General features: G+C 51.4%; 3 protein-coding genes across 3 annotated transcripts; 1 reads left to right on the top strand and 2 right to left on the bottom strand.

The window, feature by feature from the left end:
- Nucleotides 1-37260: 37260 nt before the first annotated feature.
- FOXD2 (forkhead box D2) lies at nucleotides 37261-39088 on the bottom strand. Its single transcript, XM_042786385.1, is given in 3 exon segments — nucleotides 37261-38080; nucleotides 38082-38125; nucleotides 38128-39088. Coding segments are annotated over 3 exon segments (1335 nt in total). The 5' UTR covers nucleotides 38927-39088; the 3' UTR covers nucleotides 37261-37588.
- A 497-nt stretch (nucleotides 39089-39585) lies between these two features.
- LOC122154727 (translation initiation factor IF-2-like) lies at nucleotides 39586-41420 on the top strand. The gene is made up of 2 exons (XM_042806003.1): nucleotides 39586-40893; nucleotides 41015-41420. Exon 1 carries the CDS (start codon nucleotides 39586-39588, stop codon nucleotides 40843-40845), a length of 1260 nt encoding a protein of 419 aa, XP_042661937.1. The 3' UTR covers nucleotides 40846-40893; nucleotides 41015-41420.
- Nucleotides 41421-54697: 13277 nt separating this feature from the next.
- Nucleotides 54698-55877, bottom strand: FOXE3 (forkhead box E3). Its single transcript, XM_033000775.2, is given in 2 exon segments — nucleotides 54698-55699; nucleotides 55701-55877. Coding segments are annotated over 2 exon segments (1179 nt in total).
- Between the last annotated feature and the right edge of the window lie 14791 nt (nucleotides 55878-70668).

Here is a 70668-nt window from a genome sequence, read left to right as displayed (position 1 = left end):
CAGGGTCTCCACCACAGTGAAACAGGCCAGTCAGTGGGGGACACGACATATGGTGGGCTAAAAGCTCCCCCTTTTGGGGAGATCCCTTTGGAGACAGCTCCAGCACAGGGAGATGGTGTCTGGCAGACACATTTCCATGCTAAAACCAGAGACTGGCAGTCATTTCTGCTCTTATCTCTCATCTGTTGTGGAGCTAATGAAAGGGGTTCACTATTAATGTTCAATCACACTCCTCCCCTTGGGGTTTGGAAGTCTACCACCTCCTGTCTGCAGCAGCAGTTTTTCATTTGCCACTTTATCTAAATTTTCTTTTCTTCCTCCCAAACTCTGGGTTGCACAAAGCTTCTGAGACAGCTGCTTTACTGAAAAGGAAATGTTTAAAGTCAGCTTGACTACAAGATGAGCCCTGCTGAAGGCTCAAGTCATCTGGTGAAAAGACTGTCTTCTCCCCAGTGGTCCAAAACCCAAAGGACGTGGAGATAAAACCATCAGAGAGGCTGCTGAAACAAGAAACAGGCAGACAGGCCACCGAAAGACAGAGCAAGCCCCAAGAGGCACCATCTAAGCAAAACCATATGGCAATCTCAGTCAAGCCATCAAGAAATGTATTCCTACCCGGCGCCTGTTAGCATGCTCTCCAAGCGCCTCATAGTAGTCCCTCTTTCAGCACAGAAGCATCCCAAGTGACCTGCCCAAAGGGATAAAACCAAGCAAGCCATTCAGCTAAGACCTCCTGAACCTCCTACATGACTCTGTTCTTTCCCTGTCTCTACCTTGCTTTTGCTTTCCCTGCCTCCACCTTTTTCTTCACTTCCCATGCATAATTATTCTTCCATTATGCACTCCTAACACCATCATCTAAGACTCTTTACTTTCACCTACTCTTCTTACTCTAAGCACTGAAGAATCAAGCAACTCACAAGCTTTCACAATGTTGGCATCACACTACCAGCACTGGCCAATTCCCTGTGAAATCAATTACAAGATGATGTTCCATCATGACCCATAAGATGAGCCCTTTTTCCAAGATGCACAAGAAATTTAGGGGAAGGAAAAACAAAAAAACTCTGTGGGCTGTTGGTCTGTGGGCCAATGGTCTGTTTCAAAGTGCAGATTCACATTCACCACTGGATATACAGATTGCATGCCCATGAAAATGTAGATGGCCCCTTCTCTATGAAAACAACCTAGGAAATAAAATAGGTATAAAGCTACATACTCTACAGGCTGGTTCTATGATGTCACAGCCCACCGATGTGTGCATACTGTCATATGTTTACCTACTAAAATATAAATAATATTTTATGTAGGAGTCCATTTACAAGGCAGTGTTTATGCAGAAATGAGAGGGCCTGTTCTACAGGAGAGAGGGGAGATTAAAAGGACTGTGTTGCTGCACTGATTTACAGGCTGCCTGATTTAATTAGTATTTGAATATGATTATTTGGGGTCTGTGGGTGGTCATTCACAAGGGAATGTCAATATCATCATTTGAAGGCTTTTCATTTATTTCATAGGCTCATGTAATTGTATGACATCTAAAAACATAAAACTGCCAAAAGCCTAAAACATCCTTTTCAGATGTATCTGTATAGCACCTTTACCCAAAATACCACAATAAACAGGTAAGAACCTTCATTCCTCAATCTCTAAGGGCAAGACTGCAGCATCCATTACCTAGACACACTCTCCAGGCAACAAAAAGGTTTAGCAGCCTCCTTCAGCACAAGGAGGAACATGGGTTCCACTGATGCTGTCCTGAGGCTCCCCTCCCTCACAACCCCACCCGCCTCATATTTCTATACTGTGTGTGCTCATATACTCTTATTCTTATTTTAAGAACATTAATATATACATTTGAAAACCCAAACCATTAAATAGTAGTTGGCTCAGACTTTTACTGGAACACGTGCACAAATATGTTGTTTGGATATTTTTACGGCCATTAACTTTTCCATATATAACCCAGACCTCCCATTAGGTGTTGTGAACTGGATCACCTCTTTACTTGCCAAGTTATATTTCAATTAAATTAAAGTCACCTTTGGTCCTAATGAACCCCTGTTGTTTGCCTAATGCCATGATTAATTCCAGCTGTAAGAAATGGTATTAGCCTGGGTGGGTACATGGTTGAAGACTCTGATTCTCCTCCAAGATTTATGGGTGCTAGAGAAGGCTCCATAACTCATGTTGCTAAGTATATTACTTTTCAGGCAGTAAACAGAGGCTTCTGCCACAACAGGCTTCCACCAGTGCTTCAGAAAGTGGGATTCACCCTAAATTTATTTCTGCAGTAGAAACTTAACACAGTTCTTTAGGCACAGATACCTCCTTTTTCTTTCAAAGAAGGAGGCATCCCACAAATCTTGAACAGTCACCCGATGACAAGCATCCTCACCTGGGGAACAGCACAGCCAGGAGGGATTACAGCCTGTACTTGCTATCCACACCCTCCAGAGATGAAGGGCTCCCTCCAACCATGTTATCACACCAGACTTACAGGGCCCAAAACAGAAAATCAAGCAGGGACCAGATTCTCCTCTGTGATGTGAGAAGTGCTGAACTCTGCTTCTAGGGCTAAAGATTTAGCTTGGATCCAAGAGTGACTAGTTAACATGGAAAAGTAACATCGGAATAGAAGCCACAGGCCACCAAAACCCCAGATCTCTCACATACATGTCTAGCCATTAACATGCTCAGAAGGAAGAGGACAGCTCTCAACAACCTTGAGAGGCCATAAACAGTGCTATTAGAGTGATATTAGACACACCTGAAGCACATCTACTGGACCGTCAGGAGTTGCAGACATGAGAAACAGCTGTGAGCCAAAACCCACCTATGGTATGAGGTCTCAATTTTGCCAAAAGGGGGTTGCCTCAGTACTGTAGCAGGACCCAGACTTTAGGTGCCCCAGCATTTAAGAACAAAGATCCATCCAAGTGCAGAACCTCTTTCTGAACAATTTCCTATAAGGTAAAAACTTCCATGATCAACAGCCACTGATGACCTCGTTCTTTACGACTGTATCTAATACCCTTTTATCCCACTTGTAATCATGGTCATCACAGCATCAAATGGCAGAGTCCCACCATTTTATTATGTCTAGTGTAGCAAATGCGGGTGCCTGCCACAGCACAGTGTGGTGCTGGAGGAGTTGTCAGCTCTGGCCACAGTATCTAAATTCTGACTATACCACTCCACAAGATCCAAAGAAGATCATCATGACCTACAAAGCTCTTGGCTTGTTTTATTTCACAGGTTTACAGGTGAATTAATTTATGGCCAGTCCCTTCTCCATTCCCCTCCCCTCCCTCCTCTTCATTTTATTGAGGCCATAGAAGTTGCTTCAGTATTCAAAAACATGACTAGATTATCAGCCCTTTTCTTTTATTAGTGTCAGTGGCAATCTGATACCATGACCCAGCCTGCCACTTGCTTCACACCTTCCTAGCTAGCATAAGCTGTCTTTAATCATAGTTGCAGAGATTTCCAGAGAAGACGGGGAACTTAGCAAGTCTGGCACCACAAACTCAGAAAATAAAGCACAGTTCAGACTGTCCAGTGATGGAACAAGTTAAGAACAGATGGGATCTCTCAGCTATGTAAAAATTTCTGCCTTCTCCTCAAAGAATCATCATTACAGAGAAAAATTCTATTCCGTTGCCAGAACCCTGCTTTAGGATTGTATCTGTGAGAGATGATACCTTTTACTGATATCCAAGGAAGTCTTTCCCTGACAATTGGCCGACAGGATCAATTCTTAGGAGAATTCTCCCATATATAAACCCAGATAAATCAGGACTAGCTCAAGCTGAATGGAGTTTAAGATAGAGACAAGAATAAGGCCTACAATTTAGTGGGGCTAGGGCAGCAGAAACAAACATCCATTAGTCCAAGGTTCAGAACTGTCTTACTTCATACAGCAGTTCAACACAAATCACAGTCTAAGTACAACACTAAAAAAATCATTGCACAATTATATTCAATTCCCATGACTTCCCTGGCATCCACTTCACCAAAACCAGGACTGCTTGAGAGAGTAAAAAGGCAGAGCCAAACCATGTTACATATAACTCCACAAAGAAATACAGAGGTTCAATAGGCTTCAGACAAACCCAAGAATAACCATTACACTGTGGAAAGTATTTGCCATTAAAACACTTTTCATTAAAAGTGGCATTTCTGAGACTTCTATCCTGCTGAAAAGAAATACCAGCCTCACGTCAAAGTATTTAAGAAAAATTTCCATTGCTATAATTAACTTCTCTGTTGAGGTTGTATTGTTCCCCTTTCACAGAAAATCTCAGCAAAATTTCCATGGTTTAAAGGCAGCCAAAAAGGTGTCCTGTTCCATTTCTCAGGAGGAACTTGTGGTCACAAGGCATCTAGAAAAATTTAAGCTATACATAGGGTGCAGAGCAAACACAGGGTAAATATCTACCCCACTGAAACCAAAAGCAAGACAAATTAAAAGTCCAGCTCATCCTGTAATCTGGTTTTGAACACTGGAGCAGCTACAAAGTACTACCTGTTGGCCAACAGTTGCCACAGGACCACAGAAGAGTCAGAAATAATGCAAGAACCAGGCTTGTAGAGCACGTTCCTTCTCCTGATACACCTTTTCTTGCAAGCTTCATTACTGACTTGCAAGAAAATACATGAAGAGTCTATAGAATTAAGACAAAGCCTTAAACAAGGGATTTAAAAGGAAACCCAAGAAGCTCAAGCAAACTGTACCCCCAGCTGGGTTTCAACCCTGCCATCAATGCAGCAGGGAGAGATCTACATACATAAATTGGTATTGGTCCTGGCAACTGCAAATTCACTTTTTCCAGACAGGTACAGCCTTGAATGAGTCCCTGTTATTTCCCTGATGTCTGTTTTTGGATGCCTGAAGACAAAAGAAACAAAGACAGTTCAACTGTCCCACAAACACAGAAATAGGACCAACTAAACACCACAAAGAGCTCAGAACCAGATGCATCTTGCGCTTGCTGATGCCCAGAGAATCATTAGATGATCAGGGAAATGAGATTATTTTGGACAAGAACATATGAGAAGTGTAGGTTGCGACAGTGATTTCACTGAATTCCTTGCTCAGGAGAGACTTATTTCCCTTTGTTAAAGCAGAATTTTCTCACATTTCAGGAAATGGGTCAGAAACAGCCTTGCCATTTAAGCTGCATATTTCCAGGATACAACCTGGAGTTTACATGTCAGAGAGCCGGTCAAGAGATTGTGAAGCAGCTGGTCTCATTCCCAGAAGAAGACATCCTGCCTAAGTACAAAGTATCATTTCAGCTCTGCTCCAAAGCCAAGAGCACCAGATTGGTGCTCAGCCCCATGATACCTGATTTAATGCTGCCTTCCTGCAAAGCAAAACATCAGTAGTGTTGCCAGACTGAGATTCTCTCTGTAAAATCCATGTCCTGTTTTGCTACTGAATCTTGGCCCAGCAAAACTCAATCTTTGACACATCTCCCCTCTCTCTAATCACTTAAATATCACTGACACATATAATTAACACCAGGTCAAACATACCACTCAACATTTTAGAGAATCTGGTTTCAGCTGTTATAGTGAAGCTCCTTGATTGCACCAAAGATGTATAAGAGACACCAGGACATAAACCAGGGTCAAGAAGTATCTGCAGAAAGTTTTTCACCAATCAGTGAGGATTTTAATCTGTGTTTTAATTGCTAACTAAAGGCAAATTGATTTGTTAGAATTACTGTCTCTGTATGATATGAAACTTGTTTACATGCAAAGAATAAATGTCTGTTTTATATATAGAATAATACACAGGTTTAAATGATCCACAAAACTATCCAAAAATAGGACCTAAAGCTAAAACAGACTGTTATCTTGACCCTCATAGTCAAGGAGACAAATCACCTGGTAAAAAAAAATCAACCCCAAATTTCTACCAATCCTGCTTGAGTCCTACTGACACATGTCCATTCCTTATCAAAATGCCCAATGCCTCATCCAGAGACCTGGGCAAACAACTGAGTGTGAATATGCTAGGAAATCTCAGCAGATCATAAAGTTAACAAAAGGAGCACATGCACTAACATTTAGTATCTTCAGTTTGAAATTTATTTTCTTTCTGTGCCATTAGACACTGCCCAGCCCCAGGAGTTTGTGCCAGACATGAAGATCACCCAGGGAAGTCTCCAGCTGGAGCTGCATGGACAGTCACATTCTGCCTTACTTGTGGTTAAGCACATCCAGAAGGAGGAATTCCCAGAAATCCCAGATGCTGCAAACACAACCTTCTCCAAGAAAAAAACAAATATTTTCAACATTGTTTCACAGAGACAAAAGACCTGCTTGTTGAATTACTGTTTGATTACACTCCCAGCTACACCTGATCTCATTCATCACCCCTTGAGAAACACCTGTAGCAGATCACCTCACATGTCCTAAAGCAACATGGCTTGATAAGAAAAAAAAAAACACACAAAAAAAATCAGACTTCAAAAGCAGTTTCTTACACTATGGAACACTACTTCTGCTACCCTGGACCATTTCAAGCAAATTGCAAACCCACAAAGGTTTGTTCACCATAAAACCTCAGGTTCTGCAGGTGACCTTTTCCTGTCCTATCAGCCAACATTACTACATAGGACAATTTAACAGACAACACAAGTACATCCCATCTCTTATCTTCACATGTTTCCAACATTGGTTTTAAAAGTCCACACAATGTAACAAAACAAAATAACATTTCTTCTCAGCAAGAAAATCCACATTCCAATAAGATTTTCATTTTGATACAAAACACACATCAAAACAACTTTTTAACCTTCCCTCTGACAACATCAATAAAAGTAACTACCATCCATGTCACAGTCCTCAAACCTAGAAGAGGTGCCCTGTTCATCAAACAGGGATGGTGTTGCCCTAAGCAGCACCACAAAAAAACAGCCAGAATGAATTTTTGAAACACCACAGGAGAACTGGAGACAGATATAAGCAGGTTAGAGTTGTGATAAGCTCCACATGGGTTCAAAAAAGCAGTAAATATTTAACAATCAGCTTCACCTTTAGATTCATCTCTCCAAGAATAGTAAATATTTCTTACCTGTGAGCCCATGATAGATGGAGACACAAAAGACCAAGAGGACAAGCTGGCTGCCCAGCTTAGCTGGTGAAGCTTCTTCTCTTCATTTGGAGAAAAACACAGACCTGTGTCCTTACCTTGCAATCCAGGTGCAAGTTTATAGCCAGGCACTGCTGTCCTGTTTGACTGGTACTCCAGGGAACCTGGGCAAAAGACAAAGCAGAGACCCATCACAAGCTGCCCAGGTTGTTCCTCTCTCTCCCCAGACCCCAATCACCCAATTCTGTCAGTCACTGACATCTTTCTAAAACAAGTCCTGGTGGGTACGTGGAGCATGGACTGCCTTGGAAATGGAGGCATAAAAGCTGCAGCCAACATCTCCTTGCAAATGGGTAGAAGGATCCAGAGCATATTCTTCCCTTTCTCAAATGACATCCCAAATGGAGTCTCCTCCTGGAGATGGAGGTTGACACTTCAGGCAGATTTTATTAGTTAACGTTTTTCACCTGGGACACTCATAACTAAGCCCAAAATGGATCTGCTGGCAGTGCTCACCCCTTGCTGTCATATTGCTGGCACCTGGCCATACCCCTGAGCAATAAAGCAGACAAAAGCATAGAGAAAATTATGGGATGAACTCTTGGAGCAGCAATAGGCTCATGCTAGAGTTGCAGACCCTTCATTTGCAAATCAGTTCTGGCTGACACTATGGCAACTGGGCCACAAGAGTCTTCCTTCTCCAAGGGGAGAGACAAATTAGCCCCATTCCCATTGCTTATTTTTTCATGCTCAGCACTAAAAGCTTTATCCAGACTACAATTATTTCATCACTGACTTACAGCACAGGCAGGTTTGGAGGATCGTCAGAAAAAAAAAAAAAAAAAAAGGAATGTCTCTTCAGCAACATCAGCAACATCTCTCCACTATTCTGCATTAAAAAAAAAAAAAGACAGATGTCAGAGTTTTCAGAAGGTAGTGGAAGGACTTCTGAGCATGCAAGATGAATGCAATTTAAGAACCTCCAGTTAAACTACAGATATTTGGGCACAGTTGGTTTTAAAAAGGGAGAAGCTCATTCCACCACAATACAACTGCTTCCATCCCATATACTTCAAGAAGGAACAACATTTATTCTCTAAAAACCGGTTTATAAATACTTTTATTAAAAAGACTAGGGGAGATGGACTAATCTTTTTATATCCTTTCTGTTTTTCTCTCCCAGCTCCTCTACCTTTCCCCTACCATTTTAGTATGCAAGAAGAGGAAATGCCAGTTATACACAAGAAGTTCAGCTCATGTTTTTTAATTCTATTAAAAATAGCTTCAGAAATTGAATAAAACATTTTTTTCCTCCCACAAAAAAACTCAAGTTTTTCCAAAACAAAATTAAAAAATAAAAGTCCAGCCAGCTTCCCTAACTCAGTATTAATCTGGCTCTTTTTACCGTTAGGGCTCCGCATTTTAAACCCTTCTAACAGAGGCATAACAAACCAACATTAGGCTCGTTTACTGTTACTCGCTAGCTCAAAAATCTCTGCTTTCCAGCTAAAAACACCAGCTTGCATTTACAGCCTCAGAAGAGCTAGATCCAAGGTCAGGCTCTCTAACCCCAAAGACTCCTTTAATTTTACAATCAACAAATTGATTACTGGTGAGTAACACAGAGATTGTTTTCCAAGCAGCAGAGCGAGATTGCTTGCCTAATTGAAGGACAAACAGAAGAAAGATTTGCACAAGGCGTGCCAACAACCTAAATTTCCCATTCCCCCCCCTCCAAGCGGGAACACGCACCTTCTGCCCCTGCTCAGCACCTTGTACTGCAGAACAGAAGCTGCAGGAGTTCCAGAGGGCGATTTAAAGGAGAGCAGGCCCCTGTGGGCGGGGTTTTGCCATGTCTGGGCGGGGCCTATTGTGATGGGGCTGGACTGTCGTGACAAGATGGGGCAAACACACACACGGAGGGTGGCCACTGCTGCCCTGGCTTCGGAGCAGCGCTGCTTTGCAGGGTTTGGGTTCTTTCAATGATCACCTGTAAGTGCATGCTCCGGATTGATGGCACCTACCACCTTCTGTGTGAACGGCCACGCCAGGCGGGGCGCCGGAGTGCTGTTCAGTGCTTCACTGCAACACTTGGCCCAAGCTCTTGCCTCCGAGTTAGGGGGTGCCTGGGCTGATTCCTTGGCCAGGATGTTTGTCTCAACAGAATTCAAGAAACAGAGGACTCCAAGCCAACTCCTACAACAATTAAATTCTCCGGTATTATGCCCAGTAGAATCCACACTAAAAATTCTGCCAAGCCTCATCCAATTGCTGGCTTAGGAACGTAGGAAATAAATTACCCTGTTACAGTCTGCAAAAGCTGTTTTAGTTCATGAATGCTGCAGATTTATCAGAAGAGATGGGAAGCATCGAGCATACCTTGACTGACTCTCTTGTCCACACTGAGCTCCACCACACGCTGAGCTTAAACTAGGCTGGACACAAGCCTTCTGGATGTGAGTGTGGAAACTGCTCCATAGCAGCTGAAGCCTGGCCGAGGCTTTGGTAGGCTTTGTGTGGTATTTCTGGAGCTTTCCACCCAGAAGGGATCATCAAAAGCTGTGCTTTTCGTCATCTAGGCTAGAAACTGGGAAATATATCATCCCCATGATGCAATAGCTCACCTAATAATTTCATGTTCCAAATATGTTCTGAGTTCTCTGTCCCCAGAAGCAATGATCAGATATGAAGGTAGAAACACCAAGAGATCAAAAGGGTCTCCTTCAGCTCCACCTTCTTGATACTTTCCTGTTTGACACCCAGGAAGCAGACCCTGAATTTTAGTGTTCTGGCACATGGCAACTCAGGCACCAACAAGGTTTCCAGACAATTGCTGCATTCTCCTGAGAAAGCAGCATTTCCAGCCTGCTATCCCCCTAGAAATACTCCAGCCAAACCATGCATGAATGGTAGAGGTGTATCTGGAATGTTTAGAAATTAAATGACACCAACTGGTGCCATAGCTAAAGTTAAAATATGTTTTCATCACAATGAGGTGAAATAAAAAGATTTATCTACCTGCAAAACCAGATATCTACTATTTTTATATATACATATATTTTTGTCCCTTCCCTAGAATAGTGAAAAAATCTACTTTGCTCCACAACTCCCCTGTAAGCATTGTGTCTCCCTGAAGACCATGTCCAGACTGTCAGTTAGAGCCAATTACTTCCCTTCTATGCAGATCAGGCACTAACGAAGCCAAGAACAGTGTTGCCAGAGTCAGAAGAGACCAAGGATGCCTGTTGGTGCTTGCCCTCTGAGTGATCTCAGAGCTGTGATGCCACATGAGCCACGACTCGCGTGGAGTGGGAGAGGAGAGTGCAGGCAGTGGGGAGACAGGGTGGGGGCAGGCAATGGACACCAGTGGGTGAGCACACGGCTCGATCTCCAGCTGCCACTGCAGGACCCTTGCAAGTAGCTCTCCAACTTGTGATCCAGCCCCATTTTTACAAGCGGGAGGTCTTCATGTTATTTCAGGCACCATTTACTAAGGCACAGCCAGTGTCTGAACAGCTTTTTTTACAGCCAGATACAAATACACCAAGCCTCACTACACACAGACACAGATTTACTGGGGAGCAGCATGAAGAGGACTGGGTCCCTGACTGACCCCCACATTTGCATTGCTTAATGTGATATATGTACATCACTGTAGCATCCGTATGTTCCTCCCCAACTCATCCAGCCCTGGCCACAGACTCACAGTGGCTCTGCTGGCTCCTGGTGGCTTTTGCAGGAGATCAGAGGGTTCATTCAAGGACATCCAAACTATTTAAAGTATATTACCCCATTCCTTTATGCTACAGTGGCTTAGGAAATACCATTGCCTTTCCTTGCACAGCACAGCAGATATGGAGTCAGAAGCTTGAATGCAGCTTTAAACCATTGCCGTACATGCATCAGCTTTACTGGTTTCCCTCAGGTCTCTATCTCATCATGTCTTGCACATCCCTTGATCAAAGCCAAGGGAAGGATAAGCAGCACAGACAGCCTGGAAACTCTGGATATCCCTCCTCTTTCTGCATGACCGCCATGGGCTTGTCTTCCTGATTTTCATAGCTCTCCCCGGGCTCGACCGTTCATTTCATTGCTCCATGCTTGGCCTCTCCTCCATCCTCCCCATGACTCCTCGCAGTCGGGGGTCACTGGAGCTTGAGCTGCCGAACCTCCCTAAGACCCCATCCCTCATTCCCAACCCATGAGTCACTTCCCCTCATCAAACCTCACCTTTCAACTTCCATTTTTCATTGGCTTGTGATTTTCTCTCTATCTCCACAGGGTTTTTTGCTCCACACTGTTCAATTGCAGCCCTGTTGGTTCAGGCAGGAGTGCTGCTACCGGTTTCAGCAGGAAACAGAGGAGTGTGAAGACACCACATAGACACACAGAGCTAAGTCTTCCCTCCACGAGACAGAGCACCAACCCCTGTGGAGATGGACTGACTTGCATCAGCTGAAAATCTAAGCCATGTTGCTGTGGTCACTTGGGGTTTCTTTTCTCTCAATAAAAGATCATTATTGGATGATCAAAAGTTGATTGGAAATAGAACCAAATACATCGGAAAAAAAAAAAAAAAAAAGAAAAGAAAACCAAAAAAATCTCACATTTTTTTCCCATTTCACATGCTTTGGAACTGGCAGATTTTCTATGATTTTTCATATACTTTTGTTGAAATTGTTGTTACTTTTGAAAACCATCAGAAATCTGGATTTTGATAAGAAAACATAGTGCCTGGCCAATAAAATAATTGCTATCAGGATTTCAAAGAACATAGTGAAAAATGACCTGTAATTTCATTTTTAAAAATGAAAATATAATTAGTGTTAATATCGTTTCATAAAATTTAATTTAAAATATCTTAAAAAAAAAAAACTTCTTGCCTGTGAAACACAATAAACTGCTAGCTCATCACAAAGCCATGCATGCTGCAGTTTGGGGGTCTTGCCATCCTCAGCCCCTGGCAACCATCAACAGAGGGACTCCTGAATGGCAGAGTCCACCTGAGACTTCCAATTCCATGGCTCTGTCCCCTTTGGGTCTGTCTCATTTAAAACATTGACTCTCCTGTGGTGTCTTCATTAAAGTAATCGTTATTATTCTTTTACGGTGTCAAGTATGAATGGGAAAGTGCTCTGTGGAAGCAGTGAATGTTCAACCAAAATGAGCAAAAGCATGGCCAGCCATGGGATTTTAGCATAAATAATAAGCCATACTTATGGTCAGAACAGAGACTATCCCACAGTCACTATTGTCCCTTTCAAAATGTCACTCCTTCTTTCACCATCCTCCTCCCGGGCTCTTCTTCCTTTACACCCTCAGGTCGCTAATGCTCAATGACAGCCAGTGCCAGTTCCCCAAGGACTTGCCACCTGAGCACTCTCCCTCCTCACCAAGGGGGTGATCTTGACTAAACAAGGTTCTTCCTCCTGGAGTGTCTTCTGAAGGTCCCAGCCTCTGTCCAGACCTCTCCAGCCAGACATCTCTTCCAGGAAGCCACAGGGCAGAGACACCTCTAGGAACTCATGAAGCATGGGGTTTATATCCACAGTCACCCCAGGAGATAAAAGCAACCTTCTTAATTTATGCCACATTCCGGCAGCAAGCTCAGACCCCTCAGATGCTGCCCAAGGCCATGTGCACAGGCTGGGAATTACAGCACATGCAGTGCAAGTTCATATGGCCACCAGTCCAAACCAGAAAACACCAGGCTATATACTAGGGTCAGGCGATATCTGGGGTTGCTTCTCTGGCTTACTGGTGGCTCATGTACACCCCAGTTTTCTCCCCCTGCTTATTACACCAGCTCTCCCCAAGCACACTCCCCCAGAACCTTCCCTAACGCAAAGTCCAACCTTTTGCCAGGGTTTGGTCTCCTACCATGCTTGGGCTCTCCCTCATCACCACCAGGATGGCAACAGATGCAGACCAGGAAGAGAAGAGTGAACCCTCCCATAGATGCTCATCTCCATCCCTGGTGACCATGGGCCTGTGACAAGGGGGAGGGGAGCAGGGATCAGGGGACAGACAGGACATGGGAGGGTGCTCTGGAGCTTGCACTCGCTCTGAGGGAGCCCGGTGGTGTGAGTGTGTCTTCCTCATTCCCGGCTCAGCAAGCCGGAGATGAATTACTGGGGACAGCTGAGACGGGAGGCAAATGGCATCACGCTGAAGCTGAACAAGGCCTGTGACTGTGCGCTGTGGGATCCTAAATATTTGGAGAGCAAAGGTCAGGAGAAAAGGACACTCCTCAGCAATGATTTTCTTCCCGCCCCCACAGCAGGGACATGGGGCTGCTATGCCTGGAATGATCCTGGGCATTAGCTGGAGCCAGTGCCCTCATGGGTCACCCTAGGGTTCAGTGGTACCCACAGACAGGTCCTTGTTCTCCTCTAGGTTTTGGTTGCCATTGGGGCCCAGCATGATGCCCTCCCTGTGGCTGGTCAGTATTTACAACAAGCCTGATGTGGTGCAGCCTGAAGCCAGGAGAAAAGTGCCTGCTAGCCATGCCACACCCTCGGTGGGGCATGGTAGGAGCTGCTTCTGGGTGGCTAATCCTCCTCGCCATGTACTCCCGTGCCTGCTGGCCAGGCCCCCGGCCGTTGCCAAAATAAACACTCGGGCATGGCAACGCTGACATTTGCTTTCCGCGAACAGGCGCTGGGAGAAGGAGGCAGCCGCGTTATTTTTTGCAGGCTGATCACGAGGCAGGAGACAACCTGCTCGACGTGGGGCATTTGGGATCACATCTGGCCCCGTGACTTTGCAGCTATCCCCAGTGTGCCCCGGCTGACACCCTCCACAAGGACCTCTTCACCGCTGAAGCCACCATGTCCTAAGCCTTGCCGATGCTCCTGGGTGTCTCTGTAGGGTTAAACAACTCTTGCCATGCCTTCTTGTCCCTGTGCCAGGATCAGGGGTGTCCCCAGGACAGAAGCCCCACGAGTGGGAGGTTGAGGGGGGCACAGCAGCATCAAGTACAGCCTCACTGGGCAGGGGACAGGCAGTCACCATGCAGCCCATCCATTTCCCCCCCTCCACTGAGAGGGTCACAGCTCTGCCTGATGCTGGTGACAGCAGCAGCTCCTGTGCTTGGCTGGAGGGTAGGCAGGGACGGTGAGCTGGGATTTCACTTGCTGGCTCTCTTCATCCTGGGGGAGGTTAAAAAGGCATCTGAAGGTAGGTTAGAGGGGTGAAGAAGTTGAGCCAAGTGTCCTGCCAGAGGACAGGAAGAGACAGTCCATTAAATCAGCATGGAAAGTCCTTTTTCACAAATTTGCCGCTTAGTTGTCCTGTGGATAAGCAAGACCAGTTAGGAGTAGGGGAGGCAGCCCTGCTGCTGGTTATTTCTGCAGACTTCATCCCAGTGAGCTGCTGCCCTGGCTCCTTCCCTCCCCCAGAGGCTGTAAGAGATTTGCATAAAAAGGATCCCCAGGCTGCCCACACCTCAGCCCACCCACAGGAATGGGCATCTGTCAGACCTCCGGTGGAGAAGGGGACATTGGGACACTTCACAAGGAACAGGGAGAGGTTTCGATGAGGGCACCCACCCCGGGTGCCCGCTGAGACTGCAGCCTTTCTCACCTGTCCCAATTCCTTATCCCCATTCTGTCTCAGGATTTGGGAATCAGGTAAAATCCACTGACAGGGTGCCAGCACCTCTGGGATTTCCCTCAGATGGATGGCTGGGGACAGAGGGTAGTCCCCGGGAATGTGGTGCCAGTCAATTTTATTCTGGGAGAGATGCCAAAGCTGAGCACAGCTGCCGAAACCGGGGGTTTCCTCACGAGCAGGCTGCTGTCCCACTGCCCTTGCCCTCGGCTGAACGCTGTGGGGGAAATGGGGAGAGATTGCACATCTCTCTCGTGCACCCCAAACCCTCCCCTTATGGGGGAGAGTCATGAACCCCCCCGCCATAACCGCCATCTCAAACTCTGAGGGTTGGGGCTGTGTGAGAATTGCTGTCACGCTCATTAATCACCCAGATAATTCAGCTCAGTGCAAAATGAAGAGGTTTATATTTCTGATTATTGCCCCAGCCAGGTTAAGGCATCTAGAAACAACTCCCACGTTTTCAAGCTGAACTGAGTATAGAAGGACAAGTTGCAGTAGCAAAAGGTCAGGAGGAATTGCACACCTTTTCATTAATACTCACAGTGCATTATAAAAATTATCAGGAATCACAGGGCTGAACAGGGAAATGGAAGCACAGAGCAGTGAAACAGCAGACCACATCTCTGCAGCCTCATCCCCAGGCCCACCCTGATCTCCCCCTTGGTGGAAAGACTGGGCAACATTCTTGCTGAGCCAGCCCCACGTCCTGCCCCTTGGACAGCAGCAGGCAAAGCAGTTTCAGAGGGTATTGAGGGCACAGAGCCCTCAGGGCCAGCGCTAGCGGTGCGGGTGAATTCCTTGAAGCCGCTGGATGCTTCTTGCAGCTGCAGAACAAATTCAATAACAATACTATGAGCAATGTCTTTTTAATAGGCACGAGGTGAAAAGAACCCAGCGAGTCAATATTTGTGGATGAAAACAAAATAAGCCAAGCTGTTAGCACAGAGGAATGCAAGGGAGGCTGGGAGGCGGCTGGGGTAATTATTATTTCATCTGCCAGATAGCCATGGTCCTGCCCGCTGCCTCCTTCCCCCTCTGCTCCTGCTGCCTGTGCCAGAGGGAGGGCAGGGAAGGGGTGGAGATGGGGCAGAAAAGAGCAAATGTTTTGGCTACGGCAGCATCGGGCGTGTGGCTGGGGCTGGCTCAGTGCTCCGTCCGCCGGAGGGTGAGCGCTGCCCTGGCCCAAGTATTTAATGTCAGCGGCTGGAATGTGCTTAACACAACATTTTACAAGGGAACATTAGTCAAGCATCCGCACTGACAGAGTGGGTCAGCGATAAGGAGCTGGCACATGGGAGCTGCAGGGAGACAGCTCTTGTTTCAGGCAAAGGAGGGCAAGGCTTGCAGAGGCAGTGCCAGGGTAAACTGAGGAGGGACAAAATGGTCCAGGCAACCCCACTTTTGGTCTGGCTGTCCTGACAAGCATGACACAGGGGTGCTAGTGCCACACCAACAGTGGGGTCACACTTCCCATGCTCCCCAGTCTATGGCATGTGTTGCCTGAGAGACCTCCTCCAAACACCCTGCAAGGTGGGATTTGGGGAAACCTGTCCAAAAGCCATTCCCTGCCACATACCCTTGTTTGCAGGAGTACCGATGTTTGGTTCTCCACAGGTATTGGGCACAGGTGGGAGCTTTTGATAACACAGCTCAGGCTTTGTTCCCTTGCAGCGGAGTCTCTTGAGACAGCCACTTCCACCTGCACCAGCACAATCAGGCCACAGCAAGGACCATCCACCCCTAAACAGCAAGAGTGCCACAGCCTGGAAATCTCCCAGAAATCAGATTGGTGAAACGTTAGTCAGCTTCTCTGGTGACCTGAAAATGGCACCACCCTCCATCTATTCCTAGAGCTATTCCTGTTCATTAGCCTTCTTGGCCCCCAGGCTTAAAAAAATCCCCCGGTGTCATGACTCCTTAATAAGATGTCATCTTCAGCCATGACAAACACGAGCACTCAGTAAATAATAGCCCTGCCATGTAATGTCATGCCTCTCCCATCTGTTGTAGTAATGCCTGTGCCTCGCTCACCTGCCAGCCTCTCCCCGCTGCTCCAGGCGGGCAGCAGCCAAGCCAAGCCAACACTGTCCCGGCTGCAGCCTGGCTGCTGGCCCCTCCAACAGCTCCCAGGGCTGGGTTGGGGGCGGGCAGGGCAGGCAGCCCTTCTGCAGGGGAGGAAATGTCCTCAAACATGGGTGGTGGTGCACAATCTGGCATGGGAGAAGGGGAGCAGAGCCCTCCAGCACCCGACCGCACCAGGAGCTGCAGGGGGGCTTCCTCATCTTCTTCTCTCTTTCCTCCTTATTCTGGCCTTCCTTCTCTTTTTATCTTTCTCTTTTTCTTACTATCTTTCTCCTTCTGTCTCCCTTCCCTTTCCCTTTCCTTATTTCTTTATTTCCCTTCCTCACTGACACAGTCCCACATCCCTGTGCTTGGTGCCTGCAGGCCACTTTAAGCACAGTCTCTCTGCTTTTGTTGCAAACGCTTTTCCAAAAAGCTCTCCAAGCATGACCTAAGGGACAGAATAAAGCTGAAAGAGTTTGCAAAGCAAAGCTCACCTCAGCAGGTTTGGAACAGAGTTCCCCTTCTGCCCCCGTTCTCTCCCACTAGAGAGCACTAAGCCCTTTGTGCCTCAGTTTACCCATCTGTATATCTGGAATAATGACCCAGATTTGCCACAGGGTGAGTTTTTCACACTGGTTGGCTGTGGGAACTTAACTCTGCTCTCCAAAAGTCCACCTCCTCTCTGAGCCATGAAGAGGAGACACCACTACAGAGCAGCTATCGCTCATCACTGCTTAAGCAGTTCCTGTTTGCCTTCTCCCCACCCCATGGCCATTACTGCCCCTTGGTGCAGCCCCTTGCAGGGACTGGAGAGGCAGAGGCTTCAGCTTGGAGTTGCAGAGGATGAGTTAATTGTTGGTAGCAATTAAAAAATAATTAAAAAAAAAAACAAAACAAACCTGTATAGACTAATCAAAGCTGTTTCTAGGGAGGGGATTTCAAGTGTGTAATGTCCTCAGTCTGAAGTGAAGGTGGAGACAGACACTGCCTTTACAAGATGCCTTTTTTTTTTACCCCCTCCCTTTCCTGTGAAACTCGGGTTACACTGAGTGCGTAAAGGATAGCAGGACGTGGCAGTGCTGTTTGCCGTGAAAACTAATAGGGCCATGCCTGCTTTCATCAGGAGTGTAATCAGAGCCACGGATAATGTTTTAAAAGGCACAGCAGCTTCAAGTGCAAGCAGGGATTTATTAGTGAAAACGAAACCACACTCAAGCCTTTGCGAGTCTTATTTTAAGAGTCTGGAGGAGAAAGGAGCGGGCTGGCTGGCTGGGCGGCCGGGGAGATGAGGCTGACAGAGCTCTGCCACCGAGCAGTGGTGATGAGCAGCAGTGACAAGGGCTCACAACAGCACTGGGCTGCCGTTCTTGCTCCGCCACAGGTTGTCTGCACAACCTTGATCATGTCACTTAACTTCGCTGTGCTTCAGCACTTAGCCTGCACGGGGCGGGGGGCAAAAATCACACCTCTACAGCCCTATAGAAGGATTATACTTCTGTATAAATAAGGATCATGCTCCAGGGACATTTAAAGCCTCTGCAATCCCTTTGGGGCCCCAGCAGGACCGAAAAGGATGGCCAGGGGGTCCCACAGGATCCTTCGGACTCAGAGAGCAGCTCTGGGACTTTATCCCACTCTGGCATTGTATGTGTGTGACAGCACAGCCACACACAGCAGAAAGGGAAAATATGTCCCAGCAGGTGGTCACAGCAAGCAAACGGATGCCCAAACTCCTAGGGTTTCTGGTTCTGCTACAGACTCAAAGTCCATCCCATATTGGAGGTCCTTGGTTCCTGCTGTCTTGAAACAGAGGCAGAGCAGTGGCCTGGTGCCAATGCTGGAGAGCTGAATTACCAGTTTTGGCTGGGTCTCTGTGCTCCTGATGCTACTAAATAGACTCAGATATCTCCTCTGTGCTGATGAACAGAGGATGTCTCACCTGTCCTTAGCTAGGCTGGGGGAGGCAGCCAACACAGTCAGCTCCTTCGAGTTTGGGAGAGACCTGAGAATGACCCTAAAGTGCATTTGAAGGCTAAATTTGGTGCTAGGAGGAGAGCAGACTGTGGTCCTAAAAGCATGACATGTGTAGGGTCTGTTTCCCCATCCTAAGGACAGTGTGGCAGGTCAGCAGGGGCAAGCTGTACAGAAAAGATAGTCCTGCATCTATTTATCTCTTTTTGAAAAGGGGGAAAACCTGTAAAGTGAGCAGTTCTGTTTGGAAAAAGCCTGTTGGAGGGGCTTTCTTGGCCTCAGATGCCCTTGCCATCTGCACACATAAGAAACCTTTCATAAGGTTCTCATTTCCTCTTTACCTTTTTTATATAGCCCATAATAAGATCCCTAATTTTAATGGACTGTATGGATCTCACTAGCAGGGAACGGCTCCAGCAGAGAAGCTTTCGTCCTCTGTTTCAACAGGATCAGCAATGGAGGTTTTGGTCCCTTGCTCAGCTCCTCTGCAGGTACCTGTAGGATTTCTGCAGCCCCCTCCATGAAAGCCCTCCCAACCTGCTGGGAGATGCTCTGGTGTAGGAGCCCTGAGTAGTGTTTGTGGGAACTTGCCCCTCTCCCTCAAATGCTTATGAAGCAGTACAGGAAAAAATAGCAGTATTTTGCCAAATTGGAAAATGTGGAGGGAGCTGGGCTTGTTTGGCCAGAGGAGAAGGCTAACGAGTGGTTATAGAGAAAATGGAGCCGCACTATTCCTGGAGGTGAATGGGAGGCAATGGGCACAAGACACAGCAAGGGAAATTCTACCTAGATATCAGGAAAACAATTCCTAGTGAGACTAGTGACAAGAGAGTCAGAAAAGCACGTGTAAGGGTGACTTCCCTGGGCCAATCTTCTAGAGTAAAAATAATCATAAATATATGACACCAGGGGGGTGCAAGTGGCCTCCGCAGGGCACCATGACAGATCTGAATCTGTGTTAAAACCCATTTAATGGCTTGGGTGAGAATCAAGGGAGAGCATAACCAGGCCCGAAAGGTGTTAGTGTCCCTTGCTTGGGGCACAGCTCAACTTGGATGTCAGCAGCCCAGCTGGGATCTCGGCTGGAAAAGGCAGCGCACAGGAGCTGATGGAGCCGTTACACCAGATGGGGAAGGCAGAGCCAGGCAGCGAGGATGCACAGAGCACGTGTCAGAGGATCTGGGCTGGTTCCTGACAGCTCCTTTCTCCCAGAGCTCCTGGACAGGAGACAAAACGTGATTTCTTGCTCCTTCCACTCAAAGGCGGCTGTGAAAGTCTGATTTATACTGAACACTCTGGAAAACAAAAAAGCTTGGCTGTGGAACCACGTTCAGCTCCCAGCCAGGAAAACCTTGTACGAGATCCACAAGTTTTAAGCATGCAAATCGAATTTAGGTCCAAACAGAGCCCTGTTTCATGACTTCTGCCTCTCCCTTTCTCACTGCACAGGGCCAGGCTACCTTCTCCCTGAACAAGCCCTCACATCCATTCCCAATGGGAGAGACAGGCCAGGATGTTGTAGAAACTTCTTTCTTTTTTTTCTTTTTCTTTTTCTTTTTCTTTTTCTTTTTCTTTTTCTTTTTCTTTTTCTTTTTCTTTTTCTTTTTCTTTTTCTTTTTCTTTTTCTTTTTTCTTTTTCTTTTTCTTTTTCTTTTTCTTGTTCTTTTTCTTCCTTTTCCTTTTTCTTTTCCTTTTTCCCTCTCCTCTCCTCTCCTCTCCTCTCCTCTCCTCTCCTCTCCTCTCCTCTCCTCTCCTCTCCTCTCCTCTCCTCTCCTCTCCTCTCCTCTCCTCTCCTCTCCTCTCCTCTCCTCTCCTCTTTCTATTCCAAGGCACAGACAAATATGTCACAGCTCTGTCTTTCACTGAGATGATTCCCAGCCACCAAAATGCACTGGAAGAGGTCCACCCACCTGTAAGCCTGTCACCAAAAGCCATGACTCAGCATGGACTCATGCTATGTGACTCCAAATAGTGTGGAGGAGTGCTCAGGGCACAGGGGAGAAGGAATCGCTTGGTTCAGTCACCAGCAATGAAGATGAGCAAGTAAACTTTTTTATCCATGCCTTTGTTTCTCCAGGTGGATGCAGCAGACCAAAGGCCACTGTATGTCCTTTTTCCCCAGACACACTATTTACTGGATGACACTGGAAATGGCTTGTGGGAGCAATCTTGAGATGTTGCTTGAGGTGTCTCCAGTCATAGTAATATCAAATCCCCACCTTGTCCTTATACAGGTGAGACAGATTCAACATCAGTACTGATGCACCACGGAGAGGTGAGACCTCCCATCCAGACTTGCTCACATGGGGAGAGTCCAAGGGGTTCGGGAGGCCCCAAACTTGCTATCTAAGATGGGATCGTCTCTGAAGCTTGTGCCCAACAATCTGGCACACAAGGCAGTTAAAACAGGGCCTGAATAGGTCCCTGAGGCACCTGGGCATCCACCCAAGGTGCACAGCAATAAAAGCAGAGGCAATGAACACAAGTTGCAGAAGAGGAAGATTTGATGAGATATTAGGGAAAAAAAATCCCCCTCAGGATGGCTAAACACAGGGGACCAGAGAGGTGGGGGACTCTCCATCCTTGGAGGCATTCAAAATTTGGGTGAACAAAGCCCTGGTCATCCTGATTTAAATTGGCTATGCTTTGAGGGCTGTTGGACCAGAGGCCTTCAGAGGTTCCTTCCAATCTAAATTATCCTGTGACTTACATCCACTGCCCTACCCAAGATGCTCTTACATCATCTACAGTTCAATAAACCCATCTGGACTTCTGCTTCTAAATCAGCAGGATCCTAATTCTCCCTTATGATTTAATCCCTTAATTCATTTGCCATAATCCTGTAGTCTGTGGCTGAAGGAAAAGGAAACAACACAGCAAACCAAACAGAGAAATGCAACCAGTACCCCTGAGAATAGTATATTACTCCTCTTCTTTCCTGTTTGCCTTCCTGCTGTTCTGCTTCCATGAAATTTTGTGGGATTTCGTCCAAAGCTCCAGTATCTCCTCTCCAGCAGTGGCTGGGGATGGACGCTTAGCAAGTAAATACCAGAAACAGAACGATCCTCTCCCGGCTGCACCCTGCCAGCCTCTGGCAGCTGAAGTTTCAAGGACATCTGAAGCTAAAGGCCACATCCAAACTCGAGCGCTTAGTAGTTACCATCTGAGAAGCTGCCAGCAGAGTGACAGCCACAGCAGAGTGAGTTTTACAGGGTGTCTTGGGGAAAGGTATTTCCTCTTCTTCATGTGAAACAGGCAGCCTGGTCCTTTCAATGGGCACCTGTCTGTGCCCTCTCCCCCTGGTCCCAACCCCAGCTCTTGGGGTGGAAACTGGAAAGGGACCAGCATCACTTGTAGATCTGCTTATTACTGAGAGCATTGCATCTGATGCAGAGCCCAAGCATTTCATCCTTATTCTCCCTTTCCTCTTCTTTCCTGTGTCCCCGATTCCACAGTGGTCTCAGGAATTCATTAATAAAAGCTGTCTCAGGGGTAAACACAAGTCCCCTTCCCTTGACAGGCAGTGTTGGGATGCTTCTCAGCAGTGCTGTGACTCAGGCCAAGTCATTGTTCTCCCGGAGAAGTGCCATGCGCCTTTGCGGCATGCATTCAGGTTGAAGAGCCCTTTGTAGACAATTTATCCACCGAGCCAGAACAGGAGCATTTTACACTTTGCTCTTCTGTTGTGCTGCCAAGGAAGTCCTCCCTGCACGCACACGCACACATACACACCTGCACACACATGCACATGTGCACACCTGCGCACACACGCACATACACACAAGCACACACACAGAGCAGAGCCTGCGGTAGGAATAACTGGAGCAAGCAACCTGCTGCTGTTTTAAAACATCACTCCCTGTGCTGGCAAGGGTGCTACCCTGGGGATGCTGAATGCCCTGGCCCTGATTTGGGGTGCTGGGAGGCAGGAGGTGAGCACTGGGCACACACGGTGCTCACAGGCAACACCAGGCAGAGGGACCTGCCAGCTCACACGATCGGGGGGGAGGAACGATGAGGGATGCTCTAGTCAAGGACATGGCCCAACCCCATGTATGTACCCACAGTTCAGTCACAGGCGTGTGTGCTGACAAGACGAGGGCAGCCCCATGCCAGACCTTTCCTCCTTCTCCAACCTCCTCACTTTCATCAGCAACTGTTCCTCTTCTTCTCCCCGCACAACACCAAGGCACTGGTGCTGCCTCGGTGAAGGTCATCTGAAACATGGTTATCTGAGGAGCTGGATGTGTGTGTCTATACCTCCAGTTTCTTCAGAGGTGTGAGTGAGATGAAGTGCAACATTATGGAGGAAAACAAACTACGAACATACTCACCACTATTTCCCACTAATGAAGCACACAGTGATGGTAGGAATCCCTCTCTGTGGTGTTTCTGGGTACTCACAATTTATACAAGAGGATAGCAAGAGGGTGCCTCTCCTGCCCCCACATTGACGCATGGAGCTGACTTAAAAAAGATGTTGGTGGAGTTTGGAAAAGAAGTAGAAATATGTATTTCCCCAATAATCTGAAAACTTCAATAAATGTTTTCCCTCAGTAGGACATAGCTGAGGAATCTGGGGACCGTTGCAGGAGCCAGCAGCTCTGAGAGGAGAAAGCGAAAAACCAGTCCAAGTGCAACAACTGCCAGGACAATAAAGGGATCTGAAGGGATTCAAGGGTAGGAGGGGGGTTTTTGTCTCTTCGGTGTTGTTTAATATTTACATGTCAGAACCAGTAAAGCACACCTCCAGATCACGCATGGGATCTTTTTCTCCTTACTTGGGCAACAGAAAGTATAGGCAGGACAATTGTGCAAACAAAGATGTGTGCCAAGCCCACCACACCGAAGGGAAGGAATAAAAATATCAGTTATTTAAAACACGTGTATTAACAGAGGGGTTCACCTCTCCCCTGCCTTTGTGCTCTGCTGACATTGTGGAGGCAGATGAAAAGCCTCACTGGAGCATCAGGCTGGCCCCATCCCCCAGGGGATGCAAGGTCTTTGCTCCACTGGTCTCTGGCCTCCCTGGGCCACCCACTGGCACCTGCACTGTCACCCACCGTCACCCAGGCTGTCACACACACCTCTCTGCCTCAGCAAGGTCCTGGGGAGTGGGACACGGGCACAGGAGGAGCTGCTGGAAATTCCCATCCCTTGCCTGCCACAGAGAAGTACAGCTTTGATTTAAATTGGAGGGTCAAGGCAAGGTGGGTGCAGTGTCATGATACCTGATATAGGAACACTTCTCACATGGCTGAGCTGCATCTGTACATGGTTTGCAGCATCTCCCGGGTACAGTGACAGATGACAGCCACAAAGGGACAGGATCCAGACAAATCAACTTCGTGCCAGCAAGACCGAAGCTCCTTCCCCCTCCCATGTCCCTCTCCTTCCCTGCCTCCCCTTTTCAAGTGCATTCAAAATATTTCAGCTCAAATGTTCCCAATTTGGTGCTGAACAGCATTCCCAACGTTTGTGCCTTGTAAGGGGGATGGAGGGATGCAGAACAGCCCCGCTTTGCACCAGGAGGCCAAACCCTGAAGAGAGGTGCCAGGCCCTGCCCAGGGGGCCCTCCATTCCCCAAGCAATTACAGAGAGTGATCTGGGTGCTTCAGCACACCGTGAGGAGGGTGACGCAGGGCCCTAGAGAGATAACAGTAGCCAGAAGGTCTTCTCAACTTCTTGGAGGGCAGAGTCAAGCCCTTCAAACAAAAGCCCTTGAGGGAGCAGAGAGGATTTTCCCTCAAGTATCAGGCATGTTTCAGCAGTTTATAAATACCAATGTCCTCCCTCCCTCCACCAGGATTAGCCTTGCAGCACTGGCTGCATCCTCAGCCCTGGACCCAGTCCTGATGGAGCTGAGCACCTAAGCTTGACTGTGCCAGGGGAAGGCAGGATCGGGCTTCCAGTGTGGGTGTGTTTCCAGCAGCACCTTCACCTGCTGCTACTTGATTCAGCCTTCTCAGGTTTGAGCTATGTTTTTTTTCCCTACACAGACCAAAGAAAGGGTTAGACTGAGCTCACCTTTCTGGGAGCAGGACAAGGCAGTCACTTGGCTGGAAAGGGAGCAGGATCCAGCCCCTTTCTCTCCCTCTTCGGCCCCATTCCACTTCCCCACCTTGTTTCTCTCCTGTACATCCCACTGCTGAGAGCACTGTCCTGCTGCAGAGCCTCCCCAGGCGCCCCGATGATGATCTGTAAACCTTAATGACAGGAGAGGGGACAACAGCATCAGACCCCGGTGTTGATCCCAGCCACGCCGGAGGCTTCCCAGTGCATCCATACCGGGGACCCAACACACAGAGGAGGGGTCACTAGCTTCATATCCCCCATCCAGAGATGGGGCTCTCTCCAGGTCTCCGCTCCCCATGGCCCCCAGACCTGCTCACCCGACATGGCCAGGCCAACGCCGTCCCTCTACTGTGGCACACTCAAACCCGCAGAGGATGGGAAAGGGGCTGGGGTGTCCCAGGATGGCTTTTGAGCCCCTGTGGATCAAGGGGTGAATTAGATCTTGGCTTTGCCAGGAACAGGATTTAGCAGCACAGCATCTTCTGCTGGCTGGGCTCACCACTAGTAAAAGGGTCTGTGTTTAGAAAGAGAGTAAATAGAAAGTTCCTAGGGCTTGTTTGGCACACAGACTGGGGAGAGGGGGGAAGCACAGGCATTTTCCTGGGCAGTCCCAATACCTCTGCCCTCCCCTTTGGGCCCCTGGGGAGGAGGTGGATTTGCTGCTAGTTGTAGTCCACATCCAGGCTGCAATCGTTGTGCTTTGCTGTAAAGGGAGCTGAGCCCCCTGCCCTGCTCACCCCTCCCGGTTCCTGTCACCTGTCAAGGGCAGGAGTGGGGTGGAACTTAACACAGCCGAGTCCTCCCAGTTCTGCTGCAAGGCTCCTAGGGGTGGTGCCACTGGTTTCCAGTGGGATCCCAGGTCTGGCTTTCCCCTGGATTCACCTCCTGTCGAGGTGTCGGGAGGGGGATTGCCCCAGAAGGTGTGTGAGGGTTTGGGTGTCGATGGTTTTATCCCTCCGGTCCTAAGAACAAAAGGAGCATCAGGAGATGGAGACTCGAGTCTCTGCAGAGGCAGTCAGATCCCACTTGGAGATAGTGTTTGATCCCCCCGGGGTGAATTTTCGAGTGGGTTCAGCAGAGATCCCCAAAACTGCACCGGGACTGCTGTTGTGGCTGGGCTCCTGGGAGAGGGGCCAGGGGGGTGGGAGGGAGACGGGGGGAATGGATTTGCCAGCGATGCCTCCCCGAAGGAGACCGGCCAGCCTTCGGTTCCGGCCACTGCCCCCGGGTTCCTCCTAACGAGATTTCCAGCTCGGCTGAACCCCCGCGTTGTTTCAGGACGGCATCCCTCCGGAGCTGGGGGGGGTGGGAATCGCCGTTCTCACCCCGCGATTTCTCTTCCCCTGTATTACCGAGGGGTCAGGTTACATCAAACAAACGCGAAAGCTGGGCAAAATTGGGGAGGGGGGCGCAGAAAATATTGTCACTGATTCATGGAAAGGGGGAGAGGGTATTAAAACCAATGCTCCCTTTGAAAGGAGGTGGCTTTCGGCGGTGGTCCCCGCGCCCTGTGCAGGAGTTTGTGATGGAAAGTCTGCAAAAGCCATTAGGACTTTTGTGCTGGGGCACTAGAAAAGCAACGCAGACACCACTCACTTTTCTAAATAAACATTAGTCTTAAAAAGTTTGCACTGCTGACCCGCGCAGCTCTGATTACTTGTAATTCTCTGAACCATATTTTATGGCTTCAAACTTTTTTTTTTTTTTTTTTTTTTTTTTTTTGCGGGGAGGGGACGGATTTTGTTCGTTCCTCCCTGCAGCCGTGCCACAGATGTGCCGCCGGTAGTCTGTGCTCCGAGGGCGGCGAGCCGGGGCGGGGGGGTCCCTGCCCACCCTCAGGCAGGTCCTCACTCCCCAGCCCCGCAGCCACAGCCTCGGCACATGTTCAGCTCTCTCCACCTTCCCCCAGAGAAGCTTTTTTCTTCCTTTCTTCTTTTTTGGAGGGGATAGGACCACATTCGAGATCCCGGAGCAGAGGTGCTGTCCCCCTCTTAGGGCTCCCCAGGAGGGCAGAGTCGTGCGGGCTGTGTCCCCAAACATCCCCAGGAGCCCTCCCCAGATCCCTCCAAACAGCCGCATCCTCGCAGCGCGGCGGAGGCAGCTGCACCGAGGTATCATCAGTATAATTGGAAGGGTCACATGTTAAACCCTCGCTGTTGTTCGCAGTAATGTAGCTGTGTCCCTCGGTTGCACATTTACCGATTTCTCTCAAACCAACCATTGTCACAAGGTTCATTCCAGGAGGAGTGATCCAATGGGTTGCCAAGGCAACTATAATGACATTAAAATAGAGGAGGCAGCCGCCGCGGCCCCCCCCCCCCCTCCACTCCCGGGCACAGTCCTCCCTCCCTGTGTGCTTCTCCCTCCTTAAAAACCGGCAGCAGCCCGACAAGACCCCGCACCTTTCCCATCGGGGCAGCCCGGGAAATAACACCAGTACCCAGAGGCAAACAAAGCGGGGGGGATGCGGTGGTTTATTTAAACCTTCCCGGGGAAAGCGGCGGAAGGAAAACAACCGAAACGCGGCAGGAGCAGCGCGGAGCCGCCCTCCGCGCCCGCGGAACGTGAAATTGACCAATTCTGGTCAGTTTCCAGCCGGGACGCGGGGCGGGGGTAGCGCGGGAAAGTGGCGATCCCTGTCCCGAGCGCTCCCCGGGAGCGGAGAAAATGATACAAACGTGGGGGGTTATAAAGCCCCCGCCGAGGCACCTGCGGGTTGGGCGGTGCGACCCTCTCCCTCGGGCCGGCCCCGCGCTGGAAATCCACTTTTCGCCACTTTGTTTTCGGGGAAACACTAGTTTCCGATTGATTTGCCTTTATTTTTTCTCACCAGCGTTGCCACGCTGTTTTCCCGCATTTTTATTTTTCCCCTCGAAATTTTAGGCGAAAAAAGGCTTCTAAAAAAGGGATCTGTAATGCCTATTATCACAAGATATCCTTCACTCTCGATTAATATTTCTCATCTGTTCTGTCCCGGACAAATGAAAAAAAAAAAAAAAAAAAAAAAAAAAAAGGCGATCAAATACTACTGTGCAAAAGCAAAAGGAAATTTCTGAGAATATCGACTATATATCAGCTGAATCTGACGAGGGGCTCCCATATGTATATTTTCTATATGGGAGAATGTGCCACCCGTCTTTCGTCGCCGGCAGCCGAAAGCAGCGTCTGAAATCGGGCTCTCCGGGCTTTCAGTGACGCTTTCCCAAATATCTTTCCCGATCTCTGAGAGAAGCCGGGAAACGAGTTGTTTCTATCAATTTGTCGCCATTTTTTTTCCACAGGAGCCCGTGGGCAGGAGTTTACTGGGCAAGGACGGAGAGGAAAGACCAGACAGCTCCGCTCAGAGCCGTCGTTTCATTTCCTCCACCAAAATGTGCCCGACACCTGCCTGCGGTTGGGGTAAATTCCCGCTCCGGGCAGAACCCGGGTTCTGCCCACGATCTAGCAGCACCAAAAATAAAAAAAATAAAAAAAAAAAAAAAAAGGGGGGGATTCGGCGCAACTCGAACCGGAGCCGCCCGCAGCCAGTTCACACGCGGTTTGCGGCGGCGGAGCTGCCGGTCCCGGCCCCACGCCGAACGCCCCGGGCCAAACGGCGTGGGGGGGCTCCGGGCGCCCCGGTCGCAGCTCCCGTCGCGGGTGGGGATGGGGCCGAGGAGCGCTGCGACAGGGACGGCGGGGCCCGGCGCTCCGGGGATGGAGGTTCTGGGGAGGCACCGCTCGGCCCCGGCCTCCCGAGCTGCCTCCCTCGCACAGAACCTCTGCAGCTGCCGAGCTGCCCCCGGGAAGGGGGGGTGGGGGGGCACCCTATTTCTAACACCCACCTCTCATCAGAGATGGGGAGAAGGGGGACACGGGGACCCCCCCGTAGCCTGGCCACAGGTTCCCCACCTCCGGCTGCAGCTGGAAAACGCACTTGGGCTGTGGGGGGGACACACACGCGGGGTGGGCGGTTTCGCCAACCACTGTTCCCTGAGAGGGCCCAGGGTGCGGTCCCCACCCCCCTACACCCCCACCCCACCCCCCCAAGGAACTGGGGCGGGGAAGAGCAGCTGGGGTGGGGGGAAGGACCGGCCGGAGCCGCAGGAGAGACGGAGAGACGGCCGCGGGTGGGTCTTCCTTCCCGCAGGGCTAAGGGGGGGTCCCAGCCCCCCCAGCCACAACTCCATCCCCTCGGAGCAGAGCGCAGGGGGTGTGGGACCCTCCGCGGTGGGGAGGGAGGGGACCCCCGGGCTGAGGGGAGGGAGCCGGGGACGCAGCCGGGGCTCAGCTCGCCGCAGCTCTCGGAAGGCCAAAAATGCCCTCTTCGACGATCTCCTGAGCTCAAGAGCCGTCAGAAACGTCCCTCTGAAGTGATCCTCTTGGCAGGGGCTTATTGAAAGAGATACACAGAGCAGGAGCACGCCCGAGAGGAGATGGGAGCGTTGTGGGGCAGGGGAAAAAATTAAATTAAAACTGAATTTAAAAAAAAAAAAAAAAAAAAAAAAGAGGGAAGGAAAGAGAAAAAGGTGGGAAAAATGAATTATCCTCCTCGTAAAACGTGTCGGGCTTCTCCGAAGCAACTGCAGAAGGGAGGCCTTTCTACCAGGGTGGATAAATTTTCTCGTGTCCCACATGACCGAGGGTGGGGGACCCTGGGCGGGGGGGGGGGGGGGGGGGGGGGGGAAGAGAAAGGTCATGGGATTGGGATTTGGGTTGTAAATCACAGAGGAGACGTGGATTTCAGTGCCGGGATCCGCGTTAGGTGGCAGCGAGCTCGGGTTTTGCAAGAGAAGTAATTAAATAGGAAAAAGAAAACAGAAAAAAAAAAAAAAAAAAAAAAAGGTGGGAGGAGAGGAAAGGGCATTTCAGAAATAACCCCAGTAAAATATCGGGGCGATAGCAGTGGGAAGGTGCGTTTGAGAGGCACAGGTCCAGGAGAGCGTCCCTGGGAGACCTTGCTGGCCTGGGGATGGGTTTGCCCCCCCCACGCCCCCCCCCCCCGAGCCGGAGGTGGGTGCTCGGAGGGCGCCCTCCCGCCCGGCCCCGGCTCCCGACCGAGCCCTGTCCGCTCCTTTTGTTGCCTCTATTTTGCGGCCCCGTCTCTCTCCTGAGAAGAGGAGATCACAGGAGCACTGCAGGGGAGCGGGGAGGGGGGAGGCAGCTCTGCCCCACCAGCCGCTTCACATCTTTCTCCCCTCGCTCCCACGCACCCCACCGGGACCTGCCGCGGAGTGGGGGAGCCGCGGTCCGAGGCGAGGGGGGGTCCGTCTGGCTGGACCCTGGCATTTTTTGGCCCCATCCCCAGTCGGGAGAAGTTTTTCCTTCTCCATTTACTTTGTTTAAATTTAAAGCGACAGCGGCGGCCCCTCCGTCCCCGACCCGCCGGGGGCCCGGACCGCCACGGCTGAGCCGCGACCGGGGGTGCCCCTAGAAAGGCTCCACTCCCACCCGGCTGTAGGGTTTCCCACACCCGAGGGCTTGTCCTGTGTCCCTCGCTCTCCATCTGCCCAGGGCTGATGGGGGAGCACCATGGGGGGGCACCCCAGGTTATCTCATACGGGTGGGGGAAAAAATTCCCACGGGTTTTTCAGGGAGTCCGTCTGGAATTAAAGGCGATCGTGTGTCCCGCAGACGGCTCTCACTGCTGAGGAGTGATTTGGGGGAGGGAGTGGGGGCTCACTGAGGTTATACTGACTTTCCGAGGACTCTCCGCTCGCCTCCGTCGGCAGGGAAAAGTGAAGTATCTGGGAATTTTTGCGAGAGTGAAAGGAATCGCCGGTGTTAGTTTAACCCGTTTCAAAACGCCGGTACTAAAGAAAGAGGAATGCAATTTCACATACAAGGCGAGTTAAAGCGGGGAAATCGAAATCTGATCGAAACGGACAAGGAGGACCCCGAAAAGTGCCTCTCTGCCACCCTGCGACATGGAGCCCGACCCTCGATACCCAGAAAGGATCGAGGGGTAGGAGAAACACCACCAAATCCGTGATTAAAGATCTCGGGACACCGACACAAAGCCTCCCCTGTAGTAACCGACACACAAACTCATGACACCCCTTCGGGCTCCCGCCCGACCTCCCAACGGGGAGATTATCTCCCTCGCAGGTTTTCGCTCGGGTTTACGAGACCTGCGTTGGCACACAGAGAGATGAATGGTTATAATTCACTCCATATCCATACATCTAATTTATCTGGATCCCAGGGGGAGGGATGGGGCGGTTAGGAATCGAGGCATCCCGCCTGCCCGCGGCTGGGAAAGGCCGCCGGGCTCGGGGCTGCTCGGTACCGGCTGCCCAGCGGGACCGTCCACCCGAGGAGATCATTAGCATTTGAATGATGAGGAAAGGTTGCAAATGCACGATCAAACCCTGCCGCCAGTGGTTTTTCTCCCGTCCCGGATCGCAGCGTCACCTGTTGCTTCCACGGGCTTGGGGCACCAAGTTGCATCTTATTTAATAAAATAATAAAATGCGAACTGGTGCCGTAGGGGCGGCGGGGCCCGTCTGATCCCGGGGAGAGCGGGGACAGGCACACGCTCACCCCTGCAACCCCGCCTGGGCCGGGGATGCCGCCCCCCGCACGGCCCCCCCCCCCCCCCCCCCCCCCCGCTAAACGCACCGACGGGCCGGCGGGGAGTGTGTGTTGGGGGGGTGCGGGGGGTGCTCCCGGGGCCGCCGTGCTGCCGGCCGGGGAGCTGGGCTCCGGGAAACGCGCCCTGAGCTGCCCCGCAGCCCGCCAGGCACAGGCAGGGGAACCGCTGAGCCCGTGGGGGGCCGCCGGTGTCTCCCCTGGTTCAAAAGGAGGGGAGACACCCCCCCACACACACTGCGGCCGGGCGAGAGATTCCCGGGGGGTGGACAGAGCTGGAAACCTCCTGGAGAGAGCGGGAAAGTGGCCCTTGACGGACCCGCGACGAAGCGGGTGAGACTGGAGAGACCGACAGGGAGAAAAAGAGGGAGGGAAAAGGAAAGAGGGAGAAAGTTAAAAAGAGCAAGAGGGAGGAAGATAAAAAGAGCAAGAGGGAAAAAAAGAAAAGATTAAAAGAGAGAGAAGGAGAGGAAAATAAAATGAGAGAGAAAAAGGAAACGAGGGAGAGAGAGAAAGATAAAGAGATAGACAGAAAGGGGTAAAAACAAAAGAAAGAAAAAGAAAGAGGGAAAGAGGGGAAAAGAGAAGAAAATTAAAGTAGAGAGAGAAAACAGAGAGGGAAGAGATAAAATAATTTAAAAGAGGAAAGAGGGAGAAAGGGGAAAAGAAACAGATAAATAGAAGAGCGAAAGAAAAAACGTCCTTTTTTAGAGAGAAAGAAACAGAAGGACAGAAGTAGGGAGAAAGAAAGAAATATAGAAAGAATGAAAGAATTAAAGAAGGGGAAAAATAAAGAATAAATAAAGAAGAGGGGAAGAAAAAAAAAAAAAAAAAAAGAAAGAAAAGGCGAGGAAGAGAAGGAGGAAGGAAAGACGAGCCATGGTCCGGGAGGCGAAGAGAAAGCGCGGAGCCCCAGTCTCTCTCCTCGCCCGACAGACAGACGGAGGGGCGAGTGCAGGGCCCTGACCTACCGCGAACATCTTGAGGAAGATTTCAAAAGCACCGACTTAATTTCCAAGGCAATTTTCCTGTGACTGAGTCGGCTGCGACAGCTCCTCCCGCCCTCCCCAGATCGGAGAATAGTTTTGGTTTTTGTTTTTTTTGGGGTTTTTTTGTTGTTTTTTTTTTGTGTGTGTTTTTTTTTTAAAAAAAAAAAAAAAAACAACAACAACAGAAAAAACACCAACAACCTTGTTTCTCTACTTTCTGTCCCGGGAAAAGAAAGAAACGAAAGAGAGATGGGGAGGGAAAGAAGATGCTGGAGGACAGCTATTTTCCAAAGTTACGAGGCAGGAAAATGTTTTCAGGTCGGGCGCTGGGGCACAGGGAGACTGGGCGTTATTATTAAATCCTAAATTCACCGTGAAAACGGGATTTTTTGCGCAGCCCCAGAGAAGGGCCAGGGCAGTCGCAGAGGAAGAGCCGAGCAATTGGAAAAGATGCTCTTTCTGTCTAAAGGTGGTTTCTATAATCCAGGTTGATTTATTTTTGTTCGGGGCTGCGAAGAACTAGAAAGAAAAAAACAGAAAGCTACCGGAGAAAAGAATAAGATCTTGACCTTTCCTAATTCTCCAAATCGACAGTAATGGAAAGCAGAAGGTGCCAGGGGAGGAGGCAGGAGGCGAGGGCCGAGCGGGCGATGCGGCGGCCCCGGCCGGGCCGGGGTCCCACACTCGGCACCCCGCGGGTGGGAGCCCAGCCGGCGAGGGAAGGGCCACTCACGTCCTTCCTCGAGACCTGCTCTCTCAGTTAGCTAAGTAACGGGCTTAACGGGCTTAGTTAGGCGAAAGCAGGGACTGAAATTACCCAACCCCCGCTGTGGTCCCGACAGGGATATTCCGGGGCAGGATTGTTTTATCCCGCCCCGATAAACCCGAGGAGAACCCCCCCGTTTTCCGCCTTGCCGGGGCTGCACACACACACGGAAAACCGCCGTGAAATACATACGCAGAGATCATTGTGGTTTTGTTACAACCCCTTTATCTGAAATACAGAAAGGAGAGGAGTGGAGGCACATTTAAAAAAGAACAACAAAAAAAAAATCAATCCCCCCCAAAAAACAGCTCCACAGATGTTTGACCAAAGCCAAACCAAGGTGGGGAAACCCGTATCCCTTCGGCCCCGCTCGGAAACAGCCTCCGAGACCAGCCCCGGCGCGAAAGGGAGAAGGGAAAAAAAATCCCACCCCTGTGGCAAAGGATCGGGCCCCGCGACTGGAGCGGGGTCACCTCCGGCCCGGCTTTGCCCGAGGTTTAACACTGGCAAAACAACCACCGAAAGCAACCCCGAGAACCGGGCGGGTTCGCCTGCGGACGAGAGGGAAGGGAGATGCCGGGTCGCCTTTTTGGCCAGGGACTCCCAAGCAGCGGCTGCAACAGCTAATTATTTTCCATTCAGTGCTCGGTTATTGCTGGTGTCCTCCCCGCCTTCCCCCCCCCCCCCCCCCCCCCCCAATAAATAAATAAAACCCTCCTTTAGGCAGCGAGGCGTGAAAAATGATCCTCGCTGAACGCTTAAAAATAATGTCCCGTGAAGATCGGGGCCGCGGAGCCAGCCAGCCCCGTAATTAGGAGCCATTATCCGTCCTGCCTCGCCGAGGCAATATTTTGCCTCAACCCACCGAGCCGAGCCCGGCCGGGGGTTCCCGGCTCCAGAGGATCCCCCCGGGCCCCTCCTCGCCGCCCCCTGCCCCAGCGGCCGGGGGGAGCCGGTTCCCGGGGGTGTCTCCACCGATCCACCACCCCCCCCCCCCCGCTCCCCGAGCGACGCGGATATTTGCAGGCGGCATGAGTTTGGCGGGGGCACGGAAAGGGCTCGGGTGCTTGAGGGGAATTTACGGGATGGGAAAAAACTAAAGTTAGAGCCCGTTTGGAGACCTTCCCCCCACACATCACCAAAAAAAAAAAAAAAAAAAAAAAAAAAAAAAAGCAACAAAACCCCAACGGCGCTCACAGCCCCCCCGCGGGCCCGGGAGAGCCGGGCCCAGCCCGGCCGGTAGCTCCGGCAGCCCGGCCCTTCCTCGGGGGGTACCGCGGCTCCCCGGTAAGGGGGAAAAATCCCCCCCCCAAGTCAGCTCAGCTTCAATCCCGGGCGGCGAGCGCGGCTTAAAACACCTCAATGACTCCGCAAAGCAAAAGAAGGGGAACGGGGCCGGGGAAAGGGGTCCCAACCCCAGAAACCCCCGAGCCCCCTCCCCTAAGCATGTGGGGGAAGGGGTGTCTCCGGGTAAACACCGCTTCCCTGCAGAGAGGACCCCCCTCCATCCTTCCAAACCCTGAGACCACCAACTTGGAGAGCCTTCTGCACCCAGCGGGGGCTGCAGGGGCGAGACGCGCTCGTTCATCCCCACGGGCACCGGCTGCCATTTCTTATCCACTCCTGGCCCCGTGGCTCATTTTCCTCCCGCACTTCGCAAACAAACAAGCCAAAAAAAAAAAAAAAATCGCTACTTTATATTAAAATAATCCGCCCCCCTACTTCCAGACACACAACCACCACCCAGCCTCGCTGCACATCGCTTTTTTCCTTCGGATCCCGACTCCTCAAAGCAGGCTCGGTTATTAAAGAAGGCTGAACAAAGATAGCCCCGAGAGCAGCTATCAGCGCATTTTAACTTCATCAAAGACTTCGGGGGAGAGTGAGAGGAGGGGTCTGGCACCTTCTAGTAATGAGCTTGTCAGGAACACCCCTGCCAGAGCAATTGAACAATTTGCACACAAGCAAAAGAAAAGGAGCGGGGAGGGAGGGAGGAAGGGGAAATGCTACAAAAGCCCCTTCAATTTCCAACCATGTGCTTGGCAATCTGGAAAATAGATTCATTGGCCTCCTCTTTTCTCCCATGTCGAGTCTTGTAGCCCCTTTTGTAGGAGCTGGACATGAAAGGGAGACAACCAAGTGCCGGACACGAAGATCGCTTTTCAAAAGCAAATGTGTGTGAAGGCGAGATGTGAGACCGCTCGCTGCGGGGAGGCGGCACGCTCAGCAACAACATCAACAAACTGCGCGGAGGTTCGAGGTGGCACAGACAGGGGCAGAGGAGGGGGGGGGTAAAAAAAAAAAAGAAAAAAAAAAAAAAAAAGCGGGGGGAGGAAGAGAAAAGAAAGGCCGACATCCCCCCCACCCGGCTCCCCGCTCCCCCCGCCCGGCTCCTGCCCGAGCCCCGGCGGGCCCCGCACAAAGCCCCGCTCGCCCCGGGGACCGGCTCCGTCCCCTGCTCCCTGCCTCCTACATCTCAGCTTTTTTTTCTTTTTCTCCTTCTCCTTCAGCTGGCTGCACGGGCAGAAAGGCCTCGATGCTTTAAATCAGGGTCCCTGCCAACAAACAAACCAAAGAGCCACGTTTGGTCCCTGAAATAAATAAATAGGGGAGGGCGGGAGTTTGGAGGAGAAGGGAACGCTTAAAGATGTTTATTTACTTTGTAAGTTGTTGCAAAATTTAGGCGGAGATCAAGTTTCATTCGGTCATTCAAATGCTGCAGGCCCAAGGGGGACGTGTGTGCGGGGGGGAAACCCTCCAACTTATTTTCTCATGTGTCAACTTTTCCAAACAAAATAAAAGGAGGCAGAGGGGGTGAAGAGAAGGGAGAACCTTTCTCCCGACCCCCACCTCCTTCCCCCTAGAAACACGCAGGGTTTGGGGGGGGGTTGGCTCGGGAGGGAGGGGGGGTGTGTGATACACACCGAAAAGCAAACAAAGAAATCAAAAATAAAATTAACACACACCAAAAAAAAAAAAAAAAAATTAACCCGGGGGGTTCTTTTCCTTGCCGGCCCCTCTCCCCACGCCCGGCCGGGGAAGGGGCAGGGGGAGGCACGGCCGCTGCGGCCGCCTGCAGCGCTGGGCAGGGAGGCGGCGCGGAGCAGCCCCGCGCAGGCTGCGCGCCCGGCCGCGGAGGGGAAGGCTCAGCCCCGCCGGCCTCGGGCATTGAAACTCCGCGGCCGGGCGAGCCCGAGCGTGGGAGCCACTCGCTTCCACGGGGCCCGAGCGGCGCTCTCGGCTCTCAGCGTGACAAAGGACATCGCAAAGAACGATCGGGATTATTACTCTTTTTTTTTTTTTTTTTTTTTTTTTTTTAACCAGGTCACAAACATTTATTAATTTACACCAACGGTGGACAAAATTCTGTTGCCTTTTCCACATCAAATTATTCACAGATTCTCTCAATAAAATAGATATGACGGATGCACAACCAGTGAAGAGTTAACTGGACTCCGCTCATTAGCTCCCGAATAATCTATATACAAATAATTACCAATACACCAAAAAACCCACGCACGGACGGGGTGGGAAAACGGGGATCAAAAAAAAATACTATGGAAATTCTCCAAACTTCCTGACGGATCGGATTTTCTTTTAAACGTGCATTTGAATGTCTCATTGGGAAAAAAAAAAAAAAAAAAAAAAAAAAGGTGGGGGGGAATAAACCGCAGTCCTGAGTTTCACCGACTTTTCTTCTTCTTAAAAATAAAGAAATCCTAAACAGTGCCTTTTAAAACCAACCCGGAGCTTCAAAGAAACTAAAAATAAGATCGAACCATTAAAACATTTCTTTGAGAGCAGGGGAGAGACAGACACACATGGCAAAACCGCCCGGGAGAGAAATTTGCAGGAACGAAAACGGGCTCGCTGCGACCGGGGGCGCCTGCAAGTCCCCTGGCCACTTTCACAGGCGATTTTGGGGACCCCCGCGGAAAACCCGCACCTCTCAAAGGAAACATTTCCGACCCTAAGACCGTTTCTTTCTTAACGAGCCCCCCTTCACCCCCAGCAAGACGTTGCGTGTTCAAACAGCCCAGGTCCCAGCTTGTTACGGCCACTTTATAAATACGTTTTGGCGCTTGCGGGACCAAATCGTGTTATTCTTTCCCCCCCTCCCGCTCTCCCCGTTTATTTCTTTTTCTTTTTTTTTTTTTTTTTTTTTTTTTTTTTCCGAGCGAAGAGACACAAATAGATCTGGATGCCACAGAGCCTGGAAATAAAGTAAAAATTAAAAAAAAAAAAAAAAAAAAAGAGGAAATATTTCCTACCTTAAAACACAACAGGAGGAGATTGGGGGGGGGGGGGGGGGAAACGGGGAGAGGGAAAGGGAGCAGTTTCGGAGGAGGGGGGGAGAGCTGGGAAGGGGCCGTTTGCTTCGCGACTCTCCCCCCCCCCCCCCCCCTCCCCTCCCCTCCTCCTCCCCGGCACACTTTAAAAATGACAGCTGCTCAGGGTTGTGATTTTACTGGAAAAGTTCTGGGCCGGCTGCAGGAGCGGCTCGTGTGCCAGGCTGACCTGGGGCTGTGCCGGGGCCAAGGCCGGGCTCAGCACGGCCAGGACCTGCGCCGGGGGGCCCGCCTGGCCGGCGGGGTAGGGCGCGGCGGGCGCGGCGCTGGGGTTGGTGCTGGGCGGCGGGGGCACGGCCCCCCCGATGATGTTGTCTATGGAAAAAGAGGGCCGGGAGGGGTGGTTGGTGCCGCCGGCGGCGGGCGTGGGGTCCGGCTTCAGGGTCTGGAGGAGGGCGGCGGGCAGGGCGGTGGGGCTCAGCTGGGGGTGGTAGAAGGACTTCCTGCAGTTCAGCTCGCCGCCCAGGAAGGAGGGCAGCCCCGAGGCGGCGGAGAAGACGGAGGCGGCGGCGGGAGGCGGCGGAGCCGGTAACGGGCAGTGCGGCGCCGGGAAGGGGAAGGCGCCCGCGGCGCCGCCGCCGCCGCCGCCTCCGCCGGGGTGGTGGTGGTGGTGGGGGGGGTAGCCCTGGAGCTGCAGGCCGTAGTTGTAGCCGTAGGGTCCGTAGGCGAAGCCGGGCAGGAAGGCGGCGGGGTCGGCGGCCCCGGCCCGCAGCAGCAGCTCGGGGTGCGGCGGGTGCAGCTGCTGCTGCCGCTTGAAGCGCTTCCTCCGGCGCAGGAAGCTCCCGTTGTCGAACATGTCGGCGGACTCGGGGTCCAGCGTCCAGTAGTTGCCCTTGCCCGGGTTGCCGGGCTCCCGGGGGATCTTGACGAAGCAGTCGTTGAGGGAGAGGTTGTGGCGGATGCTGTTCTGCCAGGCGGGGAACTTCTCCCGGTAGTAGGGGAAGCGGCCGCTGATGAACTCGCAGATCTCGCTCAGCGTCAGCCGCTTCTTGGGGCTCTGCAGGATGGCCATGGTGATGAGGGCGATGTAGGAGTAGGGCGGCTTCACCAGCGGGTTCTTCCCCCCCGCGCCGCCGCCGCCGCCGCCGCCCGCGGGCGCCTTCTCCCCGGGCGCGGCACCGCGGGCACACGCCGGCTCCGAGCCGCCGGCGGGGGAGAGCCGCTCCGGGGACCCCCCCATGCGCGCCTTGGCGGCCCCGCTCCGTGGCAGGGAGAGCCGCAGCGGATCGCCGCCGTCGTCCTCGTCCTCCTCCTCCTCCTCGTCGTCCTCCTCCTCCTCCTCGTCCTCGCTGTACTTGCCCCCATCCTGGGGCGGGCCCACCACGTCGATATCCGCGTCCTCCACCTCGGAGAGCGGCTCTTCCTCCGGGGAGCGCTCGGACATGATCCCGCAGCCGCCGCCGCCGCTGCTGCCCAAAGTCATTGTTGTGCGGCCGGGGCGGCCGGGGCCGGGCTCCCCCCCCCACCTAGCGGCGGCTCCCGGGATGGGCCCGGGGCCGTGCCGGAGGGCTGCGGCCGCCGCTGGGACTCCGCGCCCCGGCGCCGCCGCTCCGCGCCCCGCTCGCCGCGCCGCTGCTGGCGGGGCCGCGGCGGGGCTGCGGGGTGGTGGCTGCGGAGGGAGGGGCGGTGGAGAAGGCGCGGGGAGGGGGCGGAGGGACGGGACGCCCGGAGGCTGGGCAGGGAACTCGGGAGCAGCGATAATAAATAAGAGTAATAATGATAATAAAAGGGGAGAGAGAGAGAGAGGGGGGAAAAAAAAAAAAAAGGGGGGGGGGAGCGGGGGGTGCGGCGGCTCCTTGGCAGGGCTGGGGGGAGGGAAGGGGAGGGAGGGAGGGGCGGGGGAAGAGGGAGGGGGGAGGGCAGAAGTTGGGAAGGCGGCTCCCCCCTCCCCACCCCTCCCGAGCTGGGACCCGGTGGAAACGCTCCCGCTCTGCGCCTGCTGCCAGCGCTCCCCAGGCCTTTATACGGCCGCCCCGGCATCACGTGGCGCCCGCCGCCCGCCGCAGCCCCCGCGGGGCACGGTGAGGGGCTGCCCGGCCCGGCCCCGGTCCCCGGGGAGCGCGGCCCCCGCCCCCGGCGGGGATGCTTTCGAGGAAAGGCGCTGCCCGCTCCCCCCGGCGTTCGGATGGCCCCGGCGACGCCGGGAGCCGGCGGCTGCAGGAAGGGGGGTCGGCGCTGGATAAAGCCCCCCCCCAATCCCCTCCCCCAGCCCCGCCCCAGGCACCCCGCGGTGCTGGTGGCTCGCAGGGCCCATTCCTGCGGGATGGGGCGGCCGTTTCCCTCCGCCCGAGCGCCGCGGAGGGTCTCTTCTACCCCCGAGGGCTGCCCACCCCCGGGGCTGGGGCTGAGCTGCCGCGCTCCAGCCGCCTCGCCGGCGGGGACCCTCGCTCCGCCAGGACCGAGCCCTCGGCCCCCTTGAGGGGTCGTGTGAATTTGAGGATAACCCGCTCCCCTTCTCCACGCGAACACGTCACCGACACGTCACCGAGCCCGGAGCACCCTGCCTGGAAACCCGCCTCCCCCCAGGGCTCCCCACGGGCCCACACCCGCGGAAAGGATGCTGCTGTCCGGCAGGTGCGGGGCGGAAGGCGCGGAGCAACGCTCAGTCAAGCCTCTCCCCCCACGCGAGAAATAACCAAAGCGAAGGTTCTGTGTGTCCGCGGGGTTCTGGGACGGCACCCGAGTCCTGCATTCCCACCCGACGGGACCGGACCGGCCGGGTATCACTTTCCGAGGGGCCCACCCGCGGCCCGGCCAGGGACCCTCCGGGACGGGGACTTTCCTCCGGCCTCGGTATCTCCTGTCCGCTGCTCTCCTGCCATTGCTCCCCCCGAGGCGCAGCATCCCCCGACGGCTGGCAGGGAGAAGGTGGAGGGCAGCGGACACCCACCTTGCTGCGGGCTGCAGCCGAGCCGGGAGGATTTCCCTGTCACCAGAGGCCCCCTAGGCCCCCCCGCAGCCACAGCCGTGTCCCCGCGGGTGGCAGAGCCCCGCTTCCCCGCCTGCGGCCGCCCCTTCCCAGGACGAAACCGGGACGGCCACCCCGGTTCAGGGTGGGGAACACAGCGACGGCTGCAGCCGCCCACCCCACGCCCCGTGGGTGGCTGTGGCAGCCCGGTGTCCCTGTCTCTGCCGCGGACACGCCGAGTCACGCTCGCACGAGTTTTTTGTTTGGTTGGTTGGTCTTTTCCCTTTAGATGCTCTGCGAACACGCAGCCGCTTTCCCGGCGGGGGAGGACGCCTGGGGAGGGAGGAAGGGGATGGTTTCCTCCAAGGGGGTGCCAGGGGGCCATCTTCCCTCCCCCTCCCCCGTGCCCCCCCACCCCACAGGGCCGCATTTAGCAGTGTGAGAATCCGCGGTGATGAATTGCCAGTCGCTGCCGTTAACAGGTGCGAGCATTTGGTGATAAAATCTCCAGCACTAATACCGGGGAGCCGGGCCAAACAGCTGCACGGCCCCGCTTCCAAATGCCGGTCACAATTACTCAAGCCCTAACGACTCGGTGCACAGGCTCGCCGAGCTCGGGGGGACCCCGAGGAGCGGGCAGGAGCGGCCGGCGCTTCGCCCGCACAGCTCCAGTGGAAGCAGCTATTAGAGAGCCGGAGCCTCTGCGCGGACTCGGTCGCATCCTTCTCCCTCGCCGCAAACGCTGGGATCGGGAAGGATCTCTCGACCGAAGGGGAAAAATAGCTGAGTAACTATGCGGAGAGTTGCTCGGGAAGGTGGGAAGCCTGTCCCGAGGACGTGTGTCAGGGCTGGGGGAGCTTTCCTGAGCTCTTTCGCTTTTATACTTCTCCGATGCTGATAACCTGCGTTTGCAACACATACGCATACACCTTCCTCTCATATGTGTGTGTATATATATATTCAACTATATATATTTATATTATTATTTTTTCTTATATATATTTTTTCTTATATATATATAATTAGCTAACACAGATAAATGCTTCGAAGAGGACGCATCTTTCCTACCGACTTTGTTTAAACTCTCCGCTCACCAGCCCCGCGGAAAGGCGATGGGAAGAACAAATGGAAGAGAGCGGGGAGGGAAAAGACCCGAGCCGCTTTCCATTTTTATTAAGTAAAATAATAGTTATGCCTCCCCTACATAAACGAAAGTGTCATAAAAAAATTCCGAAGCAGCTGCCAGAGATTTCGACCACACACACAACGGGGCGATTGAATTTCCACTTGGTGCATTTCATGGCAGCGAGGAACCGCCGGGAGCTGCGCCCTGTGCCTCGGCAGGGCGGCGGAGGGGAGGGCAGGGGGGGCACCAAAATAAAGCGCTGCGAGCGGCAGAGGGCAGCGGGCACCGCCCGGGGGATGCCCCGTCGCCCGTCCGCGCCCCTCCGCGCCCCCTCCGCGCCCGGTCGCAGGGCGGCCGCCTCCCGACCGCCCTGCCTGGAGGTTGGCCCCGCACGGCTCGAAGGGAAACAGATGTGGGTGTCTGCAGCACCACCCCCCCCCCCCCCCCCCCCCCGCTGCCGGCTCTCCCCCTGCCTGGAAGCGGGGACAGCTCCGGGCAGCCCACGGGGGGAGCCCCCCGGCAACGCGGGGCGCGGGTGGAGCTCTTTGCCGCTGTGCTGATGGGCATCGGGACCCTGAAACTGGGAAGGGGGGGTCGGGGGGAGGCGAGAAGTGTCGATCCGAGGCGGCCGTCGATGGGATGCGACCGGTGCCTGGTCCTGCTCCCGCCTGGACAACCGCCCCCACCCCACCCACCCCCCCACCCCCGCCCTTCAGCATCGCTCATCCAGAGCCGCCGCATCTCGAGAAATAGCATGTCCCGATCAGCCACCACCGACACGATTCCTGCCTGTTTCAAGGCAAAATATCGTCCCCGTTATAGTCGGGAACGACCCGAAAGGAAACGACCGTGAATGAGTCCCGGTCCCTCCATCTGCGAGCGGCTCCTCTTCGCCGAGCCGGCATTAGCCTCGGCTTTGCCACTCAAGATCGGCTGCAGAAACAAATCAAAACGAGAAAAAGTACCTCAACTACACCCGTCCCGAAATGATTTAGAAAAGGGAAACCTTGGACTGAAACAAACCAGATGGTCGGATCCCAGACACGTGTATACACGCCACACACACACATACACGCGCACACGCTCCCGGCCGTGCATCCACACACGGAGCGAGGGGTGAGTTTTAATCACGGGTTTGTAAGCCGGGGTAAGAAATGATGCGGTCTCCCGAAAAAGAAACCCTATCGATCTACCCGAAAAGATTGCCTCGTCACCGTCCCACTGTTCCCAGGCGTGCAGGGCTGAGGGGGAAGCGGTTTTCCTTGGGCAGATTTTTAATTTTTCTGCTCTCCTCTCTAAATATTTCATTACAGCCAGCCTGCCTTCCCATCTCCCGTTTTAACCCGACTCTGCTTTACATTTCACGTTAAATTGCGGTGTCAAACGTGCGTGAGGCTGAGTGGGGACAGTCTCCAAAAAGTCTCAAAAATGGGGGGGGGGGGCAGAAAGGCCATCAACCGATCAAGACTTTTTTTTTTTCTCTCTTTTAAACTGACTTTCACTGTCTCTCCGCCTGTCTTAATGAGGCGTTTGGTCCAGCCCTGCTGGGTCGGCGTTTTGATGTCCAGCAGACCGCTTTAGCAGGTGGATCCCCCCTGGCCGAGGTTTCCCCCCTCCTCCCCGGGTCTCCCGGTGCCCCCACCGCGGGAGCAGATCGCAGCCCCTCCAAGCTGCGAAACGGCAACAACGAGCAGGCACGTTTTAATTTTTTTTTTTTTTTTTTTTTTTTTTTCCACGGGGAAAAGTTCATTCCCTGCCTGTCCGCCGGGACCGTTACTTGCCGGGGGCGTGTAGGGGCGGGCAGGGAGACCAGCCCCGGAGCCCGGCGGGCTGCGATCGCTGCTCCCGCCCCGGGACCGGCCGTGCCCCCGCCGGGGGGAGCCGGTCCCGGCCGGAGCATCCCCCGGCGCGGGGGTTTCCCGGGGGCACAGCCCGGGGCAGGGCAGCATCGGGCCCTGCAGCCATTCCGGGCGCTGCCTTGGGCAGTGCGGGGGGTTTAGCTCCAGCCCAGCCGACCTTGCTCCCAGATCCTTCCTGATGATCTGTTGGTTTTGAGATACATAATCGTTCTGGTTTCCTCTGCCGAGCAGCATCTAAATTCGTTTATTCTGATGAGAACGGCATCTACAAGTCCCCCAAGGCTCAGTGATGGATTTTTCTGTATTACCTCGTTATCAAGCTTGGCTGACCTCTAACTTCTCTGAAAACATGAGCAAGACAGACCTGCTGCTGCCTGGGCTGCCCCAGGGGGCTCTTTTTCCACTTATGTGATTTCCTTTGATATTATTTCTCTTCTTTCCATATCCAAGGCTCAGACCTTCAGTGCTCCCTGCAGTTCAACCTTTTTTCCAGCCCCATACTGACAGCTTGCAAAGATCAGTTTGCAGCCTGCACACCATGAGTTCCCAGCGCAGGGAGGTAAGTGGGAATGGTGGTGCCAGATAGTGCGAGATGCATGAAATTCCCGGTTTGGAAACCACTGGAGTCAAGTGCCTATATCCATCCCTGCAGCGCTCAGATGTTGGACAGCTCGGTTTGGTTGACTTGCATTTTCAAATGCAGGTGTGCCAAAATCCACCCCAAAGAAGGCCTGGATTTCAAAGGAGGATTTTCCCAGGCACTCCGTGTGCAGGGTTGAACCCCTGTGAACCTCTGGAGAACAAGTGTCCCTGTCTTCAGAGGAGTGAGAAACTCCCCCCACATACACACACTTATTTAGGTGCTGTGATCTGGCTGTAGGACGTTGGTTTTGGACCTGCAGTTCAAAAACTTTGTCTGCTGCTCTCTATTCATAGCTGATCCCATCCCACATGAATTTGAAGCACACCAGGCAAGCTCCTACACGGCTTAACACTTAACTGATTAACTCTGGCTTGGTATAAGCTTTTTTTTTGGTACTGTTCTTCAGCAATCTGACATGAAAAGACACACACATGACTCAGAGGAACACAGTGATTTCAAGCCATAAACCACCAGGTGCACTTTTGAGACTCACCAAAGCCAGCTCTCCTGGTTGCCATAAAAAACACATTAGCCAAAGGCCGACGCATGTGGAAGGCAATTATGCTTTGGCACATGGCAACGTGTATAGAACAGGCTGGTAACTGTGCCTACCACACAAGGAAAAATATCCCTGGGAAAACAAGCCTGCTAAATCACTTCATTCTTCCCTGAATCCCTTGAAAATAAGAATGAGGATTCTTTTTTGTTTGGGAGGAGGGGCATGTATGTGGGCAGGAATCAGATTTTCCAAAAGTGGGTGCACCGCTACAAGAACCTAAATAAATGGCCAGATTCACAAGGGTGTAGAAACTCATGATGAGGTTTCCGAGCCCAGATTTTCCATGTTAGCATCTGATCATGCCAAATGTGCCCAGGAAATCCCTGCTGCTGAATTTTCTGCATTCTGCGGTTCAGCAGCCCAAATGCCCACCTCACCCACTGAGTCTATAAAAGCCCACTTCTGCCAGAAATTCCAGCTGAGAACCTTCAGCTTGGGGGCCAGGAGCAATACAGAGAGAGGGCCTTCAAAGGGGAAATTTTCAGACAAAGTGGAAAATTACTGGAATACAGCTTGATTGGGACAAAAAGTGTTTGACCTTTTTTTTTTTTTTTTTTTTTTTTTTTTCCTGTATGTAGTAAATGGCTGGGAATAGGAATCTTTGCATCTGGACATATCCAGCAATCTCCAGCTGGGGATCAGTTTGGGGTGGATCTGCTGTATCCTTGTAAAAAATCAGCCCTGCATACACATGCTGATATCTACAGATCTGCCTTGCAAACAGGTTTGTAGATATATTTTGCCTCTTGACATCAAATAAGACTATGCTTCAGTCAGCTGGAGACTGTGATGTTGCTACTGCACAGGAATACCACACAGGGCTCCTTTTCTCTGGTCCCATCTTGGGAAGGGGTTGAATGAACAGAGGGAAAAAGTTTGTAACCCAAAGTGTGGAGAGGGAGGTGAAGTATCTCACTCATGCAGAGAAGCAGGGGCAGAGCCAAACCCCTTAACCCTGTCTCCTTATCTAGTGAAAGACAAGCAGGTAGAAAAAATATCAAATGAGGCATGTCTGTAATAGTCTGGGGCTGACTCTGCACAGAAGGGTGAAACTCGGCTCCACTGCCCCCCCAGCGTACAGCTGTGGATGCCAATTCTTACACTGCATCTCCACCAGGTCACAGCTTCACCCCACAGCCAGGCTCCAGCACTTCCACACCCCAGCAACTCCGTCAGGTCCAGGACCCAAAGCTAGTCCCTGCTTTGTGTACTGGGATACAGCCCTGGCACATCCCAAGCTGACTTTGTGTCAGTGTGGCTGGAAATTCTCCGTCTCTATAAAGCAGCTGCTCTGCAGTGCACAGCAAGTAAAAGAGACACACAAGAAACCCATCCCCAGCATCTCCAGACTGCTGTGAACTTCTCCTGCCCCTTTCTTCAAACCACCAGAAGAAATTGCTGCCCTGAGCTACACAGAGGTAAGAGAGGGAAAGCCTGTCAACACACAGATTAAAATTAATCCAGCCAGTTTTGGGGTGTTGAAGCTTCAAGTACACACACATCCCCCCTTCTTCCACTTCCAGCAGGTGACCCTCTGATTATTCTTGCTGGGAAGAGGAAGCTGCATCACTTGCATGGAAGAAATTACACTGAGGGCTGTTGAAGGAAAGGCTGATGTTTCACACCTGCCTTTGCATTTCTTGGAAAGACCTGATTTCTGCAGGATGGATGCTCAGCATCGCCCAGTTAACCAGATCCCACCAATGCTCATTATGAAATGCCTTGTTCTTATTACCGTTTTCTAGGCTTTTATATAGTCTAGATGTTGAGCATTAACACTGTGTTACAAGAGGGTGTGAGGCATTGGGATAAGTTATCTACTCTCTGAAAATACATCGCTGGGGTCTGGCGAGGGAAGCAGGCTGGTGGGGCTTCCCTCCCAGTGCAGAGATAAGCGTGCCATCTAGAGGAAATCCCCTTTATTGCCAGGACTGGCAGCTGAAAATTATCCAATAAAGCATAATTAACCTCTGGCTTCAGAGAAAATCCTCCATCCATGCCCTGCTGCTCCGAGCTGCTGCACAGGCATACCATGGCTGGCTGGCAATGCGCCGAGGCATCGGGGCAGCTCAGGAAGGTCCTGAGCACTTGAGGACCATCCCAGCCCACGCTGACACATGCTGGCCTGTCCCTTCCCCGTAGGTGATGTCAGCTGCCCAACCCCCCTGCTATGGGCATTTGGGAGTTAAGGAGGAGAAGGCAACATGGGTGTTTCCATAGCATATGATCTCTACCATGTCTGCTTCTGAGAAAGGTAAGGAGGCTGCACATACCTCAAGATAAGAAGGCCGTATGTATCATATAATGCCCTCCAGTGGCTGCTAGCAGCAGTCCTGGACCTATGGGTACTAATGCCTGAGCTACAGGTGAGGCCCAGGTGCACCAGTGGAGGCAGTGGCAGGGTCACCTCCTCCACCAGCAGCTCCCACTTTGCGGAGACACAGCCCTGCAGAGCCCCGGGGGGGGCTTATGCAGGTGAGTGGGGCACAGCCCAGCCATGGGGACGGGACTCTGGCCTCCCATGGGGCAGATCCACATATTCACTCCTTTTTCCTAAGGAAAATCTCCTTCATGGCTAACTTCCCAGGCTGGACTGCTCTCATACACTGCTGCTGTCACAGGCACCCTCATCCAAACCTCCAGGCATAGTTGCAGGTCTGGGACATGCGATGTGGGAGCACGTGGGACAGCAGGTACCATAGGTTTTGGATTCTCCTGTCATCAGAGTCAGCCCACCAAAGCCCATGGCATCTGTATCCCACACCTTCCACTTTTTCTACCACCACCACTGCTAGTGAATTGTACATCTGCAGTCACCAGCACAAGGCTGTTGTCCCACTAATAGAAACAAATCCTTCTAGCCCTAAAGATAATTGAAAAACAGTGATCTAGGTCCAAGCAGATGGACAAGTGCTACTGCCCAGCAGGTAGCTGTCTTGTAAAAATGGGAAGCCTTGAAAAAAAAAACTTTGGAGACAGAGAAAGAATAGGGAGGATCTCACATGACAGAAACCTTATTTTGCAGAAAAAGCAGGTGCATGCTTAAGTGAAGAATATTTGGAGTGGAGCTGCTATTACATTGATTTTCTCATATTCTGCAGGATTTTTTAAATATTTTTTTCACTTTTTTTTTTTTTAAAGATTATTCCCGCTTTTCTCACCACCTCAGAAGCTCCCCAAGACGCTGCTCTCAGGTGCTTCCAAGCAAGCCTGAACCCCAGCAACATCCACGGCACTTTTTTGATTTTACCAGCAATCCTGTTTCCCTTTTGCACCCTCCTCACCTTCTCCCTCACACCTGTGGGCTCTCACAGCTGACTCCTAACCCATGTTAGGAGATGCTGCTCTCACCACCCACAGTCATTGTTCCCCCGCTCCATGGCAGGGAGAGAAGGCATGGATGTCCCCACGGTCCATCGCAGGCACTCGCCACTCACGTGGAGCGAAGGGCTTCATGCCATCACCCGAGGAGTTTGTGCGCTTTATAGGTCTCTTATTTCCTGTCATTACCGAGAAGAGCCTAGTTGTAATAAAAATCTGGGCTCCGATCCTACAAACACTTATGCCTGAGCTTAACTCTAAGCACGTGAGCCATCAAAAGGGACTATTCATGTGCTTAAAATTTAAGCATGTGCTTAAGCGTCTGTAGGCCTGGAGTCTGTCAGTGTGGGGATTTGTGCCTTAAGCCCATATTCTGGGTCATTATCCTTTTCATGTCTTCTCTGGCATCTCAGAAGATGCTTCAAAGGGGAATTTTCAAGTTCTTCAATAAACTTTGCCTTCCCGAGCAGCCTGGATTCTTGCCTATTCTATGGGGCAATTCTCCTCCGTTGCCTCCCCTCCCCCTGTTAGCGATAATCCTGTGCTATTTCATGCTTGGCCAGACAATTAAGCCCTCTTGCTGCTTGGCTCTGTCTTTGTTATGTATAATTGTTCCAAATAATTAGCCACTATTGCACGCTATTCTGAAACTACTTTGTATTGCAATTATACTTAGAGGGTGAGCATCAGCTTGGGGAGAATCCAAGCAGCAGACAGCCTGGAAAGAAAGGGCTTCGAGCCTGGGGAAGATGGATACATGCTTAAACTGTGGAAAACCTAACAACAAGTAGCCAGCAAGGAGTAAATGTTGCTTGGAGAGGGTCTGCGGCTGGTGGAGTCTGGGCAGGAGAGCTGAGGGTGGGCTGCAGGGTCTTGGCCAGTGTGTCACCTGGCTGCCACCTTGTGGGTGCTGGCTATGGTGCAGGAGGCAAAACCATGCTCCACTTCCACGACTTCCACGGTGACTTGAAGGGAGCACAGTGGCCAAGTGTCTGATTTTGCCATCTCCATACAATGTAGGGAACACGTCGCTGTGCTGGGATGAGTTTGGGATCTGGCAGGAAAATGTTCCCTAATCGTTTCTTTGGGATGGCAAAACCTGTCATTTCTTGAGGGCAAAGGCTGCAAATGATGAGATCGGTTCAGCAGCCTCCTGTTTTCCCACCAGCAAACACACCTCTGCCGTGGATAAGTGCTGGATGGGATACTCAGAGGAGTTGTAGCTTCATGCAAAGAATCTTTCTGAGACTGAAAATAATGTGGTGCAGCAGATTCCCCTCAGCATTACCCAGTCTCTTGTCTTTCAAGCAGGGAACATCTGAAAAGGGTATAACCAAGACCTGGGTTGGCTTGACCCAGATGAATTAATTCCTCTGCTGAAACCTATGCCTGCTCTGAGCAAAAATCCGGGGTGGCCAGTGGCAGTGCGCTTGGACAATTTTGTGCTTCTTGAAATCCATTTTCTCCAGCCAGATTGGGCCGCTTGAAACTTCCTGAAAATGGATCTACAGGCTGGTTTTGGTTTCCAACACCTGCTTCACAGAAGGAGTTTTAAAACCAAGTAGAGATGCCTGTGGTGCAGATGGAAAGCACACAAAATGTCTGAGGCAGTTGGGCCCATTCTCTGCAGACTTTGTACACTGTTTTCTTTGACTCAGCAGAGCCAATACAAATGAAAAATGAACTTTTCCCAGGCATGTACGTAACCGGCTCAGGTGCATCCTTCCTCCATGCAGCACCCTGAGGTGCCATGAGCCAGGGCTGATTGTTGGCACTGGGATGGAGCAGTCAATTCAATACATGTGTAAAACCACCTGTTGCAGTGTAACCACTTCAGCAGTCCCAGTACGAAGACCATGAAATTAAAGGACTTTGGATGCCCTCCCAAGAGCTTGTAGGTGTTACGCTGCCAATGTTCAGGCTCTGCCGCTTTGCTGCCCAACTGCAGCCTTGCTTCTCAGGGGCTGTAAGCGTCAGGCCAGCCCCCAGCTCTGTCATTCTCCTACACCATGTAGCACGTTTCAAACACAAAGTCAGGCTGCTGACGAGGTTGGCTGCTGCAGGCAAGTGCTCCTCCATCATTGCCCCCTCACCTTTCATCAAGAACCCAGATTCTTGCTGTGCTTCCACTTGTTTCCCTATTTTCACTTGAGGAAAAAGAGCTGCAGGGGGGAAGCCAGCACCATCCAGCCCTGTACCCTGTCCCCAGCAACAGCCTCCAGTGAGTGCTTTGGAAAAGGGTAAAAGAAGGTGTAGTCAGAGCGATCCTTCCTCTCTGAAATCTTCCCAGAGTCAGTAATTGGTGTTTTAGGGATTTCTCAGCCTGGAGGTTGCATCCAGCCCACCGTGCTTAATAACGACCTTCCCTGAATAAGCCTCCCCCTGTTCTCACCCTGACTGTACCCCAAACCTTCATGATGTCCTACGCTTCCCCACGCAGCTGTGAACAGGACGGACCCCAAAGGCTGGGATGATGCCGGTACATGCTGAGCCCCCCCTGGGTCCGTGGGCCCATGGAGGGGGCCGGGAGCGGCTTCCCAGGGCTTTCCACTGGAGGTCAGTGTTGGCCTGAGCACGGCGGCTGGCACCCACGGGCCCCCTCCCCCCGGCCACCCCCACCCACGCCCGGGCTGTACACCCGTGGGGTAAAGCGGGGAGGGTAGTGTTGCTCTGGCCCGGTTCAAACACGCCGGCTGCATCACCCACTCCTGCCCGAATAAGGACCCATATATAAAGGACCCAAATATAACATAGCAGAGGCAGTGACAGACCCCCCCCAGCACCCTAAGATGTCGCTCAGGTCTTGGGCAGTGCTGACTCCCAGACACTAATTTGTTAAAAACTCATTATCAGCTGGCAAAGCCGATCTCAGCTGGTCCCAGTCACTGCCCATGTCCCCGTCAACAGCTGATTTTACCGACTCAATCTCTACCTCAGAGACACCACTGACTATCTTCGAGCCTTGCATTTGCAAAGGGCAAACTACCGCATAGAATAAAAGCTAGTTACAGTATAAAATTTCCAACACTGGGACTGCCAGTGGACAGCTGGCAGCATCCAGACTAAATCTAACACTACCAGAGGGAGCAACAAGATCTTCAGGAAACGTGCTTCAACTAAAATTCCAGCTAATGCTGTGTTTGTTTGCAACCAGATGGAAAACACTATTTATAGCTTGGGAAAATCAGTGGTAAAGATCATTTCTTACTGCTTGTTTTAACCTGTGGGGAAGATGGTACAAGCATGAAACACGTAGAACACTGTTGTATGCAGACAGATGTGGCAGCTCGGTCGGTCCTCCCCAGGCAGCCAGTATTTCCCGGAGGAAAACAAGCATCTTTTTTAAAATGGCAGTTCATTTTGGTTATTTGTTTCAGAATGTGCAGCCTGAGAGATCTGAATTCGGCCTGACTTGTAAAGGGCCGTTCCCTGAGAGGTCGGACTGTCTTGGCATTAGCCCAGATCGCCACCCAAATCTCCTTGGTGCTTGGGATCAACTCCAACCCACCGCCCTGCATCTCATGGGCTGGAGACGGGGCTCTCCCCATCGTGTGATGTCCAGAGGACCTCTTGCCATCAACCTGAAGGATGATGTTCATTCCACAATCTCAGAAAGCAAATAAAGTTTTGCCTTTGGCTTTTGTGTGAGCAAGATCAAGATAGTTATGACTGTCATTACTTAATATTCCCTAAACTCCCTGAATAAAGAGGGGAGGATTTCAAAGGACACTTGGTTTCACAACTGAAATCTGGGTGATAATTACCCCTGTTTCATTCAAATCCCTCTTATTCACTAAACAGGGGCATTGAAAAGACACTAAAACAGTTGAAGGACTCAGTTATAAACTTTACAAAGCTTAAAACTACTCTGTCCCAGCAAGGCACATGCTTTACATGACACTTTAATCCTACTCATTTGCTAGATTCACCCTAACTGTAAACAAAGTTTTGAAATGGAAGCTTAAAAGCCTGGTTGGGATACATTAAGTTAACCAAGAAGACAGTCTTAGGGCATTAGTTTAATGACAATCACATACAAGTTGCCAGAGGTTTGTGCGTGTTACCATTAATATCTACAGGAAAAAGAAGAAAAGGGGTCTGTTCCCCATGCTTTCCAGCTTGTTTGGCAGTGTAAGGCCCATGGTGAGGGTGGTTTATTGCCGTTTGCAGGGGGCACTGGGCTAGGGTTGTCTGACAGACAGGGAGATACAGGGCCCTGGGAAGATGTGCAAACCAACGCTGCACACCAGGGCTTGTCCCGACACACCGGGATAGGGTGTTTGCTCTCTCTGAGCCAGTTTTTGGGGATCCAGTCCACTGCAGTGGCTCTTGCTTCACGCCAGAGCCCCCTCAGTTGAAGAGACCCCTCTTTCACAGGCACAGGGGTGGGATGGGTCTCCTGCAGACCCGCCCCAGATCTAGAGCTGGGTGCTGCTCTCCAAAGATCCCCATGATAGGAAGGCGCAGGCAGCTGAGGGACAAAATCCACAGCCCAGTCCTTCAGGCACACTGAGCCCCCCTGGCTCCACCAGCACTTGAATTAACATCCAGAGATGCCAGGAACTTGGAAAGCCCTTTCCAACACCAGCTCCCAGCTCCTGCAGGGCTCCAGGGTGTCTGAGGAGGATCAGGCTCAGCCCAGTCTGAGACGTCCCAGCTTGGCCACCTCTTCCCAGTGCATCCCACCCAGGCAGAACCACAGCATCTCCTGCCCACTCCCTCCACCCAACACTGTTTTCCTTTCATGTCGGTACTTGGTTCTTCCCTACCTCAGCAAAACCTCCTGCTCATGGTGCAAACCCAGCAGAGCCCCCACCCAGTGCCCGGCGATGCCAGAGGGAAGCCAGCAGTCCCAGCGCTTCGGGCACGTGTCTGGCTCTGACCCCCTGGATATGTAGGCAAGACTTCAAAAGTGTTTCTGTTTGCAAAACATTGCAGGATCAGACCCTGGGAATGCATCTGAGCTATGACAAGTGTCCTTTCTACTGACTGTCCTTGCAAGGAAATATTTCAGCATCCCCCCCAGTCCATCTATACAGACAGTATGTTACGGACAGGAATGGCACTTTGCAAATTTTCATTAGATAGAAGATCTCTGCCTATAGATGTCTTCTGTAGAGAGCCAAAGTGTTTTAAGGCATAAGTTTTTTCACAGTGCCCTTTCTGAGCAGGGCTATCACTAAGGGAAAAGACCAGTGTGAAAGCTGAAAAGGTGAAGCTGGAGGGACCAGAGAGGAGACCCAGAGCACAGCAGCTCAGCTGAAGGCAGCAGACCAGAGCTAGGCCAGTTTTCAGAGACAGATGAAGCTCCAATTTTAAGGAGGCCGAGAGGAAAAAAGCATTTTTTCCCCTCCCCTCTTATACTAACCCTATTCTTGGTTTTTACGGAACATACAGCATAAGAGAATGAGAAACTGCAAGTTCCCAAGCTGTGGGCAAAAGCTGACTCCTTGGGTGCCCGCCTGTACACCCAACTTTCAGTCATGACCCACAGCTGGAGAATGAGATGCTCAGTTTTGCACCAAAGCTCAACAGACATCCATCTCCTCCTTAAGCAGGAGGAAGGTGCAGTACAGACTATGAGAAACCGCTCTGCTTCAGAGAACACCCTTGAAAAACAGGAGAGAAATCCTAGCTTGTCACTTTTACTCTGAGGATGTATAACTTAAAAAAAGCAAAATCTGGGGATGGGAATTTCTTTCAAACCTGATGAGACAGTCTGGCTGACAGTCCTGTAAATAAAGAGCAGCAGCCCGGCCAGTGAACGGTTTGGAATTTTAACTGATTTTGTTATTAGGAAGGAAAGCTTTGATCTCCTAATTTGATGTGCTAAATCAGAATTTAACCTGTGATTCCTTGGAGGGAAGACGTGTTCCCTGCTACACAAATGGAAACCATTGAGTCCAGTAAGGACTGTCTGGTCAAACCTTGCAGGTGATGGAGAGCTTATTGCAGCCTTCGCATGGTTTGGCAGTGGTTAGTTACCATTAGCATTTAAAAAAAATCATAATAAAATAGACAGCTTTAGAAAGCATCACTAAAAATGTAAGACATGGCAGTGTCACAACAACAGGATGAGTTTGTCTCCCACTGGTTATAAGACTGATAATCTCCTCTCGCCAAGGTCCGGCCGGAGCCAGAGGAACAGCAGCACTGGACATATTGGAAGGAAAAGCTTTATTTTAAAAAAGTCCTTTCTAACAATAAAGGTTATTTTTAAAAATAGTAAAAAGAAGTAGTCAGGGTGGGTTTTTTTTCCTACAGGGGAAGGAAACGATAAACATCTTAAATATTTAAAATCCAGTGAATTGGTTTAGTGGTGTTTGTTTTTATAACTTTCATTCCAGTTACACAGGAGGCACTGAGGGAAGAGAGGAGAAAGCCTATTTGTAAGAGTTCCTGCACGTTGCACCATGCACCCACCACCTGGGTGAGCTCCTCCTCGCCCCAGGGGTGCCCTGCAGACAGCATCCCCGGGGCCGGGCTGTGAGGAAGGGACACCCCCCTCGAGTGTGGGGAACCCTGCCTGGCAGATGCAGCCAGAGAGCACCTTTTCCAGGAGGGGATGGGGCAGAAAAATAGATCACCTTGCCTCTGGTTGAAAATAAGCTGAGAAAGAGAGGAGTTAGGTTCCCCCGCAGGTGTGTGTCCACACGCAGCCAGAGGCTAGGGACCCCCCACCCCACCCCAGCCAACCCCCAGAGTGGGGAGAAGTCCACGTGTCCAGAGATGCTCATGGGAGCCTGGGGATATCCAGCCAAGCCTCCCCCCGACCCCATCACATGTACCGCTCCAGGCCGGTGGGGAAATTGGGCTGCCTCATGTAGGTGTTGCTGGAGCCGAACTGGCCCAGGGGTGAGGCGGAGAGCCCCAGGAGCTGCTCGCTGTGCTCGGCGCAGGCCGGGGGCCTCATGGCCGGCAGGGCCAGTCTGTTGGGAGCCCCGTAGAGCTGTGGGCTGCCGGGCGAGTAGCTGCCCTGCGCCACGGGCAAGTGGGGTGGCGAGGCGGCGTAGGGGTAAGCCAGGGTGTTAGGGCCAGCCCGGCCCAACAAGCCGGGACTGACAGGCTGTGCTTGGAAGCAGGGAGGCTCGGAGCTGCCGGTGGAGCAGGAGGGAGCCAGCTCAGACCCGGGCAAGCCCAGCGATGGGTGGCCCAGCTCGGCAGGTGGCGAGGGCTGCAGGGCCTGCTGCCCGCTGATGAGGCTGTCGATGCTGAACATCCTGGGATGTTGCACCGCTGGTGCTGCCCCGGCTGCATAGGGGTGGAAGACGGTGCTGGAGAGTTGGGGGCTGTAGCTGGGCGAGCAGAGGGCGTTGGGGTAGGGTGCTGTTGGTGCCGTGGGGCGGCCGGCGGGCGGGGGCGTGAAGGCGCTCGAGTTTTGCATGTAGCCGGGGTAGGTGGTGATGTCGGTGCGCTTGAAGCGCTTCCTCCGGCGCAGGAAGCTCCCGTTGTCAAACATGTCCTCTGCAGCCGGGTCCAGGGTCCAGTAGTTGCCCTTGCCGGGGTGGCCGGGCTCCCGGGGGATCTTGACGAAGCAGTCGTTGAGGGTGAGGTTGTGGCGGATGCTGTTCTGCCACTTCTTGGGGTTCTCCCGGTAGAAGGGGAAGCGCTCGGTGATGAACTTGTAGATGCCCCCCAAGGTGAGCTTCCTCTCGGCGGCGTTGGCGATGGCCATGGCGATGAGGGCGATGTAGGAGTAGGGAGGTTTGCCCCGCTGCACCGGCCGCTTCCTCCGGCGGCCCCCGGCGGGGGGCGGCGGTTCCTCGGGGGGCAGCAGCGGTGGGGGGGGGGGGGGGGCTGCCCCCACCGCCCCGCGGCTCCGGCTTCACCGGCGGCGCCTGGCCGGCGGGCGGGGACCCCCGGGGCGGCCCGGGGGAGCCGGGGCTGGCCGCGGCAGCGGGGCTGGGCGCCGGCAGCGTGCACATGCCTCGCAGGCAGGGGAAGCCGGCCGCGTTCATATACGGCCCTCACCTTCCTCCGAGGAGGAGGATGGAAGGGGGGGGGGGGGGGGGGCGCCGGGGAGAAAGAGTCCCCCTAAGGGGAGGGGAAGGGGGAGAGGGAGGGGAAAGTGGGGGGGCAGGCACCGCGGCAGCTCCCGGCGATGGGGAGGTCGGTCCCGAGCAGCTTTGCAATATATAGGGCGGCCGCCCCCCCACCCTCCCCGGAGGGGCGTGCGGTGCCCGACCCGCCCCAGTCCCTTTCCCCCGGCGGGAGGAGGAGGAGGCCCCCGGGGAGGGGTCCTGACTCCCCCGGCTAAATCCCGCTGCCTCTCCCCAGGGCTTTCTTTCGCAGCGGTGCCCCCGAGCGGTCCCTCCCCCGGGGGTCCCGGTGCCAGCGCGGGCGACGGCTCCGCTCCCGGGCCCTTCTCCGTGGCGCTTTACTTTCTTTGAAACCGACGTTTCCTCCCAGGAGAAAAATTAAATAAAACGAATCTCGACGTCCAAACCAGGGCGAGTTTGGTGCCGCAGACAGGTCCCAGCAGCGGAGCAGGTAACCTCCCGCCGGGACCCCCGCCGCGCTTGGATTTCGTTGTCTTTTTTTTTTTTTTTTTTTTCCCTTGGAAAAGCGTTCAGGGGCGGCCCCAGCCGCAGCGGCAACTGCCGGGGGTTTCTCCCCGAAATCAAGCCCCTCGGTTTAGTTACTCCGCAGCCTAGTGAGACCTGTAGGGTAAGGAAATCCCTGGAAAAGTTTCCTTTTCCCCTGTGGGAAAGAAAAACTGTCCACAGAGCTGTTCGCAGGTACCTCCTGCCGGGTGGGCTAGGGGTGCTGGACAGGGATGATATTTCGGGAGCAGACAGGGGAAGCGGGGGTCTCTAACTGCAGAGGGGCTGAGCCCACGGCTGAACCTGAAGGAAGACACCGGACTCAGAAAGCCCTGCTGGGTTTCGGGGAAAACTTCTTCGGATCTCATCCTGCACTCCAGAACCGGCTGGGTGGAACTGCGGCCCCCCAGCCCATGGCATATGCCAACATCAGAGCTGGGGGGCTGCTGGCTGCTTGATCAGCATCAAAAAACCCGTGGGCTTTCACAACATCCTCATCCATCGCTGCTGGGCATCATCTCTAAGTCAGATGCCCGCCCATGGAGAGCCCAGCCCGGAGCAGGTAAGGGAGCCACTGTATAAGGGTGGGCTGGACAAGCTGGGGGGAATTTTATAGCCAGATCACAGCTTTATATGTAGCTACATGTCTGTGTCCTGAGAAGACAGGTGGAAATGTCTATGCCATTAATGCAGTGGCAGATCCCTCTGTATGTCCCGTGTGGAGTAAAAATCGCAGCCTTTAACTTTGTAACTTCGTTGAAAATATTTCTGATAACAGAGCAGGATGAAAACCTTTTTCCACAGAGGCAAGTAGGTGATTGATCTCTATCAGGTTGTATCATCCTCCTCCCTTCCTTTTTAAATTAAAAAGCCACCCAGCCTTTTGGAAAAGATTCTTCAGCCCTTTCCTTTAAGCATTTCCTAGTGGTTCTAAACTCACTGACCAGGTTATTTCCCACCATCACTCATTCCACTGTTTGTGTCTGCATGTGGTTTTTGTTCTTGCTTTATTTTTCCGACAGATACCTGTGGCTCTTCTTTCACTCCCCAGGGCTCAGACAGGGAATCGTGGGTCTAAGAGAGCCATGTTGGGTCCGGTCCTGGTCTGCCACAGACCAGCTGCTGTTGGAGTAAACTGCCTCAGTTTCCCTTCTGCCAAATGAGGATAACAAGAGGAGTGTAGGTGCTGGCTGGAGGACAGAGAGCAGGTGAGAAAGGGTGAAATGCAGCCTTAGAGAAAGGTGCCTTTCTCCACAGAAGGCACAGATCTTTAGGGAGGAAAATAACTCAAGGGCAAGGCAGGGGCTATTCATTCACCTTAGGAGAGCTGAGAGAAGAAGGATGGAAGATTCATATTTCTCCTGGAGCGTGAATCTAAATCACGCAAATATCTGAATGTGGCCAGTTAATTTCAGTCAGAGGATCTTGACTTTTCCAGTCACTGGAGAGGGCAACAGGACAGACCAGAGTCACTAAAGATCACTCCAGGGTGCACGAAGAAAATTAGCCCCTGGGGGAGGTGGAAACCTTCAGCTCTGTAAACATTAGCTGGTGAGGTTTTCATGTCGAGGCAAGGACTTTAATGTATTCTGATCTAGCGAGAGTGGGTTTGGGAGGGAAAAGGGTTATCAGATGCGAAGGAAGAATGGCTTTTCTCATCCAATCATATCAAACAGCCCTTGCTTATCACTCACTTTCTCCTTTTTTTATTCGCCTAAACATCAGAAAAGGAGTTCAAAATGAAAACCCAACAGCATGGCTGTGTCTGGAGCTCCCTGCACCTGAGATCACAACTAGCAAAGGAAGAAATCTCTCATCTGGACAACAGGGTATGAAGACCCAACTGAGGGAAGTGTTTATAGTCCAAGTCCTTGTTCTCATGTCATTTTACACACGGTGGGAGAAGCCCTGGCCCGGTCTTGGGCTGGCTGAGACTCCAGCTGGTGAGTAGTTACTTTAAAGCTGATGAGACTATTCAAATTGCTCTCAACTTCACTGGGTTAGGACCCAGATGTCAAACTAGTTTTGACAGACGGATAAAACAGCAGGACAGAGGTGGGCAGGATCACACAGGCAGGAAACAAAGCATGTTTTACCATCGAATAAGGAAAATGAAAACAGACAGACCCCAATTCCCACATATGCTTTATCACTCAGTGTGTTCTTCCTGGCCCTGATCTTTTATAAAAAGGTGGAAGACGATAATAAAGATGGCTACACCAAACAAATGCAATCTGGATCTCTCTTTAAAATGAGGTGACAAGGAGGGGATAAATCACATTTACTAAGTATGTGTAAGTTGTGCCAGCATCTGCCGCCTTCTGCATCAGTTCATCCTAACTGAGTACACAGAGTGATTTCAACTGCTTTTTTACCTCCAGCTCCCAAATCGTTTTGCACTAGAGCTGCAGCCACCTTTAGAAGTATCGCACACACAAATTGTTTTACAGCATGGGTAAACTTGCTTCACGGCTGAGGAACAGGGCTGTGCACCCTCAGGGAGCTGCTGTTTCAAGCACCCCGTGTGCCCAGGCAGGTATTGCATCGGTGGTACCCAGGCCACATTTCCAATCTGCTCTTTGCAGCCACATGGGTTAGAAAAACATACATTTGCTTGCCCCCAAACAAAGCAATCTTCTGCTAAACTACATGCAGCATGGTGGTAACTGGGTGGGATGTTCGCATTCTTTAATGTGGCCATGCTGGGAGACACAGCTACTCTGTGTGATGGGAAGGCTTCACCACCAGAAGGTGAATCATGTCGCTCACACAAGAGCTTGGTACATTAGGATGAGGCAAGTACAGCTGGGGCGGTGGGGAGAAATCCTTTCCCACTGGGAGATTTCCCCTCGCGTAATGCCACCAGGAGAAACATGTGATAGAGAACGGCAATGAGAGCAAAACAGAAGACCTGGAGGGTCGACCCTGTGGCTTATAACCACAACTAGCACGTGTACAGGAGTTGGGGCACCACACTGCTCGGCTGCAGGATCAGCAGCTGTGCCAAAACCAGCCCAGGACACCAGGCAGTGACAATCTGGGGTCAAAGGAGCCATGATTAAACACCCTTCCTGAGCTATTCCATTTCTTCAAGATGCAGGAAGTGGATAACCAAAGCAAATAAATTCTTCCTGAGAACTAACTCTTTGAGTCATTAATGTATTTGTAGGTAATTGTGCAGCAAGGTCCAGGCAAAAATCATTTATTCACAAAAAGTATAGGTAAAGCATTTACCAAACTGGGGAACATCAGGGAAAAATTTCTAAAGAAAGAAACCTGGTAACTATTCTTTGTGGGAAAAGTTGTATTTTTTTTTTCCACTACAACCAGCCCCAATTTTCTCCCCCAAATTAATCTTGATATAAAAATTCCTATGTAAATAAAGGGGATGGGAGAAAAAAAAACACACTATTTTTTATTGTCTGTTTACCAAAAATAATATCCTTAACAGAAGCATCTATTTGTTTAATCTTGAAATAAACCAAGAAAGATTCTAAGGGAATGGAGATATTGAAAGCTATGATTCAGGGGCAAAATTTGGTTTGGAGTTTTAGAGATTTGGCTTCTATAAAATTGGGTGCTTTTTTTGTTCAAGACAAACCTCAATATTTGGGGAATACTCCTGAAAACAAAACAAAACAAAAAAACACCAAAATTTTTGCCCCAGGTCTGTAACTCATGGCCAAAACCCAAGCCTAAGAAAAGGCCAAGCACAAGGGTCAGGCTGAGTTGGTCCCTCTCCCTGGCAGATCAGCTGTCCTGCCTGGTGGCTTCAACACACTGAGAAGAGCAAAGTATGGGTCATGCATGAGGTTAGTAAGGAACATTTAAATGTTTGTTTTTATAAAGCAATATTAAATACCCTAAAAACCCAAAGGGGCTGTTAAGATCATTGTAATCCAATCACAGCACAGGTCCAAAAAATCCCTCTTGGACAACCTACCCTACCAACAAGCTGGTCCAAGCAGGGCACAACCTTGCCTGTTCTCCAACAGCCCTGACTGTCCTCTGACCACCTTGCTATCCTGAAAGGATTCGAGTTATGCAGCACACAGAGGCAGTGGAAGAAACTACCACACAAAATTACTGAGGACAACCTCTGCAAGAGCAGGTCTTCACAAGAAACCTTAGTCTCTTACTTTCCAACTATCACCAATTCTCCTTAAAAAAAAATTGCTTTTTCCCAAAAAAAGGCAGATGCACACTGACCGCGTTTCCCAGGTTTTGTTCAGACGATGCAAGTTAGGTGGTTAAAGCCCACTGCCCTGCAGGGTCGTTCTAAAAGCTCGTTCATGGCCCCACCCCAGAAATTCTTATATTTTCACTATATAAATAGGCAGCCAGATCCACAGGAGAACCTGGCCCATTGGACCTGTCAGAAGCCTCTGCAAATCCATCTGAGAATCACAAGAACACGACAAGAACAGGCAGGAAAACTTAGCCTGGACACGGGCACTGCAGCAGAAGTGTTTTGTGCACTCCCGTATTATTTCCCCCTCCCTGACCCCATACGGTAGCCCGAGCCCTCCCCACACCAGGAAGCTCTGCCCCTGCCCCAGTGCTTGCTAGCTGCCACGCGAGAGGCATTTCTGCTGCACAGATCCCGACTACACCACAGCTCCAGCTAGCCACCCCCAAACCTGTATTTTTCAGTGAAATCAAGGAACCAAGTACCCCAGATGCTGCACACTGGGGCACCCAGGCAAGGACTTCACTGTAAAATTTTCCATTTTCATTGTCCATTTGCTACTCTCTGATAACTACCAGACCAATTAGCTGCAAGCCCAGGCAGACGGTTAAAATCCCACCTTGCTAGCTCACTGGCCGCTCTCTTTTTCCTCTGCTTAATGCTCCTGCCAGCAGTGATTTCATTCACCCCAACCATAATAGCCTTTTCCTTCCCCTTAGGCCAGGAGCACACCTCTGTCATGGAAAATTTCCCTCCGTCTTGTACCTTCAGCCCGATCTGCCTGCAGCTGGGCTGGCAGGTTGTTTTTTTTTTCACCGCTTAAAATACTTCTGAAACAAAGGCTCTTTAATCCCCTCAGCCTAGCCAGGCACTTTTGGCGATCCCCTCCTGGTAGTGCAGGGAGAGCACAGACCTCATCAGGAGGTATGGGGCACCCCATGAGCTGGTGGGAACAGGTGGATGGAGGCTGGGTGGGACATTGGGTCTCCTGAGATAGTGAGGATGTAGCAGGGCTGGGAACAGGGAGAGCATCCCAGCCAGGGCACAGAGGTGAAGCCACGAGATGGTGATGGTGATCTGAGGGGAAGAAGAGCAGAGATCCTCCCACCCAGCCCACATGGACACTTACTAGCCTGGAGAGGGGTCTCCAAGGACCACGGCACTGATGGGGAGCCAGGGGCTGGCAGCCAAGCACAATGCCTCTGCTGAGCATCCTGAAGCCTGGCAACAGAAGAGGCGGGTCCAGGAGGAAGACACCCACCTTCATGTACCCCAGGCATAGAGGGGGTGGTCTGGCCACTGCCCAGCCCTTCTGCCCCAAATGAGGACATCTCACCACGTCTGTGATGGTGGAGAAGCTGGCTGTCTGGACGGGACACAACTTAGCTAAGGTTGTGAGCACCTTGTTTGCCTTTGAGACCACTCTACAAATGACCAATAAATAAAACATCATGCAATGACTTCAAAGTGCACGTGGTTCAGGAAAAAGGTCTCCAGCCATGACAGGCCAGTGTTCATCACATCATTTCCTCATGAGAAGGCGAGAGAGATGATTCAGACTCAAATCAGACTGGACAAGTATGAATCACAATTTTTGTCTCACATTCCTCCTAGCCAAAACCATGCCTGCCTGGTGCTACTTGGGGCTGGGAGAATCAACCCAGACATTTCTTTATTTGGGGGGTTCATAGAGATCCAGTTAATTAATTTCCATCTGCCACTTCTGAAGTGATGTGGACACTGGGATCCTCCAGCTGAGATGGAGATATCCATATCACAGCAGCTTTTGGTACAGGTAGGCAGCTAGCACCAGCATCTGGGTCCAGGGCAGTTTCTGTCAGTCCTGAGCGCCTGGGGAGAGTGTCTGTGGTTCATCCATCACCACTTGCTCTGGAGTAGCTGTTTTGGAGGACCATGCCACATCACTTCTATTTCTGCAGCGGTACCCCAGCTGCATCCCGTCTAGTCAAGATGTGAGCTTTGGTGAATTGCTTCTGTTTGGATGAGAAACAGTTGATGCCACTCAGCAGCATATTTGGGCCAGCTCTATGATCTAGGGAGGCTGGTTCCCCCAAAAGCAGCACTCATACCTCCCCAGCACCTCCAAGCAGCTCTGGGGACTCTGGCCTCTCTGCTGGAGCTCCAAGCCCCTCTCACATCTTGTTCTGTTGGCTTTTCGTCTTTGTGCCTGCATCTCTAGGGTCTGTCCTGCAACATACTTTCCCTGCTCACAGTCCTCACCCCAGACACTATGACCCAGGTCACTGATTTGTTCATCTTCCAGCAGAAAACCCCACTGGTCCACACAGAGGGGAACCTGAGAGAGCTCCAAAGCACCCCCACTCCCAGTCCTCTCTTCTCTATTCATGTTGGCAGCTCAAAGCCACATAGTAGCTTGGACCAGAAGGGTCAGTACGATGCTTGAGAAGAACTGCAGCTTTTGATAATGTAGCCGGCTGAAGAGATCTCAGGGTTTATCTAGAAGATTGGTGATAAGGGAAACTCCATCTAGTAGTGTCATCTTGAGTACAAACAATGAGGGAGATAGATTTGGACTTAAACCCTGTCTTGGAACCTGGTTACCCAACAGGATAAGTGCAAAACAGGACATTGATCTCCCTTATCAGCTGAGCATGGAAGGGAGCTCAACCTGCACTACATCTCAGCCTCAAGGAGGGCCCATGAGCATGGATCAGAGACCATGACATCAACCTCAAACACTCTTCTTTAAAAATATACAATATAGTACGTCCTTGGGGAAAGGTCAGAAATTATTTTGCCCATTTCTAAATGGGGATAGCAAGTAGGGCATAAAGGACTGACACATCTGAAGTAAAGCAGCAAGCCAGTGGTATAATCAGGACCACAGTCTAAATACTCTCTGATGGAACCAAGAATCTTACTCATGTTGACTTTGCAGAAGTATTTAATCAGCATCTCTGGAAGCTTTTCCCACATACGTTGTGTTGTTTGAGTTATGCTGCATATATTGCATGCATTTAGTACTGTTTGCACGAAATACATTTTTACCATGCTCTGTAGGATGAAGCTGATAGCTTAATCATACACAGGTTAAGTTTCCTCTGAACCTTTATAATTTAGCTTTTTAATAGGAATGGGTGAATAATGGAGTCTGTGGTAGAGTTTCCTGAATGAAAAACCTGTGGTAAAAGCGTACAAGATCCTTCTTTTTCCACTGCAGCCAGAACTTCAGTATTTGTCTCACCTTTTCCTCCACCTGCTCCATCTGATGGGCTTGAGAGGAGACTGATCAGTGGCAAGGAGGCTCTCTGTGAAGCATGGCAGGTCTGCTGAGACCCAAGGTGCTGAGATGCCAGCAGAAGGGAGGGATTTCTCCAAGGGATGACCAAGAGGATGCTTTTTTCTTGCAGAAGAAATGTGGAATTAAATACTTCAGCAGAGCTTCACAATGGGATCCAGACTGGGAGGAACATGGCATCCCTTCATGCTATGGGAAGAAAACCTCTTCAAAATGGCATGAAATCATCAGCTAGAAAACAGCAGTTAAAAGTTTCAAGGAGGCAACAGGAGCAGGCCTGATACAGATTCCTACAGGCCCAGGAGAAGTCAGGAGATGAAACTGGGGATCAACTGCTCCCTTTTCATTCCTCAATCAGTTTGCCGTACTACATACTCTTATTTGTAACGTGCTCAGATGACTGAATAGTATTCATTTTCTTTCCATCGAACCTGGAGTGCACAAACTTGGCACAAATTTTCCCGCCTCGTGTCTCTCTCAGTAGGCATGACATACCTTCAAAGACCTAAAAGATCAAATATGGGCAGCTTGTTCCCCACCACACAGGGAGGGAAACTGAGGCAGAGAGAGACACACAGAAAACCTGGAGCAAGCCTTGAAGTCGGTCAAAAAATAGAAAAATCAGGATCTGATCATCATTTTTCCAGCACAGAGAGTCTGGGAGAGTTTTGTAAGAGTGATTTAGGAACCCAGCTCCCACCCAAACCAATGAGAACTAAGCACTTGCAACCAGCCATAAAATTTTTAAAGAAAACAAAAAAATCAACAGCAAAAAGCAATCCTAAGAGGTACAAACATGTTCAGGCAGAGCGGAAGCCAAAAGAACTGTCTCAATTCCCAGACGAACAACATATTGACACTGAGATATTCGAGATATGTACTTAACCGCAGAGCTGAAGGGGTTAAGAGGAGCCCCAGGGAGCAACCAGCAGCACACCAGCACCCACCCGAGAGTTGAGCAGCTTCCACCACAGAATTAGATGGTTGCAAACAGGTCCTAATGGCTTTGCCACGTAGACCCACAAAATCCAGAGGCTGGAAGCTGCCATGGGCTTGTTCTTCCACTATTTAGTCTCCCCCTAAGGAAAGAGGGCCAAACACAGCCTTCAGCAGTCAACAAAATCCCAGAGGACAGAAGATGAGCAAAGGAAGATGGAAGGCCTTTTCAACAGTCAGGTGTCTGTGCTGTATGTGTCCTGTGGGACCAATTGCCTCCTTCCCAGGGCTGCCAACCTTTGCATTTTCATCACAGTTTTCTCAGAGAGGGAAGGATTTATCTACCTCGCCCCGCCCCCGCCCCCCCCCCCCCCCCCCGTTTGTTTTTTTGTTTGTTTGTTTTTTTCCTTACACAACAGCTCATGAGACCAAATTGCAAAGGACAATGTAGCAACCGTGATCCTTCAGACACACCCCCAGAGGGCAAAGAAAGATCCAGTGGTGCTGATGTTGGTGGAAGCAGGCAGATGGGGAAAAATACTCTTTTTCTTTCTAACACAGTCTCAAGAATTTGACTGGCCTTAGCACCAATCCCAAGGTGCTTTGGGTCCCCCCATCATCAGCTGCCAGGAACACATCCCAGTGCTGAGCAGATCCCATAAAGGGGATGTCAGCACTAGCTGGACAATGTTCCTTAGCCTCTAGAGACAGGAAATCACTTCTCCACCAAAGCCAAGACCAACTGAGAACCTCCCCAGGGAGCAAATCACAGCACGCACCCTCTGTCAGCAGGAGCCATTGCCAACTCTCTCATGGGGCCACCAGCCAAGAGCTGGGCTTGGGATAACTGTATCAAAATTCATTAGCCTAATTATTGCTTGAGTTCCCGGGTGGGTGGAGAGGCCCTTCAGCAAGCACAATAAGTATGCCACAATAGCAGGAGGTAGTTCTGCATGGCCAGTGCCAGGACTTGTAAGGAGGCTCTGCCTCTTTCTTCACTATTTCCCCTACATACGCTTAAATTACAAACCTGGAAACCCCATGCTCAGCAAGTGCCTTGTTCTGCAGAGACTCAATGGCCCAGAGGGGCTCATGGGTCTCGTTCAGGATGATACTTGTGAAGAAACACCCCCAATTCTGGGGAAAAACAGTGCCAACAGCGGCCCTAGGCTAAGCCTGCCATAGGATGCTCTACACAGCATCCAGACCAGAGCCCTGCACACCACGCATGCTGTGGGGGCAGGAGCAGAGCAGCCCCGTGCAGCTCGGCATGCTTGGCCACCTTCAGAGCATCACTGCACAAATGTCCCTGCGAGGGGAGGAGCTGATGGGCTGATGGCAATTTCCCCTCCCTTGGGGCTGCCTTCACTGGCTGACCCCACAACAGATGCTGTGGTCATCACAGCCAGGGTGATTCCCATGAGCTTGATGAGAGCAGACTATATGCCACCTCTCACCTGATCCAGACCAAAAGTTCTCCAGATCTTCCACAGGACAACCAAAATCCTGAACAGAAAGGCAGGACATGTTGGAAAGACCCTAGACAAACAGTTTACCTGTATGTGGCAAGGGTAGAACAGGCTATTTTCATCTTTCGGGGTGGGGTGGAGTAGATTTCAGGTGAAATTAGTAGTTCTCAGCAGAGCTTTGATCTGTTGCCTTGGATGGGAGCAGAATCAGACCAGTGCTGAACATGTCCAACACCCTTCTTGCCAGGGTAAGACCCAACCAAGACACAAAGTCATTGTTCCCCTAATGTATCTGGGGACCTGCCCCACAGACTATCTGGGAAGCAGGACAGAAAAGATTCTTGGGATGTAGGAAAGCAAGAGAGTCATTTCTCGGGTGAGACATCTTTGCTCAGATGCATAGAAGAAATGTATTACCAGCCTTGAAAATGTGTTGATAGCTGCTGACCATTGCTCAGCAAGGTTACTTGGAGACAAAGGGTCAGAAACACAAGAGGAAGGATTGGATTTACGCCTGGCACTCTGGTAGTGTGGAGAATGCACCTGCTCTCACCATCCTACAGCAGTCTCCCCATATTAAAAACAGAGATAACATTCATCACCTGCCTCAGAGGTGTGTTGCAAGGGTTAACTCATTAACCTGTCCATCCAAAATGGCACACGGAGCATGAAGAGCATCCGTGCCTGATGTCAGCACAGTTTACCGAATCACGCCCAAACTCCTGGACCAGGACTTCGAGAAACAACAGCAAAAACACAGTGAGGTACCACTGTTAGCCTACAGCAACAGCAGCAGACCAGAAAGCGGTGGTCACATCACCAGTGGCCTGAGCTTCACGTGTCACTGATTGACTCAAGTTTTAATTATGCCCCAATATCTCCATGTCTCCCAAAACACAAAGGTTTCAGCCAGGCAGTTCCTGCCAGCCGAAATTTCATAAAGAGCAGCTAGTGACTAAGACAGCCCAACCTTCAAGTCAGATGCTAACAGCTTTGGACAAGTGTGGGATTTTTACACCCCTATCTGCAGGAAAATCTGATGTTTAGTGCCCTGACTGTGAGCAGGTCACTCTTAAACCCCTGAACATCCCAGGCAAAAAAAAAAAAAAAAAAAAAAAAAAAAAGCGCCGGAGGGGAATTGTACTGGCTCTAATCCCTTCTGCCATTCTGCATATTCATGGAACATTGTCATAACACATCAGCGGGACAAAAGGTCTGTCGGCACCTCCTCCTCATTCCTTTGATAAACCACGAGACAAATGCTGAGTAAACACTTGGAATCCATTCACTGCACTATTCTCATCGGGATGAGAAAGGGCACCTCTTTCTTGCAGGCCCAGAGCTGCTCAGCCTAATAAAGTACGGCCCACGGCCCGTGAAAAGAGAGGCCTATGGATGATGAAAACATGGATTATCTCATTTCACCCTCCTTGTATCAGACCCTGCTCACATTCTGAGTGCACTTGGTCTGACACGCAATTACACACACAAAAAAATAATAATAATAAAACTAAAAAAAAAAAAAAAGCCAGGGGAAGGGAGTGTTTGGCGAATGAGAGGACTGTCCGTGAAATTTCAGAGATGGCATTTCCCTAGTGGGAAAGTAATTTGCTTCTCCCCCAGCCATCACCAGGAGCTTTCTCATCGTTATCAGCATTCTCCTGAATTGCAGTTGGTGGGAGAAGAGATAACACTTAAAGCAAAGCTTTGGGGGGTCACTTTAATGGTCTGATTCAAGCTGGTGCTGAGCCCCTGAGAAGCTGTTGGGGTGTTACTGAGCACCCCATAAACAGCTCCTTGGCCGCACCGCTGCCTCGGCTCTCTGTTGTCTGCTTGGCAGCGGGTGTAGGCAAAGCCCCATTCTCCTCACACTCACACAGCTGTAAATCCAGAGTCCCAAGGTCAGCCAAGGGCCTGGAGGAGGGATCTCTGCGCCCGTGGAGGGATGCAAGCACCCTGATGGTTTGCGATCTCCTGGTGAAAAGCATGGCGTGAGCCAAGTAGGTCTGTGCTGGATGTCAGTGAGCTCCAGTATGGAGATGAAACCAGCCAGTCCCTTTGGTCAGGCTTGGAGCCCACCAGAACGCAGAGCAGACTGGTGGGGCTGGGAGCAACATAGCTCCTTCGGCCTTTATTCACACCCCACAGACAGGCAGAGACCAGAGACATGTTGTCAGATAACTAATAACTGCCAAAAGATCATCATAAAGAGCTTCCTTACTGTTAGGTGTTCAGTGACGTGACCAAGGTTACGCAGGACATCAAAAACCAGTGTCACCCCCAAGGCTTTCCACCACCTACAGCAGCCTGCTCCATTGCACAACTATCTGGAGGCTGAGTTAAAAAAACCTGCAATAAAACAAAAAAAAACTTTAATAACCCAAAGCAGGGCAAGAAACTGGTTCTTTTGAAAACAATCATCTGAAAGAAGTATTTTCCACTTAAATATGATTCTTCAGTTGGAAGAATATGAGCAGTTTTCAAAGTGAAAATTAATTTCAGAGATAGTACAAGCACACTCGATGCAGTTGTGCCCATAATAGAAGACACAGTTATGAATCGCTGTCAAATGATTAAGAAACAATAAATGGACTGCTGATTGACTAGGGTCTCTTCTTTTTTAAACAGATGGCTCATAAACCTGTCCACTAACTGAGGGATGAGTATACTGGTTGTAAACAGTGCTTTTGTCTCTGGAAAATCCTGAAGTTCATCCTTAAGCTTCCAACAACCGTCAAAAAACATGAGCAGTTGTTCCTCAGCCTGGCACGCTACTTGTGAACGTTGCTATTCAAATATTTGCATTTTACAAGGTGTTTGTTACAAAACTTCCCTGAGGACTCGGCGGGGTCTCGCAGCAGCTCCAGTCACAGGCTCCAGTAGAGCCCGTGCCAGCCCCCAGCCAAGCAGGCGACCTCAGCTCATTGTTTTCCCCAAGTGGGTGACTCCTCTCCCTGAGCAACGAAGATGCAAAAGCAAGTGTGAAACTTGCAGGGTTTCCAAGAGGCTGTTTGGTTTGCTGTCCAAAAGCAATTTTCAGGCTAAACTGTATTTGCACCTGTAATGGCCACATTTCCCTGCCCCAGGAAGGGTGACAAGCAGGCTGCTGCCTGCCACCTACAAACACCTACATCTGACCCGCACAGCAATACAGCACAGCACTTCATTCAAATATTAGACTAATGAAGTTATTTCCTTCCTTAGATGGTGCTTTTATTTCCCAGTTGCTACATTATAAAAAAAAAAAAAAAAAAGAAAGAAAAAGAAAAAATTAATCAATGCAGTTAAATCCAGATCCTCTGAGATTACATAGGCACATAACTCTCATTCACGTCCAAATAATCTCAATGGTCTTTGGGATATAAGCCTCAAAGTGTTCATCGCTTGATATTTCTTGCCGACACAAGTCCCCATGCAGTTTCTCTGCCTGCCCAGCAGTGGCTCCAGTCTGCAGGGCTTTGGTGCTCTGAATTCGACCCCATGGGATAAACATGGGTTTTGAGCATACAGAGATACAGAGTGATTTCCCTTCTCTCCTGCAGCCACCACCAGCAGCCACTGGTACCAGACTCCCTTGGCTCCCTTCTCCACCAGCTGGGGGACAGATCAGTTTTGAAGGGGAGCATGAACAACACCCATCCTGTTCTGGGAAGTTTTCCAGGGACTCTTCCCTGCTTTGAACCAGGTCCCATGGCTCCTGCACCATTCCCCACTGTCAGGATGTAGGCAGCTGCCCTGCAAACAAATCACCTGGGCTTTAAGCCCAAATCAGAGCTGCTTCAAGGACGCTCTATGCTTTGCAGGGTAGGCAGCTTCATATGTCAGGGCTGACTGACACCCTTGAGAGCAGAGCTACTGGGCCCTGGGGAAGGGTCAGAATTTGGCCCTGAAGACTGATGGGGAGTTTTTCCATCAAATCCTGCAGAAGCAGCTTTGGTACCTGTTACATCCTGTCAGCAGTGCTCAGGTTGGAGCATCCAGCCTTAAATCGACAACGTTCCTCTCAAAACCTGATAAGTAATTGGGGGATCTGCTAATAGGGCTTGTCAAAATCAATTGGGGTTAAACACTTTTAGCTACAATAACAGTCATCTGACCCTGGGCTCCAGAAACTGCCAGGCCAGAGGAACCCTGGGGGGTTATTCCTGGCTTCCCATTGCTTTGAGACAGATAAAAGAGCAGACGATGCAGAGCTGGGTAATCCGTTCAGCCCATCCCAGCCATGCACTGAAGTGACAGCTCCCAGAGTTTCTGCAGAGCTGGCTCCTCCTGGGAATTGTGTGCAGAGGGGCCAATTTGTTCAACAAAACCTGGGCAACCAGAGTTTTCTTA

Source organism: Tyto alba, unplaced genomic scaffold, assembly GCF_018691265.1.
Source record: "Tyto alba isolate M040663 unplaced genomic scaffold, T.alba_DEE_v4.0 Super-Scaffold_1000006, whole genome shotgun sequence".
Taxonomy (NCBI): domain Eukaryota; kingdom Metazoa; phylum Chordata; class Aves; order Strigiformes; family Tytonidae; genus Tyto; species Tyto alba.
This window is presented reverse-complemented; position numbering and strand designations above follow the sequence as displayed.

Bases quoted from the DNA above. Each gene is read 5' to 3' on its own strand.
- LOC122154727 (XM_042806003.1), top strand. From the start codon at position 39,586: ATGCTTTCGAGGAAAGGCGCTGCCCGCTCCCCCCGGCGTTCGGATGGC.